Genomic DNA, 72089 nt, shown 5'->3' with positions numbered 1-72089 from the left:
CAACCGCGTATCATTAATGTGGGCGGCAGATGGACGGACGGACGGCACTTGTGTCGTTTGAAGGCGGAGCAATCGCCTGCACCGGGAAGCGGGGCGGGCGGCGCTGACTGTTTCTGGCGAAAAGCACGCGCGGGCGAGGAGATGACTTTACTTGGAGAGGATGACAATGGGGACCCACCAGGTCCATAGCCTCACGTACGCAAGTGCCTCCTTATTATATATATATGTATATAAAACTATAATTTATTTTGCTTCCTCCTGGTTTCCTGACATCACGGTCCCACACCATTGTCAACCTATGTAGTAGTCAATAAACAAGAGAATTGCACAAGAAGCGGCCGACAGCTGGGACCAAGCAGCTCGAGCAGTATTTGTGTTTTTGAGGATTGAGCACTGCAGAGTTTTTCGATGTTTCGCCCAGATATTATTTTTTCTCCTCTGAACAACAACGAAAACATCGCTGCAGGTATTAACTGGGCGGGCTGTGGCCCATCTAGCCCAGGCCAGATATCCAGCCCAGATATTAATTTTTTTCAAGCTAAAAATGGCTAGCCCAACTATATTTTTTTAGGAATACCCAGGCAAGGTCAAGTTGTTATTCTCTGCCCCGCTGGGCTGCAAATCTTTCCTAGGAGGGATGCATTAGGCTTAACAAGAAAATGGGCTTTAAGAAATTATAAATGGGATGTAATTATAAAAACTGGGCAGCAACTATAAGAAAATGCACCAAACACGTGATTACTTTATAAAATATTATTTTTGGATATTGAAAATTTTAATTTCATTAATTGTTGCGAGCGCAATGTTTCGTTGGATTTTTACGTAATATAATTTTATATTGAAATTGTATTTAATCTGACTAGAAATTTCGGGATAAAAATATTTCGGATCCCATGAAAATGTGGGAAATTTTATTGAATTATGTTTTGAACGGTTGGTTGAAATGGGTTGTACTTTTAACAAACTGTAAATGAGCTGTAGTAAATTCCATTAGAATTCAAAAATGGGCTACACATTCTTACAAATCTCAAATGGGCTATAAGTTATCTGCCACACAGTTTTGGCCTTACTAAGTTGACGCGCCCCTAAAAAAACAGAGTTGACGCGTATGCAAGGCTTTGTCAACTTATAGTCAACACACGGTTCTAGCAATAGTGGCCATTGGATGTCCATCCAACGGATGCCATGCTTCTTCTTCAATCTCGGATATTCTAGCTTCACCCGCCCAAAAAATGATTCCTCCCCCTGACATCTGGGGCGCACCGTTTCGAAAGCTGACCTGTGGGGCTACTAAGTTGACGTACCAAGGGCTTTGTCAACTTAGTCAATATAAACGATTTTAGCTGCAGTGACCGTACGATGTCCATCGAACGGTCGTCGTGCTTCTTCAACCTCTTGTCTTCTTGCTCCAGCCGCCCAAAGCAGCGCCGGTCGTGCCGCCTGCTCCTGCCTCCCGTGGCCGGCTGTGCTGCCGCGGAGGCCTCACCGCCCCCTACTACTCCCACCGCTGGCCAGGCCATCCCTCCACTCACCCACACCCCCTGTTATTCTGCGGCGATGGCAGCCTCACACCGCAGCCGAACCAGTGAACCCTTTACTCCTCTCCGCGCGGGCTTCCACTGCCGGGTCTTCCCCGGCTCCGCGTTGTCCCATTCCTAGGCCTCGCCGTCGTCCAGACCACTGCCCTGGTGCTCTCGACGCAGCGTGGTCAACGACCGACTTCCATCGGAAGAGTACTGTACGTGGAGAGGCTGACAGCTCGGTCCAGGCGGCCGCAAGGTAGTGCCTCCTTATTACGCGCAAAATAATTATTCCTCCACCTGACAGCAGGGACCCACCGGACGAGCCACCTTATTTCGTGAAAAAAAACGTTTCCCCCCTGACTGCTGGGACCCACCGGACGGGCCAGCATATTACGCAAAAAAACGTTCCCCCCGCTGTCAGTTCGGACCCACCGGAAGTGCCTCCTTATTACGCACAAAAAAATGAATACTCCCCCTGCTAGCTGGGACCCACCATGGTGGGAGGCTGACTTGTGGGCCTACTAAGTTGACTGGGACGGGGGCCTTTGTCAACTTTAGTCAATATGAACGATTCTAGCTCCTGTAATCGTACGATGTCCATCCAACGGCCGTAGTGCTTCTTCAACCTCTGGTCTTCTTGCTCCAGCCGCCCAAAGCAGTACCGGTCGTGCCGCATGCTGCTGCCTCCCGTGGCCGGCTGTGGTGCCGCGGAGGCCTCACCGCCCCCTACTATTCCCACAGCTAGCCAGGCCCTGCGGTGACGGCAGCCTCACACCGCAGCCGAACCAGTGAACCCTCGTACTCCCCTCCGCGCGGGCTTCCACTGCCGCGTCTTCCCCGGCTCCCCGTCGTCCCCTTCCTAGGCCTCGCCGTCGTCCACCGCCCTGGTGCTCTCGGTGCGGCGTGGTCAACATGGTCAAGGAACGACTTCCATCGGACTAGGACTGTATGTGGAGAGGCTGACAGCTGGGTCCACGGCCGCAGCAAGGAAGTGCCTCCTTATTACACGGAAAATAATGATTCCTCCACCTGACAGCTGGGACCCACCGGACGGGCCACTGTATTTCGCGAAAAAACGTTTCCCCCTGACTGATGGGACCCACCAGCTACATCTTCGCATGCAAGGAAGTGCGTCCGGGCAAAAAACAACGATTCGCCCCCTGACTGCTGGGACCCACCAGCTACATCTTCGCAGGCAAGGAAGTGCCTGACAGTCGGGACCCACCTGGTCGAACCGTATGTAGAGTTGTCATTCTGGTCGCGAACGTGTACGTACATATATACTGGTGGATGTAGAGGCGCGCACGTGTCGTAGTAGAGGCGCGTACGTGTCGTAGTAGAGGCGCGCACGTAGCATGTACACGTACGTACAGCGGCCAGGGTGCAAGAAAGAAAATACGGCCACATATGTGTACATACGGGCGGGGTCTCGAACGCCTACTCGCGCATACGTACGGCCAGGGCTCGTGTACATGGCTGGGTCGGAACGAAGAAACAGCGTCGTCGTCGTGTTCATGGGGAGGCAACGGAATGCGTCGTGTTCATGGGGAGGCAACGGAAGGCGTCGTGTTCATCGGGAGGCAACGGAACGCGTGGGAGCCAACCGGCCGGGTCCGAACGGAATGTGTGGTCATGTTCATCGGGAGGGCTTGGACGGAACAGGCGATGGAAACGAGGCCTGGCATGCCGCACAACGGAGGAAACGGACCTCCTACGTTCGGAACGGGGTCCTGTTGATCGGGAGGGGTCTGGCGTACCGCAAAACGGAGGAAACAGACCTCCGACGGTCGAAATGGGGGTCCTGTTGATCGGGAGGGGTGTGGCATACCGCAAAACGGACGAAACGGACCTCCTACGGTCGAAACGGGGGTCCTGTTGATCGAGAGGGGTGTGGCGTACCGCAAAACGGACGAAACGGACCTCCTACGATCGAAACGGGGGTCCTGTTCATCAGGAGGGGTGTGGCGTACCGCAAAACGGGACTCCACGGGATACTGTTCATCTCCACCGTCGACCTCCTCCAGCCTCCACGGGCTACCGTCGACCTCCTCCAGCCTCCACGGTCTCCTGTTCATCCAGCCTCCACCGCGCGCTACTCCACCGGCTACTGTTCAACCACCCCTCCATGGGCACCCCTCCACTGTCTACTGTTCATCCAGCCCTCCACACCACGGGGTCCTATTCAACCACCCCTCCACGGGCACCCCTCCACCTTCTACTGTTCATCCAGCCCTCCACCGCACCACGGGGTCATGTTCATCCAGAGGCAACACCACCGCTCACTGTTCATCCAACCCCCCCCCCCCCCGCAACGCTCACTGTTCATCCAATCGATCGGCTTCAGTTAGCAGCAGTAGCGAAGGATCGCTCGATCGAGTTCTGTTAACAGCCATCGATCGATCGCTCGGGTTCAGTAACGCGTAGCCTGTAGTGGAATCGCTCGGGTTCAGTTAGAGCCCAACGCCTCGCTCGGGCTCAGTTTAGCCAACGCCTCGCACACACGCGCGTACGTGTACGAGAGAAACGCGCATCGCTCGGCCCCCGACCTGCCACCATAACCGGGAACTCCCCGAAATTTTCCTCCCCCTCGCTTCTACCACAGTTTTTTCCGTCATGGACGGCCAAAAGAATGTCATGCAGCTGCGTCTCCGGCCCGCCCAGGACGAAAAGCCCATTTTCTGTCATGATTTTTTGTCATAGAAGTAGGAGCCCACCACATCTATGATGATACCGGGTTTTGTCACAATTATCGTCATAGAAGTGTCATATGTATGACAGAAATTTTTTTCGTTCGGCCCAAAATGTCACGGATGTGTCTTTTTTTGTAGTGTTGAGATGCATCAGCATGCGTGTTAGTTTTCCTTTGTATTTGATGGAATGTTGTAACGGGGCAACCTTGGAGTAGGAATGAAAATGGAGTGGAAAGTTTTCGTTTTTGTGGAGAAAAAATGGAACCAGAGAGAAACCAACGTTTCATTTTGTTGGATCGCGCCATCGAGCAAAACCAACGTCTAAATCATGTTTGTCGCGTTCGTGTCAAACCCTCCTCCACGGCTCCACCCCACACGGTCGCTCGGCATGCCACTCACCGCAAACAGAGTATACAATAACTTTCCCACCTGCTTGTCGATGGATCGCGCCATGGAGTACTAGCACTACTGGAAGAGATTGACGAGTTATGGGAGGACAGCTAGCTGTAGCACGGACTCCCAAGAACTTTTTACATGCATGTTGTGGCCGGCTATTGCGACTTTTGAATGCGGATCAGTCGCGTGCACCGGGAAGCGGCGCGGGCGACGCTCTCTTGGCCGGTGCGCCACTTCAATGCCGACGCCAGTGAGAGGTCGCGTCCGCTCTGGCCGGGCATGAATGCGGGACTGACCGTTTCTGGCGGGAAGCACGTGCGGGTGATGAAGAGGGTTCGGGTTGGCCAGGAGCGGGCGTGGCAGCGGTCCGGACGCCCGCAAACAAGAGATGATGGACGTTAATATTGCTGCGTATATAATTAACAACGTAAATAATGTGCCAGTTGGAGTAATATGATTGGAGGTGGAGATGGAGATGGAATTTTACGTAAACACGGATATGCATGTCTATGTCTTTTTGTTTTTTTGTGGGAACAAACTTGTATTACTCACGTAGCCAGGCTACACTCGGAGTTACAACGTTCGACAATGCCATCAGGGCCTGAACCTAGCCAAATAACCATACGGCCACTAGTCCTACCATAATGAGCTAAAGTATGACTGACAATGTTGTTGTTTCATCGAACATGAGCAATACAAGTATTTTCGGAGTGCCACGAGCGATCTAATCTCACGCACCAAAAAACCAAAACGAGATCTATCAAGATCTTCATTCCTAATCCTCACCATATTTGTAGCTTCAAGGCAGTCGGTCTCGATATTGATATTTGGACCTTAGACTCCCCATGTACTTTATCATATTAATATAATTTACCATAGAAATAAGGTGTGTGGGTCAAAAAAAAGATTACTCCACCGCAATGCGAGCGACAAACCCTCTTAGATGGCCAACAATTCTGATTCCAGTGCGTTTGCGCAATAACACAAGCTTCTACATGAAGAGAAAATTATAGCACCCCCATGATCCCTTAGTATCATGCCTGTACCAATAGTTCCGTTCTCTGGCAAGAAGGAACCATCCGTATTCAGTTTTACCCAACCATCCTTAGATGCATGTCTATGTCTATGTGTGTGTGTGCGACGACTCTCGCAACCTGGAAGCGGGGGCGTGTTTTTGATCAAGTTTTATTTCTTGGTACGTTAAAAAATTGTCCGCCAGTTTTCGTTTCTTTTTTTGGGGAACGCACGTATTCTATTTAAAACCACTACTATGGAGAGATTTTTTACGCCATTGTATATATAGCCTCTTGTTTGATAGGGTTTCTCGCGTCTCGCTCTCTCACCCTCTCCATATCAAAACAAGATGACATTGTCCACTCTATCTCTCTCCTCACCGGTGGTCACAGATCCGGCCGAATCCCGTCCGCTGCGGGAGGTGAGGAGGTGCAGCGTTGACGTTGTCGCCGTCGGCGATGGAGGAAGCCGATGTGCACCGTCCTCTCGGAGCCGGCGCTGGCGCGGACGAAGGTCCTCTGCGCCCTTGTTCACTGTTGTCATGTGGGCAGATCCCGCCTGCCCTCCTAAGCGACATCTCGCCCACCTGAGGTATAACTTCTTGTACTGGTCCAGCTCCCCAGGTTGCTGCATGCGGGTTTTCTTCTATGCGACTACTCCGCAGCTCCCCAGGTATAGTAGCTAGGGGTCGTCGGCTGGTCCTACATCACCTACTATTATAGAGGAAATGCCACTCGAAAAGTTGTCCTGATTTATGCCTCGGTGGAGGTATACATGTTGTTTCGACAAAAAGTACATGGTGGTTGTGCGGTCATTGCACATATGCTCCTATTGTTGCTGCTAATCTAATACTATCACTGGTTAAATGAGGAAATGCTTTTTTTCTCGGGTATCCTGGTTTAGTTCCAATCAAGATAATCATGATGCTTCTGTTTGTTGGTGTACTTTTCATTAATTCTTATTAACAATTGAGATGTCGTTGTTAATCTTGTACCACTGCCAAAACAAAGTAACAACACTATATCCCTTTTTATATTTTTGCAAACAATGATGCGTATCTTCATACCCGGGCATGTCTTCCTCAATTTTAGTGGAACTGCACAAAATTGGATGGCCATTGTTGTTCCGCCTCACTATCCTCTGCCACGTGGTTCTTCCTTCCTCGAGCTTGATTAATGAGAAGAAACATACCACAGTGAGGATTTGTCGAACTTCATAGTTTCCTCACCCAAACTTGATTCCAAATGGATGATGCATCACCACGATGACCTATCGATGCTCATGGTTGCGCCTCATGGTTGCGTCGGCTGGTGAAGTTGATTGATTTTCCACGAAAAACAAGCTGTCTTCCATCAGTGCTCTTTGCTTGTTACCCACAAAGATGATATCCTTCATCAGATCACCTTGGTTGCGTTGGAAACGCAGTTGTCTTCCACGTTGGTGCAATTTTATCACACAATTGGCAATGAACCAAATGTTTCCTCGAAGAGGATCGACATTGGTACTACGAGCATAAGTTTTGTATTGATTTCTAAGCCTTCTCACAACTTTGTCTTCAGCTCCCCTGTAATTTTATTTGTCCAGCTATTAACTTTGATTTAAAAAATGTTGTGGACTAAAAACCTGGATGGACGTCGTAGCCCTCCATTTTTATTTACTCTGCATATTAGATTTGACTGAAGTCAAACCTTGTAAAGTTTGACCAAGTTTAGGCTAAACACAACAAACCATAATTATTGAGAGAGGGCAAACTGTACGTACTCTCAAACCTTTCCGATAATTGAAATTAAAATTCTTTATTTGTACACACTCTCACACGTTTCCGATAATTTGGCGCATGTGTGGTTGTTCACTTAAGGGAGGGTAGTGTACCGCACGTGAAGGACAGGAAGTGCGACCAGGACGCGTGGATCGTTAGTTCATCGAAAGTAGTAGTTTTCTTCACTGGTACGTTAAATAAAGAGTTTCATTTCGTACTTACACAATTTAAAACGATTGTTATGGAGAGAATAAGAAAACCACTCCGCTATATATTAGTAGTATACACGAGTACTATATGGACGCAGCTTCATTGACTTAGTGCACCTGCCTTTGGGTGTATGACTGGTGGGCCCAAAATGTGGCTGGCCCGCCTATCATACAGCCTAAGGATAGTGCTGTTAAGGCACCGGAGCTCAGTCCGTAATACAGTATATATGTAGTACACTATAGAAGCTGGAGCCTCGGCGCTTGTTCGCTAGGGTTGCACTCTCCGCACTCTCGCCGCACTACATATATATACATGCTGGAGGCTCAACGTTCCTTTGCTAGGGTTTGCAATATTCATAGTCTCTTACCCTCTTCACAAATCTAAACAAGACTGCGTTGTGGCCTCTGTCTCTCTCACCCCCCTCACAGCTGGCGAAGGAGGCATCCAGATCCCGTTGCACCGGGAAGGGGAGGAGGTGCAGCGTTCACTCTATCACCTTCGGCGAGGGAGGCAATCCACTGCCAGCTGTGCTTTTCGCTTTCACCCAGCGCCTGTGCGGGAGGGCCACCGACCCCTTCTTTCTCACTGTCGTACGTAGTGTGGGCAGATCCGGCCTCCCGCTGCACGCCTTGCCACATCCGGACGACCCTAAGGTATAAGTTTCTTTGAAACCGTCATTGCTCTAGCTGCATGCAGATCTTTTTCGATTCTGTAGTTGAATCTAGGTCTTGGTTCAAAGAGGAAAGAAGGGTGCGGTGGGGTGGAGCATGAATCTAGGACGTGGCTCAATGAGGAAAGGTGGGAGGGAAAGTAGTATAGACTAGCTATCCAGACGCTTTATTGGTCGAAAAGGGAAAAAGGGGGTAACCCAGTACACACATCTGTAAGGAACCGAACACTTTGTTGAAAAGGGAAAGAAACAGGGGGGTCGGGTAGTTTGTGCAGGACTAGATTTTCTGCCCTCACATAGGAAAAAGTTTCAAAGAGAACAAATATGGGACCAACACAGATATGCTGCTTGGCTACATACTCTGCATCACCCATTTATACGTGTGGACGCACATGGTGCTGGCATGTCCCATGTCCCATACAACTATTTCGCTGTTGTTAATCAAAGAATGCTGCTGGAAAATTGAAGCAATGCCACTGTTAAAAGTAAATTACATTCTTAACGAATGTTGTTTTAAGAGAATATCTCTTTTAATATGAATCAATGCAACCGTTTTAGAAATGCTACTGTCCTACTTTGTTTTCCATCAAGATAAGTTAGATGCATCTTTTTGTCGCCGTTTGTTTCATCCTCCTTTATTGGCCAGTAATTGTTTCCTTTTTTGCCTCTGTTAAAACAGGGATATCTATTCAACTTGTTGCCTAGCAAACTTAAATGTCACACCGGCGACTTTGCTTGATTTCAGTGCAACTGCACAAAACGAGATTGGATTTCCTATTCATGTTGGCGGATTCGTAGGTGATCTTGTGTGCGTCATGACAGGTTGGTACTTGCCTTCATCCACATGATTGTGCAGTGTGTTTTGAGATGTTGTGCTACTTGTATTGGTACTGTTTTAAATAAATGTTGAATTGAAGCTATTGTATTGCTCTCTTTTCCCATTAAGTAGTGAACAAAAATGGGACCAGCCCAGACATTATGCTTGTTGCTTTGTTACAACAAACTCTGCATCACCCCCTTTATAAGTAGGTGGAAAAACATGTTGTTATTGCGCCCACTCTCCCCTGGAACTGTTTATGCTTTTTGTTAATCTAATGCCGCTGGTAAAATTAAGCAATGCCACTCTCAGAATTAACTACTGAATCTTAGTTCAAAACTGCAACACTTGGTAGGGATTGGCGGGATTACCATTTTTGTGGCCGCATGTTTCATCCTCCTTTATTGGGCAGTAATTGATTCATTTTTTTCCTCTGTTAAAACAGTGATATCTATTCAACTTGTTGCTATTGCGACATTTTGCTTCGCTTAATTTTGGTGGAACTGCGCAAAATGAGACCGGATTTCCATATATGTGTTGAGATCTCTTTTAGATCTTCCTCATGAGTTGTTTCAAATCTTGGTCTTGAAAGGTCAGTACCTAGTTTCCTCAGAATTAACTACTGATTCTTAGTTCAAAACTGCAACACTTGTTAGGGATCGGCGGGAGTACCATTTCTGTTAGGGATCGGCCAGAGTACATGTTTAAGAAATGTATTGTTCAGATAATGTCTCTATTATTATATATATTAGTTACAGTGTTTTACAAATGGTACTATCATGCTTTGTAGTTCTTTCTACATGTTTAACCAAGGTATTGTTAAGATAATGTCTCTGTTAAAATGAATCAGTCGCATTGTTTTAGGAATGATACATTTCTGCTTTGTCGTTCTTTATACATGTTGAAACAAGGCATTGTTAAGATAATGTCTCAGTTAACATGAATGAATCACACTGACTGAGAATTGCTACTCTCCTGCTTTGTTTCCATTAAGATAAGGTAGATCAGTAGATGTTTTTTCTTCTGAGAGTACAAGTCATCAACCGTTATTTCTCAGTAATTGTTTCCCTTATACCTATTGTTGTTTACAGGGATATCGAAATTAAAGCTTAGTTTTATTCCGACTTTGATTTTAGTTGAACTGCAGAAAAGGAGCCAATGTGTCTAAGGCAAATTGCTGCATTAGTGGGTCCAGTTGGTCTTACCACTTTGCAGAATGAAGCAGTCACTGTTTGCGCTACATTACACAAGGAATGATCGATAAGCTTTACAGAGTATTAGTAGACGCTGGTGACATGACTAGTCTGCAGAGAGCATAGGAAACTCTACAACACGTGGAGTGCACTGGGCAAAAAGTGCCCAAAGAAGTACAAGAAGCCAGGTCAGGACTCCAAATCTGTCAATGTCATTCTAAGCAACAATGATGGGGCATCTGGGTATGGTAATCTGTTTACCGTACTTTCAGTTTGTTAGTCCAACAATTGGTGGGTTGACACTGGGGCCAATATTCATGTGTGTGCTGCTGTGTCTTTGTTTTCTTGCAGCATATAAATACGATATCCGTAGGGATGCTCAGCTTGATTTTAGTGGAACTGCAAAAAATGTCCAGATGGTTTGTGTCCTCCATAATACTTCATCATGTACAATACATCGAATGGTTCTCTAATCATTCGTCGTCACCTTGAGCCACCGGACTATATGTTTGAATGGTGCTGCCAGCGCTGGCCATTAAGAAGGGTAAGAAGAAAGACAAAAAGAGGGATGGCTGCTTTACTTGTGGTTTGGAGGAACACTGGGCAAACAAGTGCCCAAACAAGTACCAAGAAGCCAGGACATGACTCCAAGTCTGTCAATGTCACTCTAAGAAACAATGATGGGGCATCTGGGTATGGTAATCTATTTACCATACTTTCAGTTTGTTAGTCCACTGATTGGTGGGTTGACACTGGGGCCAATATTCATGTGTGTGCGGATGTGTCTTTGTTTTCTGGCAGCATATAAATACGAAATCCACAGGGATGCTTAGCTTGATTTTAGTGGAACTGCACAAAATGTTCAGATGGTTCGTGTCCTCCATAATACTTCATCATCCACAATACATCGAATGGTTCTCTAATCATTCGTCGTGACCTTGAGACACCAGACTATCAGATGACAAACTGATGACAAACCCTGCCCGTTCCACAATCATAGGCATTACATCTTTTGAATGGGAAAATCTTGTCAAAGTTGACATTAGTTTAATATATTGGAATTGGAAAACCTTGTCAATTTTTGCTCATTGATGTTAGCCAGAAGACATGCATTTGATATTTTTGAGTGGGACGCCCTTTGCTGTGAGCAACGTCTATCTTTTTTCCTATTCCTATCTTCAGTTCAGAAGTAAATATTTACTCTGCTGAGATGCATAGTCACATGAATGTTGACTTATGTAAGATATTTTTAGAGTTTGTTCTGAATGTTTTCTATGTAATGCCAGGCCTTGTGATTTTGATTGCAAAGTTGAGCTTAGAATGTTGTGGCATGTGGCATCACGAGCTGTTCACCGTGCCTCCTGAGAATAATGCTTCATATTCTTTTGCATGTTGATCTAATGCCCGTGATTTGCATGTTAAAAAGATCATCCTCTTCTGTTGTTTCTGTGCTTAAGAAGTTCATTGTCTTATGTTTCATTCATAGCCTATACGACAACTCGGGTAGGTTAGAGGTGAAACCATATGATTTTCCGACAAACTCATCATCTTACGCCGTGATTGGATCGTCGTTTTCCAACCAAAACCGCTTGTAAAACTAACGCTTGTAAATAAAAGCAGATGGTCTCGGGCGAAGTGCTTGGTTGGTCGATTTCGACTAGTAAAATATACACTGGTCTCTCAAATTACACGCGTAACCCGCCGGTTTTACTTACAGACCTCGAGCCCTCGGTTTCATTGCGCCTGTATTTTACGCATTGTTTCTGATGACGAGTAAATTACACTTGTATCTTAATACAGGTGTGAAATAAACCAGAGCTCCCAACCGCGGCCTTACCGTTTCATGCCGTCTCAGTCCCTCGAAGGTGCTCATAGGTGTCCGATGATCCTGGCTTCCTGAATGAGCAGTGGATGTTGTATCATACCATCCATAGGGCCCGCGAGGCCCTCTCCGTCGTCCTTCGAGTTGTTGCGCTCGTCGTGGCGCCGAGCATTGTCAACATGGTCAACGAACATGAGGATTCAGGTGATGACTTTATTTTGACTGGATGACAGTAGGGACCCACTAGGGCCATAGCCGTATGTACGCAAGTGCCTCTATATTTTTTTTGCTTCCTCCTGGTTTCCTAACATCACGGTCCCACACCATTGTCAACCTATGTACTCAATAAACGAGAGAATTGCACAAGGAACGGCCGACAGCTGGGACCAAGCAGCTCGAGTAGTTTTTGTGTTTTTGAGGTGTGAGCACTGCAGAGTTTTTCTTGAGCGATGTTTTCGCTGTTGTTTAGAGGAGAGCAGGGTATTAACTGGGCGGGCTGTGGCCCGTCTAGCCCAGGCCAGATATCCAGCCCAGATATTAATTTTTTTCAAGCTGTTATACTTCTTTTAGGAATACCAGGCAAGGTCAACTTGTTATTCTCCACCCCGCTGGGCAGCAAATCTTTCCTAGGAGGGATGCATTAGGCTTAACAGGAAAATGGGTAATAAATATTAAATGGGATGTAATTATAAAAACTGGGCAGTAACTATAAAAAATGCACCAAACACGTAATTCACTACAGGAAACAGCTACTTTGCCGTCTGCCATGGCGGACGGCAAAGGCTCGACAGGCGGACGGCAAAGACCTTTGCCGTCAGCCGCGGAGGGCAAAAGGCTCCGGCAAAGAAGGCTACGGTAAATAGCTGCTTTGCCGTCTGCTTCCTGGCGGCGGACGGCAAAGGCTCTTTGCCGTCTGCGGCGGACGGCAAAGAGGGCGGACGGCAATAATTGCGCTGTCAGTCCGTTAAGTGGCTAACGGCAGACCTTTGCCGTCCGCCGCGGACGGCAAAATTTCTCTGGTCTTTGCCGTCCACCTTATGATGTCATCTACACGTCACTAGATGGCAGGTTCTTTGCCGTCTGCCACTGATGGCAAAGTGCAGGTTCTTTGCCGTCTGCCACGGACGGCAAAGTCTTTGCCGTCAGCCACTGTAGGCAAACTGACCAAATGGGTCAGCTCCCAGGAAGCACAGTTGGCTGCCACATGGCTTCTTTGCCGTCCGCGGCAGACGGCAAAGAGCTCTTTGCCGTCGGTGGCAGACGGCAAAGAGCCTGCATATTGTCTGTTTTTTCTGTTTTTTATTAAATCCCACAATTTGCACAGAAAATATATAAGTTTCATATCACATATCCAGCACATATCCAGCACATAAGTTTCATATCACATATCACATCAGTTTCATCCATACACATTGTTCATACATAAGCAAGTTCCATCCATACACATAGTTCCATCCATATATATATTACAATGCAAAGTTTCATCAACATAGGAAGTTAGATGCAATGATCCATATCACATAGTTCCATCCATCATAACAAGCTAGATACAATGCAAAGTTTCATCAAAGGAAAAGCAAGCACTCCATCATAGCAAGCTAGCTTCCATGAAGTGAATGAAATCTGCAAAATGGTAAATAAGAAAGTTAGAAATAGGTGACTAGAACAAGAAGAAGACTAGAACAAGAAGTATATGTCATTTATGAGCTAACTTAGGTGAAATGGATCATATATGAGCTAACTAAGTTGAAATGGGTTGTTTATGATCTAACTTAGTTGAAATGGATCATTTATGAGCTAACTTAGTTGAAATGGGTCGTTTATGAGCTAACTAAGGTGAAGGGCATCGTTTTTGAGCCAAGTAAGGTGAAATGGGTCATTTTGGAGCTAACCTAGGTGAAATGGGTCATTTTGGAGCTAATCTAGGTGAAATGGGTCATTTTGGAGCTAACCTAGGTGAAATGGGTCATTTTAAAGCTAACGTACGTAAAATGGATCATTTAGGAGCTCATCTACGTAAAATGGGTCATTTTAGAGCTAATTTAGTTGAAATGGATCTTTTTGAGCTAACTTAGGTGAAATGGATCATTTAAGAGCTAATTTAGGTGAAATGGATCGTTTTTTAGCTCACTTAGGTCAAATGGATCGTTTATGAGCTAAATTAGTTGAAATGGATCGTTTATGAGATAACCTAGGTAAGATGGGTCATTTTGGAGTTAACCTAGGTGAAATGGGCCATTTTAAAGCTAACGTAGGTAAAATGGATCATTTAGGAGCTAATCTAGGTAAAATGGGTCATTTTTTAGCTAACTTGGATGAACTGCATCATTTATAAGCTAACCTAGGTAAAATGGGTCATTTTGGAGGAAAATAAGCTAACTCTAGGTCATTATGGTAAGCATATTGGAGGAAATAAAGCTAAGTCTAGGTCTTTATGCATTTGTTAAGCAAAACACTAGAGAAACTTACCGTGATCAGGGAGGTGTAGGAGCGGGGTGGCTAGTGCCGCTACCTGGAGAAGGATCGTGCGATGCGTTTCTGGAGTTAAGCTGCACCAAAGATCATTTCCAATATCTCATTAGCATTACGACACACAAATGTTAAGACTACCAAGTAATGTCCATTCAAACTAAACTCACCGTGCTCCCAGGAGCAATCACTGGCATCGGCGGAGCGGGCTGACCGGACTTCTCGCACACAGACTGCACATTTGGTTTTCAAAACAGAGTCATACTAGTTAGTAATGAGACTCAAATGTTAAGACTAGCAAGTAATCTGCAGAAGAAACTTACCACAAGGAGCTCGTACATGGCCCTTGCCTGCATGTCATTCCGTGCCCTCTCCTCCTCCATCATCTTTCTCGTCCTCTCCTCCATCTCCCGCTGCCTCTCCGCCGCCTCCGCCAGAAGTTTCTCCGTTCTATCTCTCTCAGTCTGTATAGCAGCCTGCAACACCACTCACATGACCATTTGTAATCATTGATGGAAGCGCACACAATGTAATGGAGAAAGATAACTGAGTACGTATCAATTTATGCGTCGGATCCGGAGCAAAGCATATGGGAAAACGAACCCAATCTAAACATACTCGGGTTGTCCATGGATAGCGTTGGACAATTCGAAAGAATCAAGGTTATCAATATGCAAATGCATGCATATTTATAACTATGACGCTTTCGAACGGGAGACACATATTGGTTACGCATAATGATGATTCAAGACACATATATATCTAGCTATCAAGTTTCATCGGAATAGATCAAATAATTAATGGGGGAGGAGGACATGTCATTTGTGCTCACCCACGAACGAAGGGGCAGAGCTCGTCAAACGCACGGCGAGGTCGTCGAACACCAAACCTCGCAGCGATGAAACAACTGCACATTTAAAACTACCCGATCAACACAATTATATATGATGTTTTTCATAACAAAATCGAAAGATATATGACCTAACTAATAATTCACAAATATATGACCCCGTCGGCTTCTGGAAGGCCAAAGAACACCTTTTCGGGAGGTGTCGGGGGTCGGGGTGTCGTGTCGGTCTCGGGGTGCCGTGTCGGGGTCGGGGTCTCGGGGTCGGGGTGTCGGGTCGGGGTCGGGGTGCCGTGTCGGTGTCGGGGTCGGGGTGTCGGGTCAGGCTCTGGGTCGGGGTGTCGGGGTCGGGGTCGGGGTCGGGGTCGGGGTCTCGGGGTCGGGGTCGGGGTCTCGGGGTCGGGGTGTCGGGGCTGTCGTGTCGGGGGTCGGGGTGTCGTGTCGGTGTCGGGGTGCCGTGTCGGGGTCGGAGTGCTGTTTCGGGGTCGGGGGGTCGGGGTGTCGTGTCGGGGTCAGGGGTTTAGGGGGTCGGGGTGTCGTGTCGGGGTCAGGGGGTTAGGGGATCGGGTGTCGGGGTGGAGTCGGGGTCGGGTGTCGGGGTATGGTGTCGGGGTTGGGGGGTCATGGGGTCTTCTCATTCTTCTACTACTTCTACTTCTTCTCATTCTTCTACTTCTTCTCATCCCCCGTCTTCTTCTTCTTTCTCCTCCTCCTCCTCCTCCTCTTCTTCTTCTTCTTCTTCTTCTTCTTCTTTCTCCTCCTCCTCCTCCTCCTCTTCTTCTTCTTCTTCTTCTTCTTCTTCTTCTTCTTTCTCCTCCTCCTCCTCCTCCTCCTCCTCCTCTTCCTCTTCTTCTTCTTCTTCTTCTTCTTCTTCTTCTTCTTCTTCTTCTTCTTCTTCTTCTTCTTCCCCCTTCTACTTAACCTAAACCTAAACTAAAAACCTAAACTAATTAAAACTAAACTATTTAAACTAATTAAACCTAAACTAATTAAACTAAATAACCTAAACTAATTAATTCTAAACTGAAAAACATAAACTAAAAAACCTTATCTGAACAGAAAAAAAACAAAAAAACAGAAAAAAATGGGAGGGGCTCACTGTGGGGGGCGGTGACGGGTCGGGGAGGGGCCGGCGACGGGGGGCCGGGGCGGGGCGGTGGAGGAGGCGGGGCGGCGGGGGCCCGGCCGGCGGGGGGCCGGGGCGGCGGGGGGCCGGGGCGGCGGGGGCCGGGGCGGGGCGGTGGAGGAGGCGGGGCGGCGGGGGCCCAGGCGGCGGGGGGCCGGGGCGGCCGGGGGCCGGGCTGCGGGGGGCCGGGGCGGGGCGGTGGAGGAGGCGGTGGGGGGCCGGGGCGGCGGTGGGGCGCGGGGCGGCGGGGGGACGGGGCGGTGGGGTGGCGGGGAGCTGGGGCGACGGGGCGGCGGGGGCGACGGGGCGGCGGGCGGCGGCGGCGGCGGCGGGGTGGGAGGAGAAGGGCGAGGACGAAGTGAGTAACGGGCGGGTGGGTACCGGCCGTTAGTCAAGTGCCCTCTTTGCCGTCAGCCAGCCTTTGCCGTCCGCCTTTTTGCCTCTTTGCCGTCTGCTAGTGGACGGCAAAGAGGTGGGCCGTTAAGATTTTTTCAAACGAGCGGGGGGTGGGGGCCACCACACTCTTTGCCGTCTGCCAGCGGACGGCAAAGATTCTTTGCCGTCTGCTGGCAGATGGCAAAGAGCTGGCTGATGGCAAAGAGCTTCTTTGCCGTCAGCCTTTTCTTTGCCGTCTGGCTATGTGTAGCTGAGGGCAAAGAGCTTCTTTGCCGTCAGCTAGCAGACGGCAAAGAGCTGGCAGATGGCAAATTAGCTGATTCAAGTAGTGATTAGTTTATAAAATATTATTTTTGGAATTTGAAAATTTTAATTTCATTAATGTTGCGCGCGCAATGTTTCGTTGGATTTTTACGTAATCCAAATTTATATTGAAATTGTATTTAATCTGACTAGAATTTTCGGGATAAAAATATTTTGTACCCCATCAAAATGTGGGATTTTTTTTGAATTCTGTTTTGAACGGTTGGTTGAAATTATTAATCGTTGTCCTTACTAGAAAATGGGCTGTACTTTTAACAAACTGTAAATGGGTTGTAGTAAATTCCATTAGAATTCAAAAATGGGCTGTACATTCTTACAAATCGCAAATGGGATATAAGTTCTCTGCCACACACTTGTGGGCCTACTAAGTTGACGCGTCCTCTAAAAAAGTAAGTTGACGCGTATGCAAGGCTTTGTCAACTTATAGTCAACACAGGATTCTAGCAGCAGTTGCCGTTGGATGTCCATCCAACAGATGTCGTGCTTCTTCTTTAATGTTGGATATTCTAGCCTCAGCTGCCCAAAAAATGATTCCTCCCCCTGACATCTGGGGCGCACCATTTTGGAGGCTGACCTTTGGGCCTACTAAGTTGACGCATACCAAGGGCTTTGTCAACTTAGTCATTATAAACAATTCTAACTGTCCATGCAACGGCCGTCGTGATTCTTCAACCTCTGGTCTTCTTGCTCCAGCCGCCCAAAGCAGCACCGGTCGTGCCGCCTGCTCCTGCCTCCCGTGGCCGGCTGTGCTGTCGCAGAGGCCTCACCGCGCCTACTACACTCACCGCTGGCCAGGCCATCCCTCTACTCACCCAAACCCCCTGTTATTCTGCGACGACGGCAGCCTCACATCGCAGCTGAACCAGTGAACCCTCGTACTCCTCTCCGCGTGGGCATCCACTACCGCGTCTTCCCCGGCTCCGCGTTGTCCCATTCCTAGGCCTCGCTGTCGTCCACCGCCATGGTGCTCTCGGCGCAGCGTGGTCAGTGTGGTCAACGAACGACATCCATCGGATGTGGACTGTACGTGGAGAGGATGACAGCTGGGTCCACGGTCGCACACAAGGAAATGCCTGCTTATTACGCGCAAAATAATGATTCCTCCACCTGACATCTAGGACCAACCCAAAGGGCCTCTGTATTTCGCGAAAAAAACGTTCCACCGCTGACAGCTCGGACCCACCAGCTATATCTTCGCACGCAAGGAAGTGCTTCCTTATTACGCACAAAAAATGAATACCCCCTGCTAGCTGGGACCCACCATATGGGAGGCTGACTTGTGGGCCTGCTAAGATGACGGGGATGGAGGGCTTTGTCAACTTAGTAAATATGAATGATTCTAGCTCCAGTGATCGTGCAATGTCTCTCCAACGGTCGTAGTGCTTCTTCAACCTCTGGTCTTCTTGCTCCAGCCGCCCAAACAAGCATCGGCCGTGCCGCCTGCTCCTGCCTCCCATGTCTGGTTGTGCTGTCACCGCTGGCCATGCCATCCCTCTATACTCACCCACACCTCCTGTTATTCTCCGGCAATGGGAGCCTCACACCGCAGCCGAAGAAGTCAACCCACGTACTCCCCTCTGTGTGGGCATCCACTGCCGCATCTTCCCCGGCTCCACGTCGTCCCCTTCCTAGGCCTTGCCGTGGTCCACCGCCCTGGTGCTCTCGGTGCGGCATAGTCAATCTGGTCAACGAACTACTTACATTGGAAGAGTACTGTACATGGAGAGGCTGACAGCTGGGTCCACGGCCGCAGCAAGGAAATGCCTCCTTATTACGCGCAAAATAATGATTCCTCCACCTGACAGCAGGGACCCACCGAACGGCGGGCCACCGTATTTCACGAAAAAAACGTTTCCGCCTGACTGCTGGGATCTAGCAGCTACATCTTCGCATGCAAGGAAGTGCGTCCATATTACGGGAAAAAATGATTCGCCCCCCTGACTGCTGGGACCCACCAGCTACATCTTTGCACGCAAGGAAGTGCCTGACAGTCAGGACCCACCCAGTCGAAGCGTCCATAGCGCTGTCATTCTGGTCGCGAACGTGTACGTACATACTGGTCGATCGGTCTGTCTGCAGGCTGCAGCGATGAACCGTGGCCGTGTACGGAAGGGCACGTGTGGTAGTAGAGGCGCGCACGTGCGGTAGTGGAGGCGTGCACGTAGCATGTACACGTACGTACAGCGGCCAGGGTGCAAGAAAGTAAATACGACCACATACATACATACGGGCAGGGTCTCGAACGTCTACTCGCGCATACGTACGGCCAGGGCTCGTGTACATGGCTATGGCTGGGTCGAAATGGAGAAACTGCGTCGTCATCGTTTTCATGGGGAGGCAACAGTACGCGTCGTGTTCATCGGGAGGCAACGGAACGCGTGCTGTTCATCGGGAGCCAACCGGCTTGGACGAAACAGCCAATAGAAACGAGGCCTGGCGTACCACAGAACGGAGGAAACGGCCTTGTGTTCGACCGGCCACGGTGGAAACGGGATCCTGTTCATTGGGAGGGGTCTGGCATACCACAAAGCGGAGGAAACAGACCTCCTACGGTCAAAACGGGGTCCTGTTGATCGGGAGGGGTGTGGCATACCGCAAAACGGAGGAAACAAACTTGTGTTGGAGCGCTACTGTCGAAACGGGGGTCCTGTTCATCGGGAGGGGTGTGGCATACCGCAAAACGGGACTCCACAGGATACTGTTCATCTCCCCCATCGACCTCCTCCAGCCTCCACGGGCTCCTGTTCATCCACCGTCGATATCCTCCAGCCTCCACCTGCGACTGTTCATCCACGGGCTCCTGTTCATCCAGCCTCCAGCGCGTTCTCCTCCACCGGCTACTGTTCAACCAGCCCTCTCCACGGGGGTCCTGTTCAACCACCCCTCCACGGGCTACTGTTTATCCAGCGCTCCACCGGCTACTGTTCAACCAGCCCTCCATCGGATACTGTTCAACTAGCACTCCACGGGGTCCTGTTCATCCAGCCCTCCACGGGGTCCTGTTCATCCACCGGCTCATTCGATCGGGGTACTGTTCATCCAGCAGCAACGGCCTCTACTACCACGGGGTCCTGTTCATCCAACCCCCATCGGGAACTATTCATCCATACCCCTCAACAACATTCACTATTCATCCAGGTATGGAGGCAGCAGTGTTCGATCGATTTCAGTTAGCAGCAGTAGCGAAGGAATCACTCGGGTTCAGTTAACAGCAAGGGATCGATCGATCGCTCGGGTTCAGTACCGCGTAGCCTGCAGTGCAATCGCTCGGGTTCAGTTAGAGCCCAACGCCTCGCACACACGCGCGTACCTATGGGAGAAACGCACATCGCTCGTCCCCCGACCAACCACCGTAACCGGGAACTCCCCGATATTTTCCTCGCCCTCGCTTCTACCACGTTTTTTCCGTCATGGACGACCCAAAGAATGTCATGCAGCTGCGTCTCCGGCCCGCCCAGGACGAAGAGCCCATTTTCTATCATGATTTTTTTCATAGAAGTAGGACCCCACCACATCTATGATGATACTGGGTTTTGTCACAATTATCATCATAGAAGTGTCATAAGTATGACACACAAAAATTCGTTCGGCCCAAAATGTCATGGATGTGTCTTCTTGTTGTAGTGAGGAGATTCATTCGGCGCAGGTTGTCTAACAATCTTGTAGGGTCACCACAGCTGTCAAGAATCGAATTCAGGCGCAACCCGCCTTGAGGTAGGGCCTCATGAGTCCCGCGCTGGCTCACGAGTGTCCAAACACACCTCGTCCAGCCCTGCCGTGCAAGCCACGTGTCAGGGCGGGGCTGTACACGCCCCGGGGGTTCCACTCAGAGGGAGCGCCCACCCACGCACCATTGGAAGCACCATGCTCCGCTCTGGTAGTCGACACGGTTGAGGAGCGGCTATGCCCGTGCAAGTGCGGAAGCGCCATGCTCCGCACCGATGATAAACAACTGAGGGCGGCCCCCTGGCCGCATCAACCTCAGGGAGCCGCCAGGCTCAATGTCCAGCCTCATCGCAACACTTTCCCCTCGGGAGAGTCGCGCGAGGGGGCTGGGCACGGGGGTTGCGCTCAGGTCACGCCTAATATACGCCACCCTACCAGGTCCCTCGGACCTGGTTGTCGCGCGACCCTCCCGAGCGGGACCTCGGTGAGGAAAGGTATGGAGCTCTGTTCGTACGTCAAGGGGGACTCCAGAGCATCGCGACTCAGGAGCCTAACTGGTCACGTAGCCCCTCACTCCTTGGTCTCGTCCTTGTGACCCGGACGACCCAACGGCGGCTGGGGTACGCGTGGGGCCGGGCCCTACCGACGCAGAACGCTAAGGCCTACTCTCGCATCTCCTTTCCGCGGGCTGTTTGTACGTCAAAGGGGACCCCTGAGCATCGCGAATCAGGAGCCTAACTAATCATGTAGCCCCTCACCCCTTGGTCTCGCGCTGGTGATTCGGACGACCCAACGCCAGCTGAGGTATGCGCGGGGTCGGGCCCTGCCGACGCAGAACATCAAGCAAGCGGGAGGGAAATCGCAAAATCCTAGCAAATTATTACAAGAAATGCTGTCTCTTAAAAAGCGCAGACACATAAAGTTTTAATGCCTCCGCGAGGCACGGTGCATGTTGTAGGAAATAAAAATGGAGGGAAGCGCTGCCAGCAAGCCTCTTCAGCCTTGGGCGCTGCCGTCGCCCACAAGGAGTGCCCCATCATCGACAGCATCGCCGACACTTGTACCATCGGCTGTGGCGGTAGGTTAGGCGGCGCCGTCAGCCGGAGGCGCGGGGTCGACAGCAAGGAACTTCTGCAGTAGGGCCTCCACCTGGTCCTTCACGGCTTCGGCGGCGGTGGTGCAGTGCTCCTTGTCCACAGGCTCGAGCAGGGATCCAAAGTCAGTGCTGGGGTCGCGAAGATGGAGGTGGCTGAAGACGCGCGTCATAGCCGAAGCGGAGAGTGCGCGGGCCTTTCCTTCCACCATGGGACCGACCCCAAGGACAACGCCCTCGAGCGCCGTGACCAGCTCGGGAAGTAGCTTGGCGGGGCCTTCCTCAGCAGTCACCAACGGCTTCTTCAACCCCCTCCCGTAGAGGTCTCGCAGTGCCTCGCGGGACCTCGGCTCAAGAGAATCAAAGGCGACGCGATCGTGGGCAAGGATTCTCGCCTAGGCCTCCAGCCGGGCCTTCTCTGCCCCCATCTCCTTCATCAACTTCTCCAGGCGGTCACCCTCCGCAGCCTCCTCCCATGCCGATTGTTCCAGCTCTGTGTCATGGCCGGTGGCCTCATCTTCTCGAGCCTTTAGCTCCTCCTCCCGCACCTCGCACTGACGGGCCTCAGCGGCGCGCTCGGTGCGCAGGGTCTCCAGCTCGCCCTTTGCCACCCGGCATCGCTCCTCGGCAGTCTCGGCATCCTTCATCGCCGCATCGCGGGCAGTCGATGTCGTGGTTCTAAGTCTGACAGTAGAATGGGGGTAGGGATGTAGAGGCAAGATCTTAGCTATGGAGAAGTTGTACGCAAGAGTTTTACAAGTTCAGGCCCTTCTCGGAGGAAGTAACAGCCCTACGTCTTGGAGCCCGGAGGCGGTCGACTGGATTATATGCGTGTGTGTGTGTGTTACAGGGGGTGCGAACCCTTGTCTCAGAGGAGGGGGTGGCTTATATAGAGTGTGCCAGGACCCCAGCTCCCCTCCGTTACACAGGATTCAATGTACATAAAGTGAGAGCGTTACAGGTAACGTCAATAATAAAGTGCTATAATGATCATTAAGTCTATGAGTAAACGTCCGACCGTTGCTGCACAGAGTGGCTTTAGGTCTTCTGTATGTCGAGTGATTGAGTGGTCGAGTGACCTAAATAAGGAGAGATCTCCGAGTGAATGGTAGGTCGAGTGGATTGCACTCGACACCTTTGTTGAGCCCTCTCTATTTGCTCTTGAACTTCTTTGCTTCTAGGACAAGGACCTTAGGTAGGACATATAGGTCAGGCCTATCGCCCTACCCTAGGTCTATGTCCTCATCATTAGCCCCCGAATGGATTGAGGTCCGAGTGAAAAGAAGGTTGAAGTTGATCTTGCTTTGACTCTTGCCTTTCTCAAGAACTCATCTCTGAACGGAGGCTAGTGTTGGTACTTCGGCTTCGTTTCAGTCGCCTTGATCGATTCAGGAATTGCCGATTGGTTTTTACAATGTCACCCACCGAGTGTTGTCTTTGACGCGAAATCTTTGGCGTGATCGGTTGCAGAGGATCCCGGATTTCGCGGGATTCAAATTTTCGGTGAAAGCGCGCTAGGTGGAGCGTGTCGTGGTAAGCGGAGTGGATAAACAGGATGTTTCCATTTCTACGCCACCTTTTTTTCCACGTATCCCGTGTATGACTGTTGCGGGATTTGACAGGATCGCCCGGACCCACGCGTCAGCCACTCGGAAGTGGTCCTTTAAAACGGCGAGGCCGAGGCGTCCGCACTGTGCGTGCCCATTCTCCTTCTTCTTCCTCTTGCTCTTTCACCCCATCCGACTTCTCCACTCTCGACGCCTCCACTCCGCCGCCATGGGGAAGGAGAAAACGGCGGCACTGGAACGCGCGAAGAAGGCGAGGGGGGCGGCGAAAGGCAAGAAGACGAATCGGGGATCTTCATCGCGCTTGGGGCTGCCGCGGGGGTGGATCCAGGGAGATTGGATCCGTTCCTCGCTTCAGTAGGAGGACTTGGATGATATGGCCGAGTCAGGGTTGATCGTCCATGGGTCCGCGCGGCTGCCGGAGGGGGAAACGGAGCCACAGCCGCAACCGTGTGAGTGTGTTCTGCTTTCCACCCATGTCGACCGCGGTTTCTCGCTTCCTCCACACCCCTTCTTTCGAGGTTTCTTGAATTTCTTCGGGGCTCAACTCCATCATTTCACTCCCAACACCATCACATACCTTGCTGCATTCGTGTCCATGTGCGAGAATTTTCTGGGGTGTCGACCGCACTGGGGTCTTTTCAAGCACATTTTCACCATCCGCTCCCAAACAGTGAAGAAAGCGAACTCGAACGACGAGAAAACCCATGTTATCCAGATGTGTGGGGCTCTGGGTATTTAGAAGAGGAAGAGGAGTTCCTCCCCTTCGATGACTCTTCCTGAGTCGGTCAGGGGCTAGCAGTCGACCTGGTTCTATTGCCAGGATATTGCGACTCCAGGCCAGTCGACTGGACTCCCCCCTTTCTCTCTTGATCATGTTCAAACTCCATCTTCGTTGAAAGTGGCCGCCGCGAAGAAGCCGGAGACCGGCATGTTGGTCGAGAGAGTAGTTCAACTGATCAACCAAGGTGTCACCGGCATGGATATGCTGGAGGTGTTCCTCAGTCGACGGATTCAACCACTCCAAGCTCGTGACCACTCCATGTGGATGTACTCTGGGGCTGGTGATACCGCTCGGGTTCATCCGGAGGAGGTGGAGGCCAAAACAGTGGCCGAGTGGTTGAGGGGCATCACCGGGAACAAGGACAACCCCAGGGGTGCCAGGAGGGTCAAACCTTTCAGCGAAAGCAACCAGCCAGACAAGGTTTGGCCACTACACTTGATTGAATTTGGATGTGTTTTCTGACTATTTGTTGATCCGACTGATTTCCACTCGGCTCCTTGTTTTGTAGATTTATACAGAGATGTACTCAATGCCCAATGGCGAGCAAGCTCTAGAGCAGGACCATGAAGGTGAGGACAGCGCGTAGGAGAGCGGTGAATGGGAGTCACCAGCCGACGGTGATGAAGATGAAAGTGAGGAGTCGGACGACGAGGAGGTAGCCGACTCACCACCTCGTTCCGAACATCGATCCAAGCAGCACCATGATCCCGCGGGCACGCGCGGCAAGGCTGTGGCCTCGAGCGCTCCATCTCAAAAGCGCGCTCGGTCTTCGACTCCAGAATTGGCTGAGAAGGTCACCAAGCAGCCCAAGATCAATCCTTTGAAGGCTAGGAAGACCCTACCTAAAATCAAGATGGACGTTCCTGTTGCTTCTGGGTAAATGTTCTCCCAGTATTTTCTTGTTCTGACCGATTCTCTTGTACTGACCGAGTGGATGATGAACCTTTACAGCCCGGCCTCGGCTGCGACTGATATGGATATCGACAAGACTCCAGTCGACGAGGAAACCGCCAATGCAGCTACCTCCAAAGCCAGTAAGTCTGCCCGATTTGAATTTATTTGGACAACTGGATTGTTTATCAGCTATCTCTTTGACTTTCTCTGTCTGTTGCAGCAACACGAGACGTTGTTGTGCTCCCGGACGATGAAGAAGAAGTACCGCTGACGGGAAGGAGGTGGAGGGACGCGGAACTGAGCGGGAAGACGCCTGAGGTCCAGGTTCCTCAGTCGACTGAGATGCCTGAGACGGCAGTCGAGCGATCGACAAATTCGGCACGTACCAACGTCACTTTCGCTATCCCGCTGTCGACTGATTGCCCATCAAGATCAGTTGCTCAGACTTCTGCTGCGCCAATACCGACTGCTCTGCCATCATCGCTTTTCACTGCGTATCAGACTCCGGACGACCCACCGGCTGTCGCCAAAGAAGCTCTTCTTCAGTTGAACCTTGTGATGGGGCAAATGAAAGTGGTGCATGAGGCCAGTCAGGTGGCCTTCAACGCTGGAGCAGCTCTGCAGACCAATGTCCAGGTTAGTTGATTCCTGATTGATCATACTTCTCATCCGATCACCCACTGGGTGTGACTGTTATGAAGTTGTACGAGGCAATTTGAGTCGTCTTCAATTGAATCTTTGAACTAGTGGGGGCACTCTTAGTGCACCCACTGGGTGTAGTCCCGGAGACCATAGTTGACTGCGGGCAGTCGACTGTGGTCTGAGAATCTAAATTTTGTCACTCGGTCTGGACGGACCAGGTCAAATGAAACCAGAACCAGTGGGGGCACGCTAAGTGCACCCACTGGGTGTAGTCCCCGAGACCGTGGTTGACTGCGGGCAGTAGACGATGGTCTGAGAATTTTTTTTACTCTCGCACTGGGCAGGCCATGTCGAGTGTTTATTCAAACCAGTGGGGGCACGCTAAGTGCACCCACTAGGTGTAGTCCCCGAGACTGCCGTTGAATGTTTGATTCGGTGGTAGTCTTAGAGTAGCTATCACTGTGATGTCTTTTTATCTCAGTCAACTGATATGGCTTATACTGCAGAAATCTTGTGATCTTGGGGCTCAACTTTCTGCAATGAACAAACATCAAATCAGCCTCGACCTTGATCTGGAATTGGCCAAGAAGAATCTCAAGACTGCTCGTGATGAAGTAGCTGCCATGGGAGGTAACCAATCGTCAACTGTCTATCTCACTGCTGGCACTTTTCCTTTCTATTTTTTGAACCGAGTGATTCCACTCGAGCAGATGTATGTAGTGAAAACTGTCAACTCCAAGCCCGTCTAAAGAATGTTATTTCTTTAGAGAAAATGAAGCAGGCTTTGGAGAAGAAGGATCAGGATCTTGCTGCTGCACAGAAGGAAGCGCGAGAGAAGACGGCGCTTGCTGACAAGAAGCTTGCTTCAGTCGGCAAGTTAGAAGAAGAGAACTCCAAACTGAAGGCTGCTGTTTCTGACGCCAATCGGGAGGTCGAGCGACTGAACAAAGACAAGGACAAGCTGACAAACGAGCTTGGGAGCCTCAAGGCCAGGAAGGGCGAGTTGGAGTCTTATCTGGGCCAGCTTGCTGCAAAGCTGGTCCTAAAACTTGAAGGTACTGATGATTGACTGACTTATTGCGGTCGGCTGTCAAGCCCGATCATATCGTCGGCTCACCGTTTACTCAACTGTGCAGAGCTTTGCCAAGATTTTGAAGCAGAAACTGGGCGGGTCGAGATAGGTTTCGACCCCATAAATTGCCCAGTCAAAGATGACGTCGCAATGAATGTGCTGCGATTGGAATCTCGCATGGACAACGCGGTTGCTTATCTTGCCCGCCTGAAGGCGGCGATGACTCGGGTTGATGCTGAACTCTGGCCTCAGGCGGAACTATCTCAAGACCTCGAGTCCCTGATGGCTCGACTGAACCAAATACCTGACCGAGTGCAAGAATGGAAAAAGTCGTCTGCTCGCTGCGGTGCTGATGTCGCCTTGTCTCTGGTCCGAGTGCACTGCAAGGATGTCAAAGAAGACAAGCTGGCGGAGCTCAAGGTTGCTAACACAAAAAGGCACACTTTCCAGTCCTTTATGGACACTTTCCTTAACGCTGCCACTTGCATCGCAGACAACATAGACCTTGACAGTTTCTGCGACCCAGCCAGTCCTTCTCCCGATGAGTGACCAAAAAACATTATGCTCCACCTTTATTTGCCTCGGAATGCTGAGTGATTGTGTAATCTTTAAACTTCTTCGGGCTTGATGCTCGAGTACTTTTGATATGTGGTCCGGAACCTTAGGATTTATCTGAACTTTGTTTACCTTGAAATAGACTTTCCGAGTGCTTTGAGTGGGTTTTCTTCTTCACTCAGAATAATCTTTGAACATGAGATGCAGCTCCGAGGACGAGATTCCAGTCGACCTGCACCTCATCGTCCTTGTGGATGAGGATGGTGCATACGTTGTACTTGTGGTGTAGTTCCGAGGAGAAGGTTGCAGTCGACCTGCACCTCGTCGTCCTTGCGGATGAGGATGGAGCGTACATTGTATTTGTGGCGTAGCTCCGAGGAGAAGGTTGTAGTCGACCTGCACCTCGTCGTCCTTGCGGATGAGGATGGAGCGTATGTTGTATTTGTGGCGTAGCTCCGAGGAGAAGGTTGTAGTCGACCTGCACCTCGTCGTCCTTGCGGATAAGGATGGAGCGTACGTTATATTTGTGGCGTAGCTCCGAGGAGAAGGTTGTAGTCGACCTGCACCTCGTCGTCCTTGCGGATAAGGATGTGTTTCAAACTTAGGCGAGTACTGGACTGCAGCTAAGCCCCTGAGTGGGAGGGTTTCTCACCACTCGGTAGGATTTTTTACACTTAGGCGAGTACTGGACTGCAACTAAGCAACCGAGTGAGAGGCTTGCTCACCACTCGGTAGGATTTTTTACACTTAGGCGAGTACTGGACTGCAGCTAAGCCCTCGAGTGGGAGGGTTGCTCACCACTCGGTGGGATTTTTCACACTTAGGAGAGTACTGGACTGCAGCTAAGCCCCCGAGTGGGAGGGTTGCTCATCACTCGGTAGGATTTTTTCAAACTTAGGCGAGTACTGGACTGCAGCTAAGCCCCCGAGTGGGAGGGTTGCTCACCACTCGGTAGGATTTTTCCGAACTTAGGCGAGTACTGGAATGCAGCTAAGCCCCCGAGTGGGAGGGTTGGTCACCACTCGGTAGGATTTTCACACTTAGGCGAGTACTGGACTGCAGCTAAGCCCCCGAGTGGGAGGGTTGCTCACCACTCGGTAGGATTTTCACACTTAGGCGAGTACTGGACTGCAGCTAAGCCACCGAGTGGGAGGCCCACTCGGTGGGATTTTTCACACTTAGGCGAGTACTGGACTGCAGCTAAGCCCCCGAGTAGGAGGGTTGCTCACCACTCGGTAGGATTTTTCACACTTAGGCGAGTACTGGACTGCAGCTAAGCCCCCGAGTGAGAGGCTTGCTCATCACTCGGTAGGATTTTCTAAACTTAGGCGAGTACTGGACTGCAGCTAAGCCCCCGAGTGAGAGGCTTTCTCATAACTCGGTAGGATTTTTCAAATTTAGGTGAAACGGATTCGCGGCTAAGCCCCCGAGTGAGAGGCTTGCTCATCACTCGGTAGGATTTTTCAAACTTAGGCGAAACGGATTCGCGGCAAAGTCACCCACTGGGGGATTTCAGACGCAAACAAAAGTAACAACAACCATTTAGGAAGACTGTAAAGCTCTTGTCTTTGATAAACCAACTACAAAGGTATTTCTTATTACATCTCATCCGAATGAGTACTCAAGTATAAAAGGGCGGAGCAGCTCCGCGTTCCAAGCCCGTGGCTCGTCTTTCTGATGCTCGACATTGTAAAGATGGTACGCTCCATTGTGGAGAACTCTGGTGACAATGAAGGGACCTTCCCAAGCAGGGGCGAGATTGTGTGGTTTCTGCTAATCCACTCGAAGAACCAAGTCTCCCTCTTGAAAGGCTCGGCCCCTCACGTTTCTGGCGTGGAATCGACGCAAGTCTTGCTGATAAATGGTCGACCGGATTAAGGCCATCTCTCTTTCCTCCTCTAGGAGATCGACTGCGTCCTACCGGGCCTGTTCTGCTTCATCTTCAGAGAAGAGCTCGACTCGGGGTGCATTGTGAAGCAAGTCACTCGGTAGAACAGCTTCAGCTCCATAAACCAAAAAGAATGGAGTTCGGCCAGTCGACCGATTGGGAGTTGTCCTCAATCCCCAAAGAACTGATGGAAGTTCATCGACCCAGGCGCCTGTTGCGTGCTTGAGATCACGCATTAGACGGGGTTTCAGTCCTTTGAGAATCAAGCCATTTGCTCTTTCTGCTTGTCCATTCGACTGTGGGTGGGCGACTGAAGCATAGTCGACTCGTGTGCCTTGGGAAGCACAGAAGGCTCTGAACTCATCAGAATCAAAGTTCGACCCATTGTCAGTGATGATGCTGTGCGGAACTCCGTTTCTGAATGCCAATTCTCTGATGAAACTGACGGCAGTACTGGCCTCAAGATTCTTGATAGGCTTGGCTTCAATCCATTTGGTAAACTTGTCGACTGCTACAAGCACATGAGTGAAGCCGCTCCAACCAGTCCTCAAGGGTCCAACCATATCCAATCCCCAAACAGCAAAGGGCCAGACGAGTGGAATAGTCTTCAGGGCTGACGCAAGCTTGTGGGACATATTGGAGTAAAACTGGCAGCCTTCACATTTGTCGACTATATCTTCCGCCGTTTCATTTGCTCGTGGCCAATAAAATCCAGCTCAGTATGCTTTGGCCACAATGGTTCGAGAGGACGCATGGTGACCACAGGTCCCCGAGTGGATGTCGTTGAGGATCATTCGACCTTCTTCTGATGTTATGCATTTCTGGCTGACTCCAGTTACGCTTTCCCTGAACATATGTCATTTTTATCACAGTGACGGCTTTGGATCGACGGATGATCTGTTGAGCCTCTTCTTCATCCTCTGGGAGTTCCTTCCTAAGGATATACGCAATGTATGGCACTGTCAAGTCGGGAGTGATGGCCAAAACCTCCATGATCAGGTCGGCCACGGCTGGGACTTCGACTTCAGTCGGATCTGTGGCACTCTTAGGCTGCGGGGGCTCTTTAGTGAAAGGATCTTCTTGAACTGAAGGTGTATGAATGTGTTCTAAAAACACATTGCTGGGAATGGCTTCTCTCTTGGAACCTATCTTTGCCAAATCATCGGCTGCTTGATTTTTCAGTCGGGGTATATGATGGAGCTCTAACCCCTCAAACTTCTTTTCCAACTTCCTCACCGCATTGCAATAACCAGTCATAGCTGGGCTTCTGATGTCCCACTCCTTCATCACTTGATTGACTACCAAATCTGAGTCGCCGTAGACCATGAGGCGACAGACACCGAGTGAGATGGCCATACATAACCCATACAAAAGTGCTTCATATTCCGCTTTGTTATTGGAGGAATCAAAGTGAATCTGGAGAACATATCTGAGCTTGTCTCCTCGGGGGGATACCAGTACCACCCCAGCACCGGAACCATTCAGCATCTTGGAACCATCAAAGAACATGGTCCAGTGCTCCGAGTGGATTTGAGTTGGTAGTTGCTGTTCAGTCCACTCGGCGAGGAAATCTGCTATTGCTTGGGACTTGATAGCTTTCTTTGCCTCAAGCTTAATATCCAAGGGAAGGAGTTCAATCGCCCACTTTGCCACTCGACCAGTTGCCTCTTTGTTGTTCAGAATCTCTAATAATGGAGCGTCGCTGACGACAGTAATGGAGTGGTCAGAGAAATAATGTGCAACCTTCTTCGTGGTCATATAAATCCCATAAACAAGCTTCTGATAATGTGGATATCTTTGCTTTGATGGGGTCAAAACTTCAGAAACATAATATACTGGGCGCTGAATTTTATAGGCTTTTCCTTCCTCTTCCCGTTCGACCGTAAGTACTGTACTGACAACTTGTCCAGTGGCTGCAATGTAAAGCAGTAAAGGCTCTTTGCTGATTGGGGCAGCAAGCACCGGCTGGGTGGAAAGCAGGGCTTTGAGCTCTACAAATGCTGCATCAGCTTTAGGAGTCCACTCGAACTTATCAGACTTCTTCATTAGTCGGTAAACAGGCAATGCCTTTTCACCGAGGCGAGAAACAAATCGACTTAAGGCGGCCAAACAACCTGTAAGCTTCTGGACATCATGCACACACACAGGGCGCTTCATTCGGAGAATGGCACCAACTTTCTCTGGGTTAGCATCAATCCCTCGTTCGGAAACGAGGAAACCGAGTAATTTTCCGCCCGGAACTCCGAATGTGCACTTTGATGGATTAAGCTTGATATCATACCTTCTGAGGTTGGCAAAAGTTTCAGCAAGGTCAGCCAACAGGTCGGAACCTTTACGAGACTTGACCACAATGTCATCCATGTATGCTTCCACATTCCTACTGATTTGAGTGAGTAAACACTTCTGAATCATCCTCATGAATGTGGCTCCAGCATTCTTCAGACCGAATGGCATGGTGACATAACAGAAGCACCCGAATGGAGTGACGAAAGCTGTTTTTATCTCATCGGGTCCATACAGTCGGATCTGATGATACCCGGAATAAGCGTCCCAAAAGGATAAGCGCTCACACATTGCAGTCGAGTCGACAATTTGACCGATGCGGGGGAGAGGAAAGTGATCTTTCGGGCAGGCCCGATTGATATGTTTGAAGTCAATGCACATGCGAAGTGAGTCGTCCTTCTTGCGGACCATGACAACATTGGCTAACCACTCGGAGTGGTAAATCTCTCGGATAAACTCAGCTGCTAGGAGTCGAGCCACTTCTTCACCGATTGCTTTTCTCTTCAGCACGGCGGACCGTCGAAGGTGTTCTTTGACCGGTTTCACTTTTGGGTCGACTCACAAATGGTGCTCAGCCAGCCCCCTGGGACCACCTGGCATGTCAGAAGGCTTCCATGCAAAGATGTCCCAGTTCTCACGGAGGAACTGGATGAGCGCTTCTTCCTATTTGGAGTCCAGTGTTGTCGAGATGTGAGTCGGAGCAGCATTGGGATCGGTCGGGTGAATATGAATCGGCTTCGTTTCACCAGACGACTGAAATGCTGAATTCGTGGCAGGCTTCTTAGCTCGCAACAAATCACTCGGATCTGCATTTTTTGATACTCCTGTAGTTCCACAACTGCCATTTGTGTATCGGCGATCTTTGAGCCCTTCTGGAAGCACTCTTCTGCCTTCTTCCGATTGCCAGTGATGGTTATCACTCCTTTAGGACCAGGCATCTTCAATTTAAGGTAAACGTAACATGGTCGAGCCATGAAACGTGCATAAGCCGGCCTGCCCAGAATAGCATGATAAGCACTCTGGAAATTGACGACTTCAAACGTCAACTTTTCCTTGCGATAATTCTTGGAATCACCGAAAGCCACATCGAGGGCGATCTGGCCGAGTGACTCAGCCTTCTTGCCAGGAATAACCCATGGAAACTCATATTGCTTTCACTGAGTCTGGACATCGGAATGCCCATTCCTTTCAAGGTCTCCGCATACAGTATGTTCAGACCACTGCCACCATCCATCAGAACCTTAGTCAACCGAGTGCCTTCGACGACTGGGTCGACCACCAACGCTTGCCTCCCAGGGGTGGCTATGTGTGTCGAGTGATCAGACTGGTCGAATGTAATGGCGTTCTGGGACCACTTTAAATAACTGGGCGTCACCGGAGCGACCATGTTCACTTCTCTGTTGATGACTTTCAGTCGACTCTTGCTCTCAACATCAGCGAAAATCATCAGAGTGGAATTGACGTGGGGGTAACCATCATCGTCCTCTTGTTTATCCTCAACTTTGTCCGATTCTTTCTCCTTTTCTTTGGGTTGTTTCTCTCGGAACTGCTGGATTAGGAGCCGAGATTGTCGAGTGGTGTGTTTCGGGTAAATGAGATTACCCTCCTCATCTTTTTTCATGTGAATGTGGCATGGTAAATCCAACACATCATTTCCATGTTGATCTTTTACTTTCTTGGGGTTCCATGGCCCTTTGGGCTTCCCCTTGAACATTCCTTGAGTTACAGCTAAGGTTTCTCCAGTAGCAGCTGCCTCGGCTTTGCGCTTCTGCTTCCGACTGGAGTTCCCTCCCCCGGTTTCGTGGGCGACTGTTTTGTGCTTGCCACTTCGGAGCCGATCCTCCTCTTCACCATTAGCATACTTGGTGGCAATTTCCATCATTCGACTCAGAGACATATCTCCGGTCCGACCGAACTTCAGATTCAATTCTCGATACTTGACGCCTTCCTTGAAGGCACAAACTGCTTGGTGATCAGACACATTCTCCACCGTGTGGTGCAACGTGATCCACCTCTGGATATAATCTCTCAAAGTTTCATTCGACTTCTGCACACAAGACTGTAGCTCACTTAGCCCTGCTGGTCGTTTGCATGTACCCTCAAATGTTCTGACAAACACTTGGGCAAGCTCTTCCCAACTGTAAATACTGCCAGGTGCTAACTGATTCAACCATGCTCTGGCCGAACCCTCTAACATCAGAGGCAGGTGCTTCATGGCCACTTCGTCATTGCCACCACCAATCTGCATAGCCACTCGGTAGTCCTCAAGCCAAGTGTCAGGCTTGGACTCACCAGTGAATTTGTTGACTACAATCGCCAACCTGAAGTTGGGAGGAATCACTCTACTCTGATGGCTCTGCTGAAACACTCGGGACCCGAAACATGCACCCTGCTGCCGGTCGGGTAATCTCTATCGTGGCCATCTCTGTGTGCTCTATTCCTGTCAACCAAACCTTGAACGAGAATGGATCTCGCGTCAAAGCCTAGCTCCCGGGAGTCAACTGGAGTCCTTCGCCCACCACTGTGAGGGCGCCTATCATCGTGTTGCCGAGGTGCGTATGGCCCAATCCTTGGGGGAGGCGTGGGCACTCGGCGACGATCATCGTGGTCGAGTCGGTGATCATACTGCTCACGGTTTCTATACAGATCTCGTCGGTCTCCACGTCCCTCACGCCTCGGGGGCGATCTTGGACTATGAGCCGACTGGACTGTGTCTGCTACCACGGACCTGCTATGGATCCTATTCCGCGACTGAGATACTGCTGTGTTTTGTTCTCCGGCTGCCCAGAGTAAAGCCCTGATCTGCATCAAACCTCTGCCAGCTTCTGACTGGGAGGGCTGGATCGACTCTGCTATTTGGGCTGTAGCTGTGAGATTCTGAATCGGAGTTCGTTATACCTGAGTAGGAGGCGGAAAAAGTTGGCGTCGACTGGACTCGGGAATCCGCTGTCGAGCACGCTCGTCGAGTGCGTGCTGGAGATTCTCCAGTCGAGTGCGCTCGGCCAAGTTGGCCAGGCGCACCTCGTCCAAGGCCCGGGCCTCGGGGGTTTCTCCAACGATAGGAGTGTGAAGTGCATCCATGTTGCGGCGGCGAAGCTCTTCCCTCTGCTGCGAAGAGAGGGGCTCGGGGCGGTACTCCTCATGGGCACGCGACGGATCGCCTCCGCCGTCTCCACCATCCTCACGGGGGAAGCCAGGAGGACTGCGCGGTCTGTTCACCATTAGGACTTCAGCCGCGGGGTCACTGTTGTCACACTCGGACGCAGTCTCAACGGACCCAGTCGAATAGGTCGTAGAGAGTTTCGTCGGGCTCGATTGCCGCGACTTGGGTTGGCTGACTGGCGAGCCACCGCGTGCCTCACGCTCCGCTGGAGCCTCGATCGACCGGAACGCTTGTGTCGGCGGGTAGCAGGGAGTGAAGACGCCATTGGAGCCGACCGATACCGAGTCGACGGCTGCCACAGGAGGACGCCGCGGACGCACGCGCGGAAGTGCGTTGCCCCGCGGACGGGGAGCGCCCCGACATCGAGTGGAGCTTCTTGGAGCCAAGCGGAGCCGTTGGCGACGAACACGAGCGCGCCAAAACGGATCTCGCGGCCCTCGGCCAATCCTCCGCCTGAAACCATGCTGATGGGGATCGGAAAAATTGCAACTTCTCCAACAAGTCGCTAAGACACCGGCCCCACGGTGGGCGCCAACTGTCGTGGTTCTAAGTCTGACAGTAGAATGGGGGTAGGGATGTAGAGGCAAGATCTTAGCTATGGAGAAGTTGTACGCGAGAGTTTTACGAGTTCAGGCCCTTCTCGGAGGAAGTAACAGCCCTACGTCTCGGAGCCCGTAGGCGGTCGACTGGATTATATGTGTGTGTGTGTGTTACAGGGGGTGCGAACCCTTGTCTCAGAGGAGGGGGTGGCTTATATAGAGTGTGCCAGGACGCCAGCTCCCCTCCGTTACACATGATTCAATGTACATAAAGTGAGAGCGTTACAGGTAACGTCAATAATAAAGTGCTATAATGATCATTAAGTCTATGAGTAAATGTCCAACCGTTGCTGCGCAGAGCGGCTTTAGGTCTTCCGTACGTCGAGTGGTTGAGTGGTCGAGTGACCTAAATAAGGAGAGATCTCCGAGTGAATGGTGGGTCGAGTGGATTGCACTCAACACCTTTGTTGAGCCCTCTCTATTTGCTCTTGAACTTCTTTGCTTCTAGGACAAGGACCTTAGGTAGGACGTATAGGTCAGGCCTATCGCCCTACCCTAGGTCTATGTCCTCATAAGTCGCGGCTAGGCCGGCAGCCCGTTCTCCCTCCTCGGAGGCTGCTATGGCATGGCTCCATGCCACCCTGACAGATGCGTCAAATCGCAGCCATCCCGAGATCAACTCCAGGCGCCCCGACGCCAGGCGACGGTCGGCGCCTTGAAGGTCATCGCGAAGCTGGGTCTGTGCAGAAAGAGCCTCCTCCAAAGCACCAGGCGAAGCAGGAGGATCACGGCCCAGTGATGACCCACAAGTATAGGGGATCAATTGTAGCTCTTTTTGATAAGTAAAAGTGTCGAACCCAATGAGGAGCAGAAGGAAATGACAAGTAGTTTTCAGTAAGGTATTGTCTGCAAGTGCTGAAATTCTAAGTAGTGAGTAGTTTCAAAGCAAGATAATTTGTAACGAGCAAGTAACAATAATAGTAACAAGTATGCAGCAAGGTAGCCCAATCCTTTTGAGGCAAAGGCAGGCCAAAACAGTTTCTTAAAATAAGCAAAGCGTTCTTAAGGGTGAGGGAGTCCTGGACTACGGGGTCCTCGGGCGTCCGGCCTGGTAGACATGGGCCGGACTAATGGGCTGTGAAGATACAAGACCGAAGACTCTCTCCCGTGTCCGGTTAGGACTCTCCTTGGCGTGGAAGGCAAGCTTGGCGACTAAACAGGAAGATTCCTTTCTCTGTAACCGACTTTGTACAACCCTAGTCCCCTCCGGTGTCTATTTAAACCGGAGGGCTTAGTCCGAAAAGATATACAGTCATACAAGCTAGACTCTTAGGGTTTTAGCCATTACGATCTCGTGGTAGATCAACTCTTGTAATACTCATATTCATCAAGATAAATCAAGCAGGAAGTAGGGTATTACCTCCATAGAGAGGGCCTGAACCTGGGTAAACATTGTGTCCCCCGTCTCCTGTTACCATCGACCTTAGACGCACAGTTTGGGACCCCCTACCCGAGATAGGCCGGTTTTGACACCGACAGAGGGTACACGGGAATCTCATCTAGTCACTTTCATCATGTTGGTTTGATTTGGGTTCGCTACTTTGATAATTTGATATGTGGGTGGACCGGTGCTTAGGTGCTGTTCTTATTTGAACAAACCTCCTACTTATGATTAACCCTCCCGCAAGCATCCGCAACTATGAGAAAAGTATTAAGAATAAATTCTAACCATAGCATTAAACTTTAGGATCCAATCGGTCCCTTACAGAGTAGTGCATAAACTGGGGTTTAAGTTTCTGTCACTCTCGCAACCCACCATCTATTTACTACTCCACAATGCAAACCCTTAGGCCCAAATATGGTGAAGTGTCATGTAGTCGAAGTTCACATGACACCACTAAGGGAATAACAACATACATACTATCAAAATATCGAACACATATCAAGTTCACATGATTACTTGCAACATGATTTCTCCCGTGACCTCAAGAACAAAAGTAACTACTCACAAATGATAAACATGCTCATGATCAGAGGAGTATTAAATATCATCATGGATCCGAATATATAATCTTCCACCAAATAAACTATATAGTAATCAACTACAAGATGTAATTAACACTACTAGTCACACCCTAGCACCAATCTGTAGTTTTGGTAACAATATTGAGTACAAGAGATGAACTAGGGTTTGAGATGAGATGGTGCTAGTGAAGATGTTGATGGAGATGGAGATTTCCCTCCCCAAGATGGGAGAGTTGTTGGTGATGATGAGGACGATGATTTCCCCCTCCGGGAGGGAAGTTCCCTCGGCAGAATCGCTCCGCCAGAGGGCAAAAGTGCTCCTTCCCAAGTTCCGCATCGAGACGGCGGCGCTCCGTCCCGAAAGCCTTCTTCTTATTTTTTCTAGGTCAAAATGACTTATATACCAAAAGATGGGCACCGGAGGTGGGCCGAGGATGCCACAACCCACCAGGGCGCGCCTGGGGTGTTTATTGGCTCCAATATTTCTTAAATAATCCATAAAAAATCTGTGAAGTTTCATCTTATTTGGAGTTGTGCAGAATAGGTGGCCTGACGTAGCTTTTCCAGGTCCAGATTTCCAGCTGCCGGAATTCTGCCTCTTGGTGTGTTCCTTGCAAATTATGAGGGAAAAGGCATTAGAATTTCTCCAAAAAGTATTATTATGGATGAAACCATTATAAATAATAGTAGGAAAACTTGATGCACAATGGACGTATCAACTCCCCCAAGCTTAGACCTCGCTTGTCCTCAAGCGAAAATCGAAATCTTAAAACATGTCCACATGCTTTGAGAGAGAGGTGTCAAAAAAATACGGACATAGAAGCATGATGTTGATTATTATAACAGCAACAAAATTTAACACAGGACTTTTATCATAGAACTTGCATCATATACTTCCAATGAATAAGTGACAGTTCATCACACAATCAAAGTATAAAGCAAAAACTCTATTAGAAACCAACAAACTATGTTCTCAATCAACTTCGCAACTACAATTCATCATCTTTCCAGGAAGAGTATTGTGTCGGAGCCTTTTAAGCAAGTCCACATACTCAACCATCATATAGGCTTCTATGATTGCTAACACTCACCTTGTACCCACGAGCAAAACGTTTCAACCGGACACATAGATAGATAGGGGCTTATAGTTTCGCCTCCCAACATACTCACCTCAAGGGTGATGTCAACACTAATAACTCATGCTATCTATATTCAACTAGACATATGTGCCTAGATCTTTCCTCACCACATGATGCTTGCCAAAGGAGAAAAATAAAAAGGAATAGAAGGAAAACTTTGAGTCTTTGCCTAATAGTAAATACATAAAAGTAAAAGATAGGCCCTTCGTAGAGGGAAGCAGAGGTTGCCATGCGCTTATTTGTTTTCATGCTCAATCCCTTAGTGCAAAAGAACGTCATGTTGTATTGCCCCTTAAGATGACAACCTTTATTATGCAGTCTATCACTTTTATTCTTTATCATCCAAGTTCGTACAATGCTCAATTTTCTCTTACACTAAATGATCTCACATATTTAGAAGCAATTTTATTTCCTGTTTGCATCGATGACAACTTACTTGAGGGATATTCCTCAATCCATAGGTAGGTATGGTGGACACTTGAAAAAGATTTGGGTTCAAGGGTTTTTGGATGCACAAGTAGTATCTCTACTTAGTGCGGAATTTTTGGCTAGCAAAGATAGGGGAAAGTAGCACATGTTGAAGGATCTATGACAATATGACTTCTATGTGAATATAAACAAACTTAAATAATTAAGTTGTCTTCCTTGTCCAACATCAACAATTTTGGCATATAATATTTTGATGAGGGCTCACAATCAAAAAAGATTTCTAGGATGGTCTATTTATATGTGAATCTTCTCTTCCCTTACTAATTCTTTCATGAGTTGCATCATTGACTAATGCTATGTTTGTCAATCTCTAATACAATTTTCTTACTTATACTTTTCCTTATGTGGTGCTATCACCTACCATACGATTAGTATATAATCTTATTTATTTATTTATTTCTTTTCTTTTATTTATTTCCTTTCTCTTTTTCTTTCTTTCTTATTTCTTTTCTTTATTTTGCAACATCAAAGTAAAGAAAGCAAAAACTCAAACTAACTTTATTATATAACTTGCACACGATTAGAATGATAGATCACTAAGCAAACTCTCAAAGAAGAAAAGGATCGAACTAAACTTTATTTCATCTAAAGCAAAAAGATCGAACTAAGATAAGTAAAAGTAAAAAGATAGTGGGATGATACGATACCGGGGCACCCCCCCAAGCTTGGCGGAAGCCAAGGGGAGTGCCCATACCCTATACTCAGTTCTCCTTGGGTGGTGAAGAAGATGATGGTGGTGATGAAGTATTCTCCAATATAACCACGAGTAGATCCTTCAAACCTTGAATCTCCCGAAGAGCTTGATGAATTAATTCACTATTCTTCTTCACCTCGACCATTATATGTTTATTCTCAGGGCCCCATGGTTTGGTTCCTGCACTGTTTTATCTTGGCTGAGATATGTCCCAATTGTTCGGTATGTGCCTACGAGGAGTGTTCTCGAACCCATAGTTGTGAATCAAATTATGAAAATTGTTACGATGTAACCTGTGTAAGGGCCTCCTTGGTGGAAGATCTTCTTGCACTTCCGGGCTTGATTGATTGTTCGATGGTCCTATGGCTTAATGAGGATTAGGGTGAGTGGATATGCTAGCTAGTGTACCCCTCTCGAAGGCCGGAGGGTGAATCCCAAAGGGACTTTCCTCTTCTTCCTCCATAGCAACCTCTTCAGCTTCATCCCTCCTTAGATTTTCCTGAACCAACCTTATGTCTCCTTCTCCATTGTTGAAGGGTGAGGAAGACATGGCATTGGTCTATTTGAATCTGTCAAAAAACAGCAAGAAAAGAGAACAGAGGATTTTCTCCATGATACGGTGGTTAACAGGTTCGGGAAGTATATATAGATTTTTTATCTTGCAGGACAAGTATATGGAAGAAAAACGGAGTACGGAAGGTGTCCCAGGTGGGCACAACCCACCTAGGCGCGCCAGGCTTGGCGCGCCCTGGTGACTTATGCCCACCAGGGGACACTTCCTGGTAGTTTCTTTATTTCCAAAATTCTAAAATATTGCAAAACTGATAAAAAATATTTTTGCTGATTTTTCGGAGTCCGTTTACTTACCATATCACGTACCTCCTTATTTTGACGATTCTGGAGTGTTTCGAAAGGACTCCTTTATGTGTTCTTCCGGTGTCAAAGTTTGGATAATATTGCTTTCAACATTAATGTGCGTACTTGAGATATAATGCTTTATTCGTTGTCCATTAACAACCTTCAGGTTAGTACCTTCAGAATTATTTATTTTGATGGCACCAGACAGGTAAACCTCCTCGATGACATATGGGCCTTCCCATTTCGAGAGGAGCTTTCCTGCAAAAAACCTAAAACGAGAGTTGTACAAAAGAACATATTCTCGGACTTTAAACTCATGCTTTTGGATTCTTTTGTCATGCCATCTTTTAACTTTTTCTTTAAATAACTTTGCATTTTCATATGCTTGGGTTCTCCATTCATCTAATGAGCTAATATCAAATAACCTCTTTTCACCAACAAGTTTGAAATCATAGTTGAGTTCTTTAACTGCCCAATATGCTTTATGTTCTAACTCAAGAGGCAAATGACAAGCTTTTCCATAAACCATTATATAAGGAGACATACCCATAGGATTTGTATATGCTGTTCTATAAGCCCAAAGAGCATTATCTAATTTCTTAGACCAATTCTTCCTGGACCTATTAACAATCTTTTGCAAAATTAATTTTATTTCTCTATTGCTAAGTTCAACTTGACCACTAGATTGAGGATGATAAGGTGATGCAATCCTATGGTTAACATCATACTTGGCAAGCATTTTACGGAAAGCACCATGAATAAAGTGTGAACCACCATCAGTCATTAAATATCTAGGGACTCCAAACCTGGGGAAAATAACTTCCTTAAGCATTTTAATAGAGGTGTTGTGATCAGCACTACTGGTTGGAATAGCTTCAACCCATTTATTAACATAATCAACAGCAACCAAAATATGTGTATACCCATTAGAGGAAGGAAAAGGTCCCATGTAATCAAATCCCCAAACATCAAATGGTTCAACAGCAAGTGAATAATTCATAGGAATTTCTTGACGCTTATCAATATTACCTATTCTTTGAAATTCATCACAAGATGAGACAAACTTACGGGCATCCTTGAAGAGATTAGGCCATTAAGTCTAGGTTTAGCATATTTCTTTCCCATAAGATATTTAATAGGAGCATGGTCTATGTGAACAGTTACTTTGGAATCAACAATGTAAGGTCTGAATTTATCACAAGCAAACACAACTGCTAAGAATTCTTTTTCAGTAGTAGCGTAATTTCTTTCAGCATTGTCTAGAGTTTTACTAGCATAATGAATAACAATCAATTTCTTACCAACTCTTTGTCCTAGAACAGCACCAACAACATAATCACTAGCATCACATAATTTCAAAAGGCAAGTTCCAATCAGGTGGTTGAACAATAGGTGCAGTAATTAAGGCTTTCTTGAGTGTTTCAAAGGCTTCTAGACAATCATCATAAAAAACAAAAGGAATATCCTTTTGCAAGAGACTAGTAAGAGGCCTAGAAATTTTAGAAAAGTCTTTGATAAATCTCCTATAGAAACTAGCATGACCTAGGAAACTACGAATACCTTTGATGTCCTTAGGACATGACATTTTCTCAATTGCATCAACCTTAGCCTGGTCCACTTCAATACCTCTTTCAGAAATTTTATGACCCAAGACAATGCCTTCATTAACCATAAAGTGGCACTTCTCCCAATTCAAGACAAGATTTGTTTGTTCATATCTCTACAAAACTCGCTCAAGATTGCTTAAACAATCATCAAAAGACTTCCCGTAAATAGAGAAATCATCGATGAAAACCTCAACAATCTTTTCACAAAAGTCAGTGAATATAGCCATCATGCATCTTTGAAAGGTAGCAGGTGCATTACATAAACCAAAAGGCATACGTCTATAAGCATAGGTTCCAAAAGGACAAGTAAAAATGGTCTTTTCTTGATCAGGTTGAGAAACAGGTATTTGTGAAAAGCCAAAATATCCATCAAGGAAGCAAAAGTGTGTGTGCTTAGATAATCTTTCAAGAATTTTATCAATAAAAGGCAGAGGGTGATGATCTTTTCTAGTTTCTTTGATTAATTTTCTAAAATCAATTACCATTCTATAACATGTAACAGTTCTTTGTGGAATAAGTTCATTCTTATCATTTGGAACAACAGTAATACCTCCCTTCTTAGGGACACAATGATGAGGACATACCCATCTACTATCAGCTATGGGATAGATTATACCTACTTCCAGAAGTTTTAATATTTCCATTCTTACCACTTCTTTCATCTTCAGATTCAACCGATGTTAGTGATCAACAACTGGTTTAACATCAGGTTCCATATTAATTTTGTGCTGACATAGAGTGGGACTAATGCCCTTTAAATCATCAAGAGTATATCCAATAGCAGCTCGGTGCTTCCTTAGAACTTTCAATAATCTTTCTTCTTCATGTTCTGAAAGGTTAGCATTGATAATAACATGATATATCTTCTTTTCATCAAGATAAGCATATTTCAAAGTGTTTGGCAATTGTTTTAATTCAAACACAGGATCACCTTTAGGTGGAGGAGGTCCTCCAAGAGTTTCAATAGGAAAATTGTGTTTAAGCAGATGACGTTGTTCAAAGAAAACTTTATCTAATTCATTTCTTTCGCGCATATGTAATCATTCTCATGGTCTAGCAAATATTGTTCTAAAGGATCAGTAGGTGGCACAACAATAGAAGCAAGACCAATTAATTCATCCTTACTAGGCAATTCTTTTTCATGATGATTTCTACTAAACTTGGAAAAATTAAACTCATGAGACTCATCACCAAAGCTAACACCCACAGTTTGTTTCTTGCAATCTATCTTAGCATTAACTGTGTTCAAGAAAGGTCTACCAAAGATAATGGGACAAAAGTCATCTTGTGCGGAACCAAGAACAAGAAAATCAGTAGGGTATTTTATCTTCCCACACAAGACTTCAACATCTCTAACAATCCCAACTGGTGATATAGTGTCTCTATTAGCAAGTTTAATAGTAACATCTATTTCTTCTAACTCTGAAGGTGCTATGTCATTCCTAATTTCTTGGTATAACTTGTAAGGAATAGCACTTACACTAGCACCCATGTCACATAAACCATGATAACAGTGGTCTCCTATTTTAACTGAAATAATAGGCATGCCAACAACATGTCTATGTTTATCTTTTCTATCAGGTTTGGCAATTCTAGCAGCTTCTTCACAGAAGTAAATAACATGCCCAGCAATATCTTCTGCCAAGATATTTTTAGCCATAGCAATGCTAGGTTCTACTTTAATTTGTTCATCAAATTTAGGTGTTCTAACATAGCTTTTGTTCATCACAGTTGAAACTTTAGCATGTTCCTTTATCCTAACAGGGAAAGGTGGTTTCTCAATATAAGCAGAAGGAACAACTGGATCAACATTATAAAGTATAGTTTCTTCTTTAACTAGTACCGGTTTTTAAATTTCTTCTTTAATAGGTGGGTGATATTTAAACCACTTATATTTAGGGAGTTCAACATGAGTAGAAAATGATTCACAAAAGGAGGCTACTATCTCAGAGTCAAGTCCATATTTAGTGCTAAACTTTTGAAAAGCATCGGTATCCATAAAAGATTTAATACAATCATACTTAAGTTTAATACTTGAATCTTTACCTTCGTTGAGTTCCCAATCTTTAGAGTTGCGTTTAATTCTTTCCAAAAGATCCCACCGGAATTCAATAGTCTTCTTCATAGAGAACCAGCACAAGAAGTATCAAGCATGGTTTGATCATTACGAGAAAGTCGAGCATAATGCTTCTGGATAATAATTTCTCTTGAGAGCTCATGGTTGGGGCATGAATATAACATTGAATTAAGCCTCCCCAAGCTGGAGCGATACTTTCTCCTTCATGAGGCTAAAAATTATATATATAATTCCGATCATGATGAACTAGATGCATAGGATAAATTTTTTGGTGGAACTCCAATTTCAAATGATTCCAATTCCATGATCCAATATCATCGCATAGCCTATACCATGCCAAGGCTTTTCCCTTCAAAGATAAATGGAAAACCTTTCTCATCACCTCATTTCTAGGTAAACCTACAAGCTTAAACAATCCACAAATTTGTTCCACATATATCAAGCGCATATCAGGATGTTCGGTTGCATCTCCCACCACTACAAAAAAAGACACATCCGTGACATTTTGGGCCGAACGAAATTTTTTTCTGTCATACATATGACACTTCTATGACGGTAATTGTGAAAAAACCCGGTATCATCATAGATGTGGTGGGCTCCTACTTCTATGACAAAAAATCATGATAGAAAATGGGCTTTTCGTCCTGGGCAGGCCGGAGACGCAACTGCATGACATTCTTTGGGCCGTCCATGACGGAAAAAACCGTGGTAGAAGCGAGGGCGAGGAAAATTTCGGGGAGTTCCCAGTTACGGTGGGAGGTTGGGGGCCGAGCGATGCGCGTTTCTCTCGTACACGTACGCGCATGTGTGTGAGGCGTTGGCTCTAACTGAACCCGAGCGAGGCGTTGGGCTCTAACTGAACCCGAGTGATTGCACTGCAGGCTACGCGTTACTGAACCCGAGCGATCGATCGATGGCTATTAACTGAACCCGATCGAGTAATTCCTTCGCTACTGCTGGTAACTGAAGCCGATCGATGCTGCCTCTGGATGAACAGTGAGCGTTGCTGGGGGGTTTGGATGAACAGTTCCCGGTGGGGGTGGATGAACAGGACCCCGTGGTGTTGCCTCTGGATGAACAGGACCCCGATCCATCGAGCCGGTTGGGGCTGGATGAACAGGACCCCGTGGAGGGCTGGATGAACAGGACCACCCCGTGGAGGGCAGAATGAACAGTAGACGGTGGAGGGCTGGATGAACAGTAGCCCGTGGAGGGGTGGTTGAACAGGAGCCCGTGGAGAGGGCTGGTTGAACAGTAGCCGGTGGAGTAGCGCGTGGTGGAGGCTGGATGAACAGGAGCCCGTGGATGAACAGTCGCAGGTGGAGGCTGGAGGAGGTCGACGGTGGATGAACAGTAGCCCGTGGAGGCTGGAGGGGGTCGACGGTGGAGATGAACAGTGTCCTGTGCAGTCCCGTTTTGCGGTACACCACACCCCTCCCGATGAACAGGACCCCCATTTCGACCGTAGCGCTCCAACACAAGTCCGTTTCCTCCATTTTGCGGTACGCCACACCCCTCCCGATCAATAGGACGCTCATTTCGACCGTAGGAGGTCCGTTTCCTCCGTTTTGCGGTACGCCAGACCCCTCCCGATGAACAGGATCCCATTTCAAACGTGGTCGGTCGAACACAAGGCCGTTTCCTCCGTTCTGCGGTACGCCAGGCCTCGTTTCCATCGGCCATCGTTAATAGGCCGTATTTGATGACGCTATGAAAACGGCCCAACGTATTAACGGACCACAAACAGGCCGACTGTAACCACGGGCTGAATTTGGCCCACAAGCAGAAAATGACAGTAACGGGCCGTAAGTAAACGAATGCTGGAAATGAGCCCAAGAATAAATGGGCTCTGAGAAGGCCGAAAGATAACATGGGCTGGAAACGGCCCAACGGAATAATGGGCCATTAATGGCTATAAAGTGATACACTGTTCATTACGGGCCAGTTTCACCACGGGCCGTTAATGGGTGTAAAGTGATACACTGTTCATTACGGGCCAGTTTCACCACGGGCCGTTAATAGGCCAAGAGTTACATAGGGCCTCATATGGGCCGAAAGACGTCATGGGCCATACATGGGCCAGAAGTGAGAACGGGCTGGAATCATATTGGATGGCCCAGTTGACGCTACTGGGCCTAATTCGGATAGGGCGTAACGGGCCTTGGGTTAGCGGGCTGTAAATGGGCTATATGCGAACACGCCGTTAACAGGCTTTCCATGGGCCGGCCCGCCACCTTTTGACCAAGTCAAACGGGCCGGCCTTTTCATAGGAATGGGCCTCTGTTGGGTTGTGCCACGTGTCGACGTATCATAGGCGCCTTCTGTCCAATGAGTGGATGAAATCTGTCCCAACGATGAGCCGACACGTGTTTCCTCCAGCCAATGATGATTTTACACGTGGAAAATCCCCATTGGTCGGGGCTGTTAACGGGTTATCGGATCCAAAACCCGACCCGATAGCTTAACGACGTTCCGTTATGGTGGATGCCATGTGTCGGTCACCCTTGACGAAAGCACTTCTGTGACGCGCGATTTATCGTCATGGAAGTGCACACTTCCGTGATGATAATTTTGGTAATATCATGGAACACTTCTATGACAGCACAGGTATGACTATCTTGATTCTGTCATAAAATCGTCATGGATGTACATGCATGCCAAAAAAAGCGACCTACTGTGACAAACACGTATCATCACGGAAGTGTATTTTTTTTGTAGTGTACATAAGGATTAGCTAGCAGTTGTTCTATCATACCCGAATGGATTTCATATTCAATATTTTCAGTAGGTGTAGTAGGTTGAGGGGTAGCTAGTTGTGGTTCCGGACGAGGTGAAGATACCCCGAACAAACCCCTCAAAGGATTGTTTTCCATAGTAACAAGTGGATAAATTTCGGCACATTATATAAATGTTTCCTTAAAAAATTCCACTTACCAAAGGCGCTTCGCTCCCCGGCAACGGCGCCAGAAAATAGCCTTGATGACCCACAAGTATAGGGGATCAATTGTAGCTCTTTTCGATAAGTAAGAGTGTCGAACCCAACGAGGAGCAGAAGGAAATGACAAGTAGTTTTAAGTAAGGTATTGTTTGCAAGTGCTGAAATTGTAAGTAGTGAGTAGTTTGATAGCAAGATAATTTGTAACGAGCAAGTAACGATAATAGTAACAAGTATTCATTAAGGTAGCCCAATCCTTTTGAGGCAAAGGACATGCCAAAACTGTTTCTTATAATAAGCAAAGCATTCTTGAGGGTACACGGGAATTTCATCTAGTCACTTTCATCATGTTGGTTTGATTTGGGTTCGCTACTTTGATAATTTGATATGTGGGTGGACCGGTGCTTAGGTGTTGTTCTTACTTAAAAAACCTCCTACTTATGATTAACCCTCCCGCAAGCATCCGCAAATATGAGAAAAGTATTAAGAATAAATTCTAACCATAGCATTAAACTTTAGGATCCAATCGGCCCCTTACAGAGTAGTGCATAAACTGGGGTTTAAGTTTCTGTCACTCTCGCAACCCACCATCAATTTACTACTCCACAATGCATTCCCTTAGGCACAAATATGGTGAAGTGTCATGTGGTCGACGTTCACATGACACCACTAATTGAATAACAACATACATACTATCAAAATATCGAGCACATATCAAGTTCACATGATTACTTGCAACATGATTTCTCCCGTGACCTCAACAACAAAAGTAACTACTCATAAATGATAAACATGCTCATGATCAGAGGAGTATTAAATAGCATCGTGGATCTGAACATATAATCTTCCACCAAATAAACCATATAGTAATCAACTACAAGATGTAATCAACAATACTAGTCACACCCTAGCACCAATCTATAGTTCCAGTAACAAGATTGAATACCAGAGATGAACTAGGGTTTGAGATGAGATGGTGCTGGTGAAGAGATGTTGATGGATATTTCCCTCCCCAAGATGGGAGAGTTTTTGGTGATGATGATGACGATGATTTCCCCCTTCGGGAGGGAAGTTTCCCCGGCAGAACCGCTCCACCAGAGGGCAAAAGTGCTCCTGCCCAAGTACTGCCTCGAGATGGCGGCGCTCCATCCCGAAAGCCTTCTTCTTATTTTCTCTAGGTCAAAATGACATATATACCAGAAGATGGGCACCGGAGGTGGGACGAGGAGGCCACAACCCACCAGGGCGCGCCTGGGGTGTTTATTGACTCCAATATTTCTTAAATAATCCATAAAAATCTCCATGAAGTTTCAGCTTATTTGGAGTTGTGCAGAATAGGTGGCCTGAGGTAGCTTTTCCAGGTCCAGATTTCCAGCTACCGGAATTGTCCCTCTTGTTGTGCTCCTTGCAAATTATGAGAGAAAAGGCATTAGAATTACTCCAAAAAGCATTATTATGGATGAAAACATTATAAATAACAGTAGGAAAACATGATGCAAAATGGAAGTATCACCGTGCGGCGTGACGGAAGGGGGAGGAGATAGCACCGACACCTGGATCGACATGTTAACATAGACAGAGGGGGCCGGGGGCTCCGGAGCCTTCGGGACCTCAGCAGGCGAGCTGAGGGCGAGCACCTCCGGAGCCGGCTTGGCTATAGAAATCGCCTTCTCCTGAGGCCGGGCCCCTGAGTCTCACGAGGATGACCCAGCCGCAGAAGCGCAAGAGCCATCGCCGGCCTTCTGTGCCAGAGGTGGCGCGGCCGCAGCAGGCTCGTGGCTCTCGGGGATTGCGGCCATCTCCTTCTTGTTCTTCACCACCAGCATTGGCCTAACCACACAAGAGGAAGGCATCAAGATACCACGACAAGAACATGGAACAAAAGATCAAGTCAGAGCACTAACTGGTCCACGGCGGTGTAATCCCTCACCCTCTTCTGAAGTACCATGCCCGTAGGCTTCGCGGGTTGTGGCACCGGCACGCGAGCCCCAGGGGCAGACAAGGGCATGACGTCTGGATCTGTAGTGGCGCCGGCCGGTGATGAAGCAGAGGCATCGCCTTAGGAGATCAGCGCCGATCTGCTCTTCTTTGGGAAACCTGCCTTCGGCTTCTTCGGGGGGGGTGCCCTTGGACCTCGTGGTGACCCCAGTGGAGTGCGGCGACTCCCTCACCGGGTACTCGCTGGTGTCATCGTCATCGGGGAGATTGCGGAGGAGATCGGGCTGGCACGGAGGAGAAGTCTCCCCCGCCCCCTCCCGGGTCGCCTCCGAGTCCGACCTCTCCTCTTGGTCGGACTCACTGGAGGACAACGTCACTTGGGAGCCCGGGGGCCCAATGGGCGCCAGCGGTACGAGCCCGCACTCATTGAAGACAGGCATAGCGGTGGCTATCTTCTCCCCATCCAGGCGGCGGTATAGCGGAAGATGATTATCTAGTAGGCAACCCTGTTCTTTCCCGACCAGGAGGTACAAGGCCTTGTCCAGCTCCTCGTTGGACAAGGCGTCCGGGCGCAGGCGGAGGTCGCCTCCCTCGTCCATGAGCTTCCACAAGGGGCGGGAGTGCGCCTGGAGCGGAGCCAGGCGCTGTGTCAGGAACTCCTTGACGATCATGGCCCCCGTCAGCTTCTCCGCCCTCGGATCGTCAGGCTTCAGGTCGGCCACCATCCTCTCCATCATCTGCTCCACCCGGGGATCGGTGAGCTTCATGTGGTTCCATCCCTCGTGAGGCATTGGCATCCTAGTCGACAGCGCCAGCCGAGGGTAGGAGCTCTTGGCGTCCATGAAGATCCACTTGTTCCTGAAGTCATCCACCTTCTTCCCAGCTCGCGAGATCGCGTTGCTTCCGTTGGCCGCGACGAAGTTGACACACCCCAAGCACTGGCCCTCCTTGACCCGGAGGTAGAAGAAATGGCGAAGCAGCGCCATGGACTGCATCACCCCCATGAATTCCTCGCAGTAAAAGGAAAAGATCGACAGGAGGAGGATGAAGTTGGGATGAAGATGGAGGGCGTGGAGTTTGTAATGGCGAAGGACGACATAGAAATAGCCAGAGAAAGGGGGGACCAGCCCAACGAAGATGTTGTGCAAGAAGAAGCGATAGAAGGTACCGCCCAGGGTTTCCAACTTGACGGAGCCGGCACGAAGCGATGTCTCTCCCCCTCGTTGCTGCTGTCCGCCGTCACAAGGAGCGCGGCGGCAAGGTTCTTCTTCGAGACCGTAGGCGCGCTCAGGGTAGGCTCGAACCAGGAGGGCGAGCGCACGGCCTTCGCCTTGTCGGTGGCCATCGGCTGCAGGCTCGGGAAAGAGTTTTGGTGGATCTGGAGTCTCTCTGGGCGAGAAGGAGAAGGGGATCTGGAGCAAGACGAAGGAAGAGCAATGAAAGCCCTATGGCGGGTGCCAGCCTTTTTATCAGGCAAGGACAGTTGCCGAGGCAGCATGGGGAAGCGGAGGCGCCCACGTCCCATCAATCGCCATGTGTCGACCGAGGCCGCAAGCGGTTAGGACCGCGGCGCTCTGCGCTTGCCCTTTGGCTTCGCCTCGAAGCCAAGTTCAAGCACGCCTGGGGCCCGGGGGCTACTATCGGCGTCCTGGGAATGGGGGTACCCAGACTTGCCTGCCTACGGCCCACGGCGTGGCTCGGTCAACGACCCGGTATGGCCCAGGTTCAGCAACAACCGCCCAAGACCATCGCGAGGGGCCAAGCCTCACGAGGCAGACGACACCAAGACCTCCCTGGGGGCGGCCTCACTAGGCTGGCTCCTGAGGAGCGGAGATATCTATGTGGGGTGCACCTCACGAGGTTCATATGACGTGAGCCATGACGACCAAGGCAAGGCGGGCGCCAGTGGGCGCAGTGTACCAGTTTCCCCTTTGGTGCTAAGGAGGCAAGCGCAGGCGCGGGGTCCCGAGGAATCAAGCAAAGGTTTTCATATCGGTGCAACAAGACCAAGACCGCTAGGACGGCAGGACGGAGGTCATCGCGGATCTCACCGCAGCGTCACCACCAGAGCCTTTTGCAGGCAAAGACCACCTTTGTCAGGATAGCATGTACTAGTTGTTCCCCTTCAAATTTGGTCGTTTTTGGATCCCTTCCCGCCTACATTTGGGAAGAGGACCAAGGCCTCTATATATAGGACTTAGACACCACCATAGGGGGGACGGATCAATTCCACCCGAACCACCTGACCAGCTCATCGAGATCAAGAACACCTCTCCTCGTGAGGCTGTTCATCCACTTTACTAGTTCATCCTCAGCCCCTCGAGGCAATCCACCACAAGGTGGCCCGGACAGGATAAACTACCGTGTCCCTTGTCCCTTGGGTTCGTCGAGCTAGGCTGTGGGATCGTCGGGCATGCAGATAGGGAAGAGAGAGTTCTTCACACGCACCCCAGAGTTCGAACCTGTCAAGGGTCTGCGGAACCCCGAATCCGACATCTTCCTTGTTGCTATGTAGCCTATGATTGCATATTTAGACATTAAGTACAGTGCATGTTGCTATGTAGCCACAGATATATTACATATGGCCCTAGTTAACCTAACGATAAATGGGTTACATATATATTCAATTAAAAGTCTGATTCACCGATTAGTCCCTTATCAGCCCAAGGCCTATATGGTACCAGCTACCGATATCTTGAACAGTGAGTATATATAAGCCATGGGATGAAACTAACCTCGATGGAAAACAACAGTCGTTCCCAAAATTGTCCTGTGTAGGTACATCGAGAGGCATGTTAAGCACAACAAGCTAAAGATCAACCAAATTTATCCATGGCAGACAAAATAATCTCCAAAAGATAGCTTTAGTGTGCAGGTTTAAGCACGCTAGTAAAGCAAAACAAGTGGAAATGTGCGTTAACTGCAACAGGCCTAACATTTAACAACAAGAAAACATCAAACTGGTATCGTGTCGGTCTAAGTACACTGGTTATTGTTAAATAAAAATGGAAAGGCGTGTTAACTACAAGATGCAGCAACCAAATCTAGTCATTCATAGTGGCATTGTTGAAATTGGTACTAACGAAATTGAACTGCACAGTTCATACTTGCACATATAGAACATCACGTTGTGAATAACTGGAATAAACAAGGCATACTACGAACAACCAAAGATAGCATTTGAAACTGGACATATGCTAACTACAAACAACCGAACAATGAAAAAACTTTAAAAGAGGCATATGCTAGCTATAAAAAGCTTAGCAGTAAGCAAATATATGCATTCCTATCGGTATGTTTAAAACTGGATTGATGAAATGTACTACATAGTAAATAATTGCACATATAGAGCATCACATTGTGAACAACTGAAATAAACAAGGCATACTGCAAATAAAAAAATATAGCAATTAAAACTGGACATATTCTCACTACACTACAAAAGGGACTCGACTAAACAAAACATGGGTTTCCTGCTGTGAAGAGGCACGGCAAAACAAATCATGGGTTTCCTCACATGTCACAGATGGGCTCGTTCCCATGGGAAGAGCACGGACCCTGGATGCGCTCCATGTTGTCGCAAATGGGCTCCTTCCCCTTGGAAGAGAACGGCTGTAGGGTGCCCTCCCTGATGTCGCACACAAGCTCTTTTCCCTTGGAAGAGTCAGAGAGGGTGCCCTCCCCGTGGTCGCCGTTGATGAGGTCTGACTTGGAAGCTATGGATCCCAAGCCAGCGTCGCAGAACGTGTCCTTCAGAAATGACAAAAGGGGATCAATGGCGATGTAGGATGGCAAATTGTTGACAGCGAGCCAGAGGATATCAGCGGCAGGGCCATGGATCAGATCGACGCCGGCTGAACCCGAGGGGTTGGAGGTGAGCCACTTAACTTGTAACATAGCCCGCCTCAGGCCATCGCTGTCGATGACCTCGATGTCGTAGCCGGGGTCAGAGACATACCCGCATACTCTAGCCTGCTGCTTGACTGCCTACGGCCAGTAATGGTCATCAGCATCCTCGGCGACGTTGGGCGAAGAGACCGCGATACACCTCTTTTGGGCAGTCGCTCCTCGAGCTCCATGGGAAGTATAGCCAGGCTTAGGCTGCGACGCTCTGGAGTGGGGGATGGGGATGGGGATATGTGGGAAAAGGGGCGTTTGGCAGGCGTCATCTAAGAAACTCAAGGCGGCCTAGGTATGGAGATCAGTGGGTAAGCTGCAAGAGCAAACCGGCAGATGTTGTCAATGGAGGCCTTGCGGCGGCGGCGGGGACCTTGCTTGGGTTTTGAGCGAGGGAGGGGGTATGTGTGTGTGCACGTGCCCGAGGAGGTTTTGGTGTTTGTGTGTGTGAAGTGGGGCGGGGGGTGTGTGTTTGAGGAAATGACGCGGGTACTGAAAATTTTACTACGCGGGAGTGAAATGCCGGGGTATTGAAAATTTTGATGATGGTGCATCACATACGTTCCGGAGATAACAACCATGTGTTATGAAACACAAAAACCCTCGAGGCGGGTAGATATTTTCGAGGGATGCAGATGGGATAGGGAACAAGAAACATCACACACGATCCGGAGATAACAACCGTGTGTTATGAAACAGAAAAACCGTCGAGGCGGGCAGATATTTTCGAGGGATGCAGGCGGGATGGGGAACAAGAAACATCACACACGGTCCGGAGATAACAACCGTGTCTTATGAAACAGAAAAACCCTCAAGGCGGTGTCGGAGTAAATGACTACAGGTAGCCTCATCAGCGCTCCATTCTATTTCAAGACACCGGGGCCAGCTGCGCCTCTCACATCATTCGGACGGACGACTGCCGTCTTGTGTCGGCTGGTCCAAGCGGCCGGCTGCTAGAAGGCGGCAGAGCCTAGAAGGCGGCCACAAGGGAGGCTGCTACCCCTTGAGCACTGCGTTGGTTTTCCCTTGAAGAGGAAAGGGTGCTGCAGCAAAGTACCGTAAGTATTTCCCTCAGTTTTTGAGAACCAAGGTATCAATCCAGTAGGAGGCTACGCGCGAGTCCTTCGCACCTACACAAAACAAATAAATCCTCGCAACCAACGTGATAAGGGGTATACAATCCCTACACGGTCACTTACGAGAGTGAGATCTGATAGATATGATAGGATAATATTTTTGGTATTTTTATGATAAAGATGCAAAGTAAAATAAAAGCAAAGGAAATAACTAAGTGTTGGAAGATTAATATGATGAAGATAGACCTGGGGGCCATAGGTTTCACTAGTGGCGTCTCTCAAGAGCATAAGTATTTTACGGTGGGTGAACAAATTACTGTTGAGCAATTGACAGAATTGACCATAGTTATGAGAATATCTAGGTATGATCATGTATATAGGCATCACGTCCGAGACAAGTAGACCGACTCCTGCCTGCATCTACTACTATTACTCCACACATCGACCACTATCCAGCATGCATCTAGAGTATTAAGTTCATAAGAACAGAGTAACACCTTAAGCAAGATGACATGATGTAGAGGGATAAATTCATGCAATATGATAAAAACCCCATCTTGTTATCCTTGATGGCAACAATACTATACGTGCCTTGCTGCCCCTACTGTCACTGGGAAAGGACACCGCAAGATTGAACCCAAAGCTAAGCACTTCTCCCATTGCAAGAAAGATCAATCTAGTAGGCCAAACCAAACTAATAATTCGAAGAGACTTGCAAAGATAACCAATCATACATAAAAGAATTTAGAGAAGATTCAAACAATGTTCATAGATAAACTTGATCATAAACCCACAATTCATCGGTCTCAACAAACACACCGCAAAAGAAGATTACATCGAATAGATCTCCATGAGAGAGGGGGAGAACATTGTATTGAGATCCAAAAAGAGAGAGAGAAAGCCATCTAGCTAATAACTATGGACCCGAAGGTCTGAGGTAAACTACTCACACTTCATCGGAGGGGCTATGGTGTTGATGTAGAAGCCCTCCGTGATCGATGCCCCCTCCGGCGGAGCTCCGGAACAGGCCCCAAGACGGGATCTCGTGGGTACAGAAGGTTGCGGCGGTGGAATTAGGTTTTTGGCTCCGTATCTGATCGTTTGGGGGTACGTAGGTATATATAGGAGGAAGAAGTACGTCGGTGGAGCAACAGGGGGCCCACGAGGGTGGAGGGCGCGCCCTAGGGGGGCAGGCGCGCCCCCTACCTCATGGCTTCCTTGTTGGTTGCTTGAAGTAGGGTCCAAGTCTCCTGGATCATGTTCGTTCCAAAAATCACGTTCCCGAAGGTTTCATTCCGTTTGGACTCCGTTTGATATTATTTTTCTGCGAAACTCTGAAATAGGCAAAAAAAACAACAATTCTGGGCTGGGCCTCCGGTTAATAGGTTAGTCCCGAAAATAATATAAAAGTGAATAATAAAGCCAAATAATGTCCAAAATAGAAGATAATATAGCATGGAGCAATCAAAAATTATAGATACGTTGGAGACGTATCAAGCATCCCCAAGCTTAATTCGTGCTCGTCCTCGTGTAGGTAAATGATAAAAACAGAACTTTTGATGCGGAGTGCTACTTGGCATAATTTCGATGTAATTCTTCTTAATTGTGGTATGAATATTCAGATCTGAAAGATTCAAGACAAAATTTCTTATTGACATAAAAATAATAATACTTCAAGGATACTAACTAAGCAATGATGTCTTCTCAAAATAACATGGCCAAAGAAAGTTATCCCTCCAAATCATATAGTCTGGCTATGCTCTATCTTCACCACACAAAATATTTAAATCCTGCACAACCCCGATGACAAGCCAAGCAATTGTTTCATACTTTTGACATTCTCAAACTCTTTCAATCTTCACGCAATACATGAGCGTGAGCCATGGACATAGCACTATATGTGGAATAGAATGGTGGTTGTGGAGAAGACAAAAAGGAGAAGATAGTCTCACATCAACTAGGCGTATCAACGGGCTATGGAGATTCCCATCAATAGATATCAATGTGAGTGAGTAGGGATTGCCATGCGACGGATGCACTAGAGCTATAAGTATATGAAAGCTCAACAAAAGAAACTAAGTGGGTGTGCATCCAACTTGCTTGCTCACGAAGACCTAGGGCATTTTGAGGAAGCCCATCATTGGAATATAAGCCAAGTTCTATAATGAAAGATTCCCACTAGTATATGAAAGTGATATCATAGGAGACTCTCTATCATGAAGATCATGATGCTACTTTGAAGCACAAGTGTGGTAAAAGGATAGTAACATTGTCCCTTCTCTCTTTTTCTCTCATCATTTTTTTTATTTTTTTCGGCCTTTTCTTTTTTTATGGCCTCTTTTTTTCGTCCGAGTGTCATCCCGACTTATGGGGGAATCATAGTCTCCATCATCCTTTCCTCACTTGGGACAATGCTCTAAAAAATGATGATCATCACACTTTTATTTTCTTACAACTCAACAATTACAACTCAATACTTAGAACAAAATATGACTATGTGAATGCCTCCGGTAGTGTACCGGGATATGCAATGAATCAAGAGTGACATGTATGAAAGAATTACGAACGGTGGCTTTGCCACAAATACAATGTCAACTACATGATCATGAAAAGCAATATGGCAATGACGGAGCGTGTCATAATAAACGGAACGATGGAAAGTTTCATGGCAATATATCTCGGAATGGCTATGGAAATGCCATGATAGGTAGGTATGGTGGCTGTTTTGAGGAAGGTATATGGTGGGTGTATGATACCGGCGAAAAGTGCGCGGTATTAGATAGGCTAGCAATGGTGGAAGGAGGAAAAGTGTGTATAATCCATGGACTCAACATTTGTCATAAAGAACTCATATACTTATTGCAAAAATCTACAAGTTATCAAAGCAAAATATTACGCGCATGCTCCTAGGGGGGTAGATTGGTAGGAAAAGACCATCGCTCGTCCCCGACCGCCACTCATAAGGAAGACAATCAATAAATAAATCATGCTTCGACTTCATCACATAATGGTTGACCATACGTGCATGCTACAGGAATCACAAACTTTAACACAAGTATCTCTCAAATTCCCAACTACTCAACTAGCATGACTCTAATATCACCATCTTCATATCTCAAAATAATTATCAAGCATCAAACTTCTCATAGTATTCAACACACTCATAAGAATTACCATGCTATTTAAGACTCTCAAAATAATCTAAGTGAATCATGAGAGATCAATAGTTTCTATAAACAAATCCACCACCGTGCTATAAAAGATATAAGTGAAGTACTAGAGCAAAAACTATATAACTCAAAAGATATAAGTGAAGCACATAGAGTATTCTAATAATTCCCAAATCATGTGTGACTCTCTCAAAAGGTGTGTACAACAAGGATTATTGTGGTAAAATAAAAAGCAAAGACTCAAATCATACAAGACGCTCCAAGCAAAACACATATCATGTGGTGAATAAAAATACAGCTCCAAGTAAAGTTACCGATGGAAGTAGACGAAAGAGGGGATGCCTTCCGGGGCATCCACAAGCTTTGGATTTTTGGTGTCCTTAGATTATCTAGGGGGTGCCATGGGCATCCCCAAGCTTAGGCTCTTGCCACTCCTTGTTCCATAATCCATCAAATCTTTCACCCAAAACTTGAAAACTTCACAACACAAAACTCAGCAGAAAATCTCGTGAGCTCCGTTAGCGAAAGAAAACAAAAGACCACTTCAAGGTACTGTAATGAAATCATTCTTTATTTATATTGGTGTTAAACCTACTGTATTCCAACTTCTCTATGGTTTATAAACTCTTTTACTAGCCATAGATTCATTAAAATAAGCAAACAACACACGAAAAACAGAATCTGTCAAAAACAGAACGGTCTGTAGTAATCTGTAACTAACGCAAACTTCTGGAACTCCAAAAAATCAGCCAAAATAGGAAGACCTAGAAAATTTGTTTATTGAACAGCAGAAATTGGAATCAATATTTTATCACGTTCTGGTGATTTTGTAACAATTGTTTTCGTGAACAGAAAGTTTCTGGAATTTTCTGCAAGATGAAATAACTATCATCCAAGAAGATCCTATAGGTTTAACTTGGCACAAACACTAATTAAAACATAAAAACACATCTAACCAGAGGCTAGATCAAGTATTTATTCCTAAACATAAGCAAAAGGCAAAAAAACTAAAAATAAAATTGGGTTGCCTCCCAACAAGCGCTATCGTTTAACGCCCCTAGCTAGGCATAAAAGCAAGGATAGATCTAGGTATTGCCATCTTTGGTAGGCAATCCATAAGTGGCTCTCATGATAGATTCATAAGGTAATTTTATTTTCTTCCTAGGAAAGTGTTCCATGCCTTTCTTTAATGTAAATTGGAATCTAATATTCCCTTCCTTCATATCAATAATTGCACCAATCGTTCTAAGGAAAGGTCTACCAAGAATAATAGGACATGAAGGATTGCAAATCTATATCAAGAACGATAATATCTACGGGCACATAGTTCCTATTTGCAATAATAAGAACATCATTAATTCTTCCCATAGGTTTCTTAATAGTGGAATCCGCAAGGTGCAAGTTTAAAGAGCAATCACCAAAATCACGGAAACCTAGGAAATCGCACAAAGTTTTTGGAATCGTGGAAACACTAGCACCCAAATCACACAAAGCATAGTATTCATGATCTTTAATCTTAATTTGAATAGTAGGTTCCCACTCATCATAAAGTTTTCTAGGGATAGAAACTTCCAACTCAAGTTTTTCTTCATAAGATTGCATCAAAGCATCAACGATATGTTTGGTAAAAGCTTTATTTTGACTATAAGCATGAGGAGAATTTAGCATGGATTGCAACAAGGAAATACAATCTATCGAAGAGCAATTATCATAATTAAATTCCTTAAAATCCAAAATAGTGGGTTTATTAATATATAGGGTATTGTTCTCTTCAATCCCACTTTTATCAATTTTAGCATCAAGATCTAAAAACTCCAAAATTTTGGAACGCCTTCTAGGTAAAGGTGGATCATACTCAGTCCCATCATTATCAAGATTCATATTGCAAAACAAAGATTTAATAGGGGACACATCAATAACTTTTAGATCTTCATCTTTATTTTCATAGAAATTTGAAGAACACGCTTTTATAAAGCAATCTTTCTTAGCACGCATCCTAGCGGTTCTTTCTTTGCACTCATCAATGGAAAGTCTCATGGCTTTGAGAGACTCATTGATATCATGCTTAGGAGGAATATATCTCAGTTTTAAAGAATCAACATCAAGAGAAATTCTATCAACGTTCCTAGCCAATTCATCAACTTTAAGCAATTTTTCTTCAAGCAAGGCATTGAAATTCTTTTGTGAATTCATAAACTCTTTAACACTAGTCTCAAATTCAGAGGGCATCTTGTTAAAATTTCCATAAGAATTGTTGTAGGAATTACCATAATTATTAGAGGAATTGCTAGGATAAGGCCTAGGGTTAAAGTTTCCTCTATACGCGTTGTTACCAAAATTATTCCTACCAACAAAATTCACATCCATAGATTCCTTATTATTCTCAATCAAAGTAGACAAAGGCATATCATTGGGATCAGAAGAGACACTCTTAGTATCAAATAATTTCATAAGTTCATCCATCTTTCCACTCAAAACATTAATTTCTTCTATCGCATGCACTTTTTTATTAGTAGATCTTTTAGTGTGCCATTGAGAATAATTAACCATAATATTATCTAGGAGTTTAGTAGCTTCTCCTAAAGTGATTTCTATAAAAGTGCCTCCCGTAGCCGAATCTAAAAGATTTCTAGAAGCAAAATTCAACCCGGCATAAAATTTTTGTATAATCATCCACAAGTTCAAACCATGTGTAGGGCAATTACGTATCATTAATTTCATCCTCTCCCAAGCTTGTGCAACATGTTCATGATCAAGTTGCTTAAAATTCATAATATCGTTTCTAAGAGAGATAATCTTAGCGGGAGGAAAATACTTAGAGATAAAAGCATCTTTGCACTTATTCCAAGAATCAATACTATTTTTAGGCAAAGACGAAAACCAAGCTTTAGCACGATCTCTAAGCGAAAAAGGAAATAGCTTCAGTTTAACAATATCATTATCAACATCTTTCTTCTTTTGCATATCACACAAATCAACGAAGCTATTTAGATGAGTATGAGCATCTTCACTAGGAAGGCCGGCGAATTGATCTTTCATAACAAGATTCAACAAAGCAGCATTGATTTCACAAGATTCATTATTGGTAAGAGGAGCAATCAGAGTGCTAAGGAAATCATTATTGTTGGTATTGGTAAAGTCACATAATTTGGTATTATCTTGAGCCATCGTGACAAGCAAGCAATCCAACACATGAGCAAACAAGAGACGGGTAAAAAGAGGCAACCGAAAAAGAGAGGGCGAATAAAACGCCAAGGGTGAAGTGGGGGAGAGGAAAACGAGAGGCAAATGGAAAATAATGTAATGCGGGAGATAAGGGTTTGTGATGGGTACTTGGTATGTTGACTTTTGCGTAGACCTCCCCGGCAACTGTGCCAGAAATCCATCTTGCTACCTCTTGAGTACCGCGTTGGTTTTCCCTTGAAGAGGAAAGGGTGATGCAGTAAAGTAGCGTGAGTATTTCACTCAGTTTTTTAGAACCAAGGTATCAATCAGTAGGAGACATACCCGCATACTCTAGCCTGCTGCTTGACTGCCTGCGGCCAGTAATGGTCATCAGCTTCCTCGGCGACGTTGGGCGAAGAGACCGCGATACACCTCTTTTGGGCCAGTCGCTCCTCGAGCTCCACGAGAAGTATAGCCAAGCTTAGGCTGCGACGCTCTGGAGTGGGGGATGGGGATCTGTGGGAAAAGGGGCGTTTGGCAGGCGTCATCTAAGAAACTCAGGGCGGCCTAGGTATGGAGATCAGTGGGTAAGCTGCAAGAGATAACCGGCAGATGTTGTCAATGGAGGCCTTGCGGCGGCGGCGGGGACCTTGCTTGGGTTTCGAGCGAGGGAGGGTGTGTGTGTGTGTGCGCGCGCGCGCCCGAGGAGGTTTTGGTGTTTGTGTGTGTGTGAAGGGGGGCGGGGGGTGTGTGTTTGAGGAAATGATGCGGGTACTGAAAATTTTACTACGCGGGAGTGAAATGCCGGGGTATTTAAAATTTTGATGAAGGTGCATCACATACGTTCCGGAGATAACAACCGTGTGTTATAAAACAGAAAAACCCTCGAGGCGGGCAGATATTTTTGAGGGATGCAGATGGGATAGGGAACAAGAAACATCACACACGATCCGGAGATAACAACCGTGTGTTATGAAACAGAAAAACCGTCGAGGCGGGCAGATATTTTCGAGGGATGCAGGCGGGATGGGGAACAAGACACATCACACACGGTCCGGAGATAACAACCGTGTCTTATGAAACAGAAAAATCCTCAAGGCGGTGTCGGAGTAAATGACTACAGGTAGCCTCATCAGCGCCCCATTGTATTTCAAGACACCGGGGCCAGCTACGCCCCTCACATCATCCGGACGGACGACTGCCGTCTTGTGTCGGCTGGTCCAAGCGGCCGGCTGCTAGAAGGTGGCAGAGCCTAGAAGGCGGCCACGAGGGAGGCTGCTAGCCCTTGAGCACTGCGTTGGATTTCCCTTGAAGAGGAAAGGGTGATGCAGCAAAGTAGCGTAAGTATTTCCCTCCGTTTTTGAGAACCAAGGTATCAATCCAGTAGGAGGCTACGCGCGAGTCCCTCGCACCTACACAAAACAAATAAATCCTTGCAACCAACGCGATAAGGGGTTGTCAATCCCTACACGGTCACTTACGAGAGTGAGATCTGATAGGTATGATAGGACAATATTTTTGGTATTTTTATGATAAAGATGCAAAGTAAAATAAAATTAAAGGAAATAACTAAGTGTTGGAAGATTAATATGATGAAGATAGACCCGGGGGCCATAGGTTTCACTAGTGGCTTCTCTCAAGAGCATAAGTATTTTACGGTGGGTGAACAAATTACTGTTGAGCAATTGACAGGATTGAGCATAGTTATCAGAATATCTAGGTATGATCATGTATATAGGCATCACGTCCGAGACAAGTAGACCGACTCCTGCCTGCATCTACTACTATTACTCCACACATCGACCGCTATCCAGCATGCATCTAGAGTATTAAGTTCATAAGAACAGAGTAACACCTTAAGCAAGATGACATGATGTAGAGGGATAAATTCATGCAATATGATAAAAACCCCATCTTGTTATCCTTGATGGCAACAATACTATACGTGCCTTGCTGCCCCTACTGTCACTGGGAAAGGACACCGCAAGATTGAACCCAAAGCTAAGCACTTCTCCCATTGCAAGAAAGATCAATCTAGTAGGCCAAACCAAACTGATCATTCGAAGAGACTTGCAAAGATAACCAATCATACATAAAAGAATTCAGAGAAGATTCAAACAATGTTCATAGATAAACTTGATCATAAACCCACAATTCATCGGTCTCAACAAACACACCGCAAAAGAAGATTACATCGAATAGATCTCCATGAGAGAGGGGGAGAACATTGTATTGAGATCCAAAAAGAGAGAGAAAGCCATCTAGCTAATAACTATGGACCCGAAGGTCTGAGGTAAACTACTCACACTTCATCGGAGGGGCTATGGTGTTGATGTAGAAGCCCTCTGTGATCGATGCCCCCTCCGGCGGAGCTCCGGAACAGGCCCCAAGATTGGATCTCGTGGGTACAGAAGGTTGCGGCGGTGGAATTAGGTTTTTGGCTCCGTATCTGATCGTTTGGGGGTACATAGGTATATATAGGAGGAAGAAGTACGTCGGTGGAGCAACAGGGGGCCCACGAGGGTGGAGGGCGCGCCCTAGGGGGGCAGGCGCACCCCCTACCTCGTGGCTTCCCTGTTGGTTGCTTGACGTTGGGTCCAAGTCTCCTGGATCATGTTCGTTCCAAGAATCACGTTACTGAAGGTTTCATTCTGTTTGGACTCCGTTTGATATTATTTTTCTGCGAAACTCTGAAATAGGCAAAAAAACAGCAATTCTGGGCTGGGCCTCCGGTTAATAGGTTAGTCCCAAAAATAATATAAAAGTGAATAATAATGTCCAAACAGAAGATAATATAGCATGGAGCAATAAAAAATTATAGATACATTGGAAACGTATCAGAGGCCGACTCCTAGAAGGCGGACCCTCGTGCCCTCAAAGTCTGCACCCTCATTACCATGACGGGACGGGGCGTGGCTACAGTGCGGCCTGCCACCCCCGAATCCAGGGCAGAACGTGGCTACAGTGCGGTGTACCAAGCGGACACCCCTCGCCCGGCGCGACACTATACCCACGCAGCCCATGACATCACCTACGCCAGGGGAAGCCATGCTCCCACGATGGTCGGTCGGTATGGCCCGCAGGCGGCGGGCCCTACCTGTCGGCGATGCCCCACCAGGTGGCAGCGGGAGTGGGCCGCATTCCAGCAGGCGGCCCCTATCGCCCTCAAAGTCCATGCACCATTAACCAGAAGAGATGGGGAATGGCTATAGTGAACACCCACCAGGTAGCGGGATTGTGGCCACACTCTCCCCGACAAAGCATACATCATCAGTGGCACGGCTACAGTGCTAAGCAGCCGGCAGGACCCGCAAGCGGCGGGCGCGTCCTGTCGGCCAAGTACAAGACATCCGGCGGAACCCACCACGCGGCGGGCCCCAGCAGCTGGCGGAGAAGCCGTCGACCAGAGACATTGACGGCAGGGTCCTACACCCGGCCAGATTACCATTATACCCATGGGGGTAGGCCTATATAAACCCCCAGGCCACCCATGCAAAGGGTTCCGAACTTTAGCAAGCACACACACCACGTAGAGAGAGTGGAGTAGAGCTAGCCTTGTTCTTCTTCCTCCTCTAGCAAAACAGCTCAAGGAGCAAGCTTGTAGCTACCTTGTTGAGATAGTGATCATGCGGAGACCCCACAGAGCAGGACTAAGGGTGTTATCTCCTAGGAGAGCCCCGAACCTGGGTAAGGTCCGTCGGCTTAGGCGCTCTCGCTCACTCCCGCCTCTAGAGCCTGGCGACGTACATTTGTCCCCATCCATGATAAGCCATCCCTTGGCATATGTTGCACGATACCCCCGACATTTGGCTCCCACCATGGGGCTAGGTGCACCGTCGTCCGAAAACACGTTCTAGACGGGAACCCTCTTCCTTCCTGGCGAGCGCAGCCAGCCCGGCACGCCTGATGGCGTTTGCATCGACGCGCTGCGCAGCGTGGAAGTCGTTTGCGCTGCGATCTGCCTCGCCGATCTCATCGGTGGGATCCGCCTCGCCGATGAGCCTGCGCCCGACGCGGGTGCAGCCAGCTCTGAGAGCTGCCTCGTTGATCTCCTTGGGAAGCTCCACATCGCCAACGAGCCGGCCTCTGACCTAGTGTGAGTTGGCTGCACGGATCCGATGCTTGTCGACTCCGACACGGCATCCCTTGACGCCTTCCCCACCAACGTGATGGTCATCGATGACCCGCTCCCTCCTGCGACCAGCGACGCCAGCACCAGCACTGTCACGGAGGTGCTGGTCATCAGGCATGATGGAGCTTCTGGCGGGGCCGCCTAGGACCCGCAGCAGGCAGCAATGCGGGAACTATCCGCACCCATAGCGGTAGATGCCAACGGCGAGACGCTGGAGGCCTGCCGCATCACGCTCGTCGAGAGCGCCAAGAAGTTGGCCACTATGAGATGCCTCACCGAAGCGTACTAGCGCGAGATCGACCGCGCCGTCTGCGACATGCCGGCTGTTGGAGAGCCTAGCCGCGTGAGCGTGGTCCGGCAACGCGGCGCGGCCATCGCCAGCATGCTGTGGGTAGACCGTCCTCTTTACGCCACACCTATCAAGAACCTGCGCGCCGCCCAGGCAGCAGCAGATGAATTGGACCAGCTAGAGGGCGACGAGCGTCGCTACATGACGGAGCGCGTGCAGCAGCTTATCGACGCGGCCGCTATGCAGAAGGAATACGGCCGCCGCGTGGGAGAACCCGGCCAGGAAGTCGAGAACCTTCCCCCTCGCCGAGAACACGGCGCGACGGACGAGACCGAGAGCCGACTGCTAGCCACAGCTGCACTCGCATCACCATCGAGCACGACCAAGATGGCCGCCCACGAGCGGTGGAACAGCGGAGCGATCGCTGATACGTCTCCGTCGTATCTATAATTTTTTATTGTTCCATGCCAATATTCTACAACTTTTATATACTTTTGGCAACTTTTTATACTATTTTTGGGACTAACATATTGATCCAGTGCCCAGTGCCAGTTCCTGTTTGTTGCATGTTTTTTTGTTTCGCAGAAAATCTATATCAAACGGGGTCCAAACGGGATAAAAATTGACGGAGATTTTTTTGGAATATATGTGATTTTTGGGAAGAAGAATCAACGCGATACGATGCCCGAGGGGGCCACGAGGCAGGGGGGCGCGCCCCAGGGGGTCAGGCGCGCCCTGGGCCCTCGTGGCCACCCCATAAGGCGGTTGGAGCCCTTCTTTCGCCGCAAGAAAGCTAATATCCGGATAGAGATCGTGTCCAAAGTTCAGCCCAATCGTAGGTACGGATCTCCGGTTATAAAAGAAACGGTGAAAGGCCAGATCTGGGAGCGCAGAAACAGAGAGAGACAGAGAGACATATCCAATCTCGGAAGGGCTCTCGCCCCTCCCGTGCCATAGAGACCAAGGACCAAAGGGGAAACCCTTCTCCCATCTAGGGAGAAGGTCAAGGAAGAAGAAGAAGAAGGGGGGCTCTCTCCCCCTCGCTTCCGGTGGCACCGGAGTGCCGCCGGGGCCATCATCATCACTGCAATCTACACCAAAAACTTCACCGCCCTCATCACCAACTCTTCCCACCTCTATGCAGCGGTGTAACCCCTCTTTTACCCGCTGTAATCTCTACTTAAACATGGTGCTCAACGCTATATATTATTTCCCAATGATGTATGGCTATCCTATGATGTTTGAGTAGATCCGTTTTGTCCTATGTGTTAATTGATGATCGTGATTGGTTTGAGTTGCATGTTTTATTATTGGTGCTGTCATGTGGTGCTCTCCGTTTTGCGCAAGCGTGAGGTATTCCCGCTGTAGGGTGTTGCAATACATTCATGATTCGCTTATAGTGGGTTGCCTGAGTGACAGAAGCATAAACCCGAGTAAGGGGGTTGTTGCGTATGGGATAAAGAGGACTTGATGCTTTAATGCTATGGTTGGTTTTTACCTTAATGATCTTTAGTAGTTGCGGATGCTTTCTAGAGTTCCAATCATAAGTTCATATGATCCAAGAAGAGAAAGTATGTTAGCTTATGCCTCTCGCTCAAATATAATTGCAATAATGATTACCGGTCTAGTTATCGATTGCCTAGGGACAAATAACTTTCTTGTGTGACAACAAGTTCTTTACTAAAACTAATTTAGTTGTGTCTTTATCTAAACAGCCCCTACTTTTTATTTACGCTCTCTTTATATTCTCGCAAACCTATCTGACAACACCTACAAAGTACTTCTAGTTTCATACTTGTTCTAGGTAAAGCGATCGTTAAGCGTGCATAGAGTTGTATCAGTGGTCGATAGAACTTGAGGGAATATTTGTTCTACCTTTAGCTCCTCGTTGGGTTCGACACTCTTACTTATCGAAAGAGGCTACAATTGATCCCTTATACTTGTGGGTTATCAAGACCTTTTTCTGGCGCCGTTGCCGGGGAGTTATAGCGTGGGGTGAATATTCTTCTGTGTGCTTGATTGTTTATCACTAAGTAATTTTTATTTGATGTTCTAAGTTGTTCTCTATCTTTAGTTATGGATATGGAACATGAAATACCAAAAAAAATTAGGTCTACTTGCTACTCATGGAGATGGGGAACCTCCTAAAACCCTCGATGCTCATTATGTGAAATATATTATGTACTACTTTGATAATCCTAAGAAAACCCCATTCAACTTAGTAATGGGAGACACGTTGGATCAACGTGAATACTTTAGGGATTATTGCTTGACTCAAAAAGGGAAACTATTATGGGATCAAATTCATATGTTGCATTCGTATGCTCGGGAACTATGCTTGAGATATGATTACACTTGTTGCTCTAGGATGAAGGCTCCACAGCCTTCCCTTTTCATGCAAATTTAATGATTATAAAACCTTGGCTTCTTATGCTAATGGTATATATGATTACTATGATGTGGAACAAATAGAAGAATTCGTTGCTTTTATGGGTGCTTATGAAACTGAATCTTTGTCTAAAGAGTGAAAATCTTGATGATGCTATTTACACACCAGAAAATTTTGCTATACTTAAATATTGCTATGAGAATTATGAATTCAATTCCGATATTGATGATTTTATTGAGAGAGTCTCCGCTGTCCAAGAAGAGACTAATATTTTGTAGGAGTCTATGGAAGAAGGAATTGATGAAACTTTGGGCTCATTGGATGAAAAAGATGATGAGGAGAGCGAAGAACAAAAGGAGGAAGAGCGGATTAGCTACCCGTGCCCACCTTCTAATGAGAGTAACTCTTCAACTGATACATTGTTTAATTTCCCTTCGTGCTTACCGAAGGATGATTGCTATGATGATTGTTGTGATCCGTTGATTCTTTTGAAATACCCCTTTTTGATGATACTTGCTATGCTTGTGGCCAAGATGCCAATATGAATTATGCTCATGGATATGAATTTGCTAGTTCCTTATGTTGAACATGAAATTGTCGCTATTGCACCCACGCATGATAGTCCTATTATCTTTTTGAATTCTCCCGACGACACTATATTGGAGAAGTTTGCACTTATTAAGGATCATATTGATGGGTTGCCTTTTACCACTACACATGATGATTTTGATAGATATAATATGCATGTGCTTGCTGCTCCTACTTGCAATTATTATGAGAGATGAACTATATCTCCACCTCTCTATGTTTCCCACATGATAAAATTGCAAGAAACTGTTTATACTATGCATTGGCCTTTACTTTGTGTGCATGAATTGTTCTTTTATGACATGCCGATGCATAGGAAGAGAGTTAGACTTCGTCATTACATGATATATGTTACTTTGTGCTCACTACTAAATTACAAATCATTGTTAATTAAAATTGGCTTTGATATACCTTGGGATCCGGGTGGATCCATTACTTGAGCATTATATGCCTAGCTTAACGGCTTTAAAGAAAGCGCTGCCAGGGAGACAACCCAGAAGTTTTAGAGAGTGATTTATTTCTGTTGAGTGATTTTATAAAGTTTAAAAACAAAAAAATAAAGAGGGGAACCTAAAAAATTTTCAAAAAGGAAAGTGAAAGTGAGAAAGACAAGCATTGTTAAAGTGGGAGCTAGCCTTGAACTTTGTTCATGCTCATGGAAACTTTGTGAATCTTGATTACAGAAACTTTTCAACAAAAATAGTTATCCCCTTGTACAATTCCATTTTATAATAAAAATAATGTGCCTTGCCTTTAGGATGTTTACATTGCTTGTTGGTTTGTGCGGTGCAGAATAGAAACTTTGGCTGTAGTGCGTGATTTTAATTTTTTTACTGGAACGTCAAACGGTTCTGAAACTTTTTGCACTGTCTTTCTATACAATTTTTTATTTTTCCTAATTTTGGCAGGATTTTTGGAGTACCAGAGGTATGGTGAATGTTCAGATTACAACAGATTGTCCTGTTTAAGAAGAAGGGGGGCTCTCTCCCCCTCGCTTCCGGTGGCACCGGAGTGCCGCCAGGGCCATCATCATCACCGCAATCTACACCAACAACTTCACTGCCCTCATCACCAAATCTTACCCCCTCTATGCAGCGGTGTAACCCCTCTCTTACCCGATGTAATCTCTACTTAAACATGGTGCTCAATGCTATATATTATTTCCCAATGATGTATGGCTATCCTATGATGTTTGAGTAGATCCGTTTTGTCCTATGGGTTAATTGATGATCGTGATTGGTTTGAGTTGCATGTTTTATTATTGGTGTTGTCCTATGGTGCTCTCCGTGTCGCACAAGCATGAGGGATTCCCGCTGTAGGGTGTTGCAATACGTTCATGATTCCCTTATAGTGGGCTGCCTGAGTGACAGAAGCATAAACCCGAGTAAGGGGGTTATTGCGTATGGGATTAAGAGGACTTGATGCTTTAGTGCTATGGTTGGGTTTTACCTTAATGATCTTTAGTAGTTGCGGATGCTTGCTAGAGTTCCAATCATAAGTCATATGATCCAAGAAGAGAAAGTATGTTAGCTTATGCCACTCCCTCAAATAAAATTGCAATAATGATTACCGGTCTAGTTATCGATTGCCTAGGGAGAAATAACTTTCTTGTGTGACAACAAGTTCTTTACTAAAACTAATTTAGTTGTGTCTTTATCTAAACAGCCCCTACTTTTTATTTACGCTCTCTTTATATTCTCGCAAACCTATCCAACAACACCTACAAAGTATTTCTAGTTTCATACTTGTTCTAGGTAAAGCGATCATTAAGCGTGCGTAGAGTTGTATCGGTGGTCGATAGAACTTGAGGGAATATTTGTTCTACCTTTAGCTCCTCGTTGGGTTTGACACTCTTACTTATCGAAAGAGGCTATAATTGATCCCCTATGCTTGTGGGTTATCAATCGCCCGCCTCCCCCGCGCAGGGAGAGGCACGCCTCCCCGCCGCCTGTTGAGCACCCGACTCTCGGAGACCGGCTAGGCCGCCGAGAAGGAGTCGGAGAGAACGACGCCCGCAACCGGATCGACCGCCTGGCTCGATCCCTGGCGGTAGAAGAAGAAGATGCCATCGGCCCGCCTTGTTTCGTCCCCCGCATTCGCGATGAGCCCTTCCCCAAAGGGTGCTCACTCCCGCGAGACACGCCCAATTACAACGGCTCCGTGAAGCCAGAGGAATGGCTGGTTGACTACTCCACAGCCGTCAGCATAGCAAACGGCAACAAGCGCGTTGCCGTGAAGTACGTTCCGCTCATGCTCAAGGGCACGGCCCGGACATGGTTGAACAGCCTCAAGCCCTACAGGGTCAACTGCTGGCTGGACTTCACCGAAGTCTTCGTCCGCAACTTTGCCAGTATGTACAAACGGCCACCCAAGCCTCGCCAGCTCTCGTTGTGCGTCCAAACCCTGACTGAGTCCACCCGCGACTACTTGACGCGGTGGGCTAAACTGCACCACTTATGCAAAGGGGTGCATGAGGTGCAAGCCATAGAGTACTTCACTGCCGGGTGCCGAGAGGGCACCTTACTCAAGCACCGACTCCTCTGTGACGAGCCGGCCACACTCGATGAGCTGTTGATCATAGCAGACAAGTACACGACTACCGTCTCCTCCATGAAGTCGGAGCTCCAAGTGGACGCATCTGGAAAAGTGCTCCCTCCGGCTCCTCAGACGCCGGTTGGTGACAACAGTCGGCGCCACCAGCAGAATGACAACAAGCGCAAGGCCCCGCAGCCAGCTTCCACCAGCCGGCAGGTGGCAACTGTTGAAGACCAGCAACCTGAGGGACAACCCGGCCCCAAGCGTCAGAAAGGCGGCAAGCCTGCTTGGTTGCCCGCCTTCTCCTTCGAGCAGACCCTTGATGCTCCCTGCAAGTTCCACAGCGGCGCGAAGCCATCCAACCACACGACCCGGAAGTGCCATTGGCTCTTCCACATTGCCAAGGGCGAGGGACTGCCGCCTCCGCCTGCTGGCCAGCCGGCTCCGCCTCCTCAGCAGCCAGCTGCCCGTCCAGTAGTCGGCGCTATCCAAGATGAATTCCCCGAAGAACACGGAGCCTACGTCATCTTCACCAGTGTGGCTGACGACAGCAAGGCCCAGATCTCAAGAAGAGAAGAATTGTAGGTGAAGACATCGCCCTCCTGCTGGCAGCCGGCTTCATCATGGAAGTATTTTTTCCAGCATGGCTTTCCAACCCAGTCCTTGTACTGAAGAAGAAGAACAAGTGGCGCATGTGCATTGATTACACCAGTCTCAACAAAGCCTGCCCAAAAGATCCGTTTGCTTTGCCTTGGATAGACCAAGTGATAGACACCAGAGCCGAATGCGAGTTGCTGGGTTTTTTGGCTGCCTACGCAGGTTACCACCATATCAAGTTGAACCCGGCCGATCGCCTGAAGACCGCCTTCATCACACCATTTAGAGCCTTCTGCGACCTGACCATGACATTCGGCTTGAGAAATGCTGGTGCCATGTTTCAGCGTTGCATGCAGAAGTGCCTCCTCAAGCAACTCAGTAGAAATGCCCACGTCTGCGTAGGTGATATTATGGTGAAGACAGAGAAGCGCGGTACCCTCCTAGAAGATTGTCGGATTTCGGGTTCCGGCAAAATCCTTGAGGTTCGAACACTGGGGTGCGCACAAAGATCTCTTCTTACCCAATCACGCCCTCACTCTCACTGCAATCTCAAAGCTTAGCACGTCAAACCCACAGAAAGGGAGACACAAGAGTTTATACTGGTTCAGGCCACCGATGTGGTGTAATACCCTACTTCAGTGTGGTTTGGTGGATTGCCTCTTGGGCTGAGGATGAACAGTTACAAGGGAAGAATATCCTGCTGAGGAGGGGTGCTCTTGTGCTAGGTGAACTTGTGTGTGGTTGAGGATGATGTGGATGATCTGTCCCCCTCTATGGTGGTGGCTAGTCCTATTTATAGAGGCCCTGGTCCTCTCCCCAAATATTGAGCGGGAAGGGATCCAACAATGGCCAAATTCGAAGGAAGACAACTAGTACAGGTTATCCTGACTAAATGTGGTCTTCGCCTACCAAAGGCTCTGGTGGTGACACCGTCTTGGGCTTCCCAGTGACCTCCGTCCTGTCATCCTGCTGGTCTTGGTCTCGTTGCACCGATATGGAAACCTTTGCTTGATGCCTCGGTACTCCTCGCCTACGCTTGCCCCTTTAGCACCAAAGAGGAAACGAGGACACTGCGCACGCTGGCGCCCG

This window comes from Triticum aestivum, chromosome 5D (assembly GCF_018294505.1).
Source record: "Triticum aestivum cultivar Chinese Spring chromosome 5D, IWGSC CS RefSeq v2.1, whole genome shotgun sequence".
NCBI lineage: Eukaryota > Viridiplantae > Streptophyta > Magnoliopsida > Poales > Poaceae > Triticum > Triticum aestivum.
This window is presented reverse-complemented; position numbering follows the sequence as displayed.